Raw genomic sequence first — 72,089 nt, 5'->3', positions numbered from 1 at the left:
TGACTCCCAAAGATTTGCTTGTCATTTGCATTAATACTGATATGGCATTCTAATTGGTGATTCATTCACTATATGTCATAATCTTAGTGAACATACGTGAGTTTCAAAACTTGCATGAGCATGACATTACAATTATCATTTTCAAAATGAGCATTCTAACTTGTGAACAGGCACTTGACGTCAAGAAAGTTTACATGATGGGAAGGTTGAACATTTCTTCTGATATCCCAAAGCACATATCTCTTCATAATACAGTCAATATGGGGCAATCACATCGAGATTCAACAAATTTCTCTAAATCATCCAGACAGGGGAAAAGTTTCTTCAAGGATCATATTGGGGCACGCCACCCCCAAGAGCACGAGAAGTCAATCACTCACAAAAATGGTTAATCAAGAGGATACAGTTTCAAGACGCTGGGGCCAGCCAGTTTGAGATCTTCAAATGATAAGACTGCTTCTTAGCTTGTAACTGGGGCAATTCATGCAGATACCTAACATACTGAGGTAGAGGTTAACTACGAAGGTACAAGCTCTCTCCGTGTTTCAGATCAAGTTCAGAGGTGCGACAACCATTGAAGTATGTGTCAAAGAATCGCGTTTGTATGACCCTTATCCTAGCCCAAAATTCCCATCACCCTCCATATGAGCATCTGGTGTAACCATTATGCAAATCATTATCTTGCATAAATCATGTCCTTTTGCTCATGCATATCATTCATATAACCTAGCATGAATCCTTGTAAACAAGAAAAGCCAAAAGTATAATTCTTAATTGGCATGTCAAAAGTCCAGTTCTTATTGGCACGCCCAAAGCCCAATCTTTGCTTGGCAAATCACAAAACTCCTGTTGCATTACATTCATTCTCAACGGGAAAATTTTCGGATACTTTGGTATTTAATCCTCTTCTACCTCGAATACCTGAAAAGCTCTCGCAATTTGCACATTCAGGTTTAAGAATATTAAATAGGGGCAACTGTCAAACCCCAAAATTTGCCCTACCTTTTTCATTTTTCCACTCAATCTTTGACTTGAGATCCATCTGCACATATTCATGTTTCATTTATGTGCATCATTCATTCATTGATACTTGATAGTTGATCACTATAGATTCAAATCTCTACGACTTGCAAAGCTAGGGTTTGTGTGTGGATCGAATCTAAAATGATGACTTGGCACTTCATCTAATCATACGGGAAGTGAAACCCTAATTTTCCTTATCTTTGATATGTGGATTCAAGAATACTTTATCATGGCACTCCTCAAGGGATTCAAACCCTAATTCTTGATGATATGGTTATGGCACCTTGTGGATACGCTTTGGGCCTTGTATTGACTACCTAAACCCTAATTGAGGGCTCATACATTGGAGATTTACTTATGAATCATCTTGATCGATTCAAAGAATTTGATTGAAGGGTATGCCTCAGGAAACCCTAATTAGGGAATATGTGGTCCTAATGTTCCTTGTAGCTTGACTTTTCATCTTGTGCTATTGGAAAACCTAATTCACCGGGGAGAGAAGTTTGACTATCATGTCATGCATCATCCATCATCAAATCTACATGACTACATGGTTGAGACATCAAATGATTCAATTCTTAGCTCAAGCATCCATATGTGCATCATATTTAACATTACCTAGGCCATTGACTTAAGTCTTTTGGTATTTGCAAATGCATAGGTCCATATGTCTTAATTTCACTTCATTCATGTAATGCAGATGGTCAAAGATGATAGATCCATTCATGGTTTGGTTCCATTGATTCATGCTTTATGGCTTGAGCATTAATCATTGTGTCATAAACCATGTCTTGTTTACAGTTTCAAAATCCAGTGTTGGCTTTGGTCAACTATTGACTTTTTGGTCAACCAAATTGACCAAAGTCAACCATCCATTCAAAATTCCGTTTGATTTTGGCATCATTGATCATTTACATTTGGTCCAATTTGCATTTTGGTTAGCAAGCATTCAACTTCGTTAACCATTAATCCCTTTTTTCCATTTTTTTGGTGCATTCAATTCAAATTCAATTTTCAAACATTTTTCCATAATCCAATCCATATATGCTTTCCATTCATGAATACTTCCCATTTATATTCATACACTTTCCATGAAATTACAAAATCCATTTAATGCGATTTCATTCAAACTTTCCATACATATCAAATGTCTTCAATGCAATTTAACTTTCCATTTTCATTCAAAATTCAACTTTTATTCATTAAAGGTTCACGTACATAATCCATGTAAATACATTACAAATGAATAAATCCAAGCACAAGTATAAACTACCATGTGACCTAAGTTCTAATTCCTAATCCAAGTTCCTAAACACTAGTATTCAACCACACATCCACACGGACAAGATAAGCTCACCATGTGATTTCATCCAAAACTAAGCACAAAAAGAAAAAGTTAACACTATGATCGCATTCCTGCTATGACAGATATCAGGATCAATATTTGACAAATGAAGGAATCAACACCAGCTACATTCCCTGCTAAGCAGTATGCAAAATATTTCAGAATAAACAAATAACTCCAAAATAAACTTCAGTTTCACTGTCAAATGACTCTCAAATTCACTTTCAGACTAACCTCAAATTCACTGACAATTAACTCCAAATTCATTTTAAAAAAATAGATAACTACCTAATGTATTTCACTAATTATTTCATTGTAATTTGATTTTCTGACAAACTGTTTCATTTGTAACTAACAGGATAATTTGCATTTGAATTTCGATTTCATTTCAGTAAAATTTCATAACAGATTTTTGAGTCTTATAAAAGAATGCATACATGCTTCAGATTAGGGAGTTCATAAAAATCTCCAAACAGAATCTTAGAGAATACACAAATTCTTCATACGTTTGACACTTCAGAGATCACAAAGCTTAGAAACTCACTCTTCACTGCACCCCTCTCAATCACATGCAAAGAGAAGAAGAAATATCACACAGAAAGAAGGTTTTGAAAGCTAACTGAAATGGGAATTAACAGAAAGTTAATTTCTAACTGACCTATTGAATTTCAGATGAATTTGATCTGCATCTCTAACAGAAATGGGAAGAACGAAAAATTCTATAAATACATCTTCACTCACAGATCGAGAGGTGCTGGTTTTCTGAAGTCATAATTTCTCGTTCTCTCTCTTTTTTCGTCCTTCGTGGGAACTGCAGAAGACGAATTCTTCAATCTGTCTGCATTCATCACAAATCAGAGAAATCCAAGAATCATTCATCTCTCCATGGTTCTCTCTCTCAATCATCATCGTTTGTCAGAGTTAATAATTACAGATTCATACTTTAGAAATCATTTCTATCACTCTGAGTTCATCTCAGATTCGCCATCACTCTGAGTTCATCTCAGATTCTCCATCACTCTGATTTCATCTCACCCTCACTCTCACAATGAGCTAATCTCACCCTTACTCTCCTCTCTTCTCTTCGTGCATTCTCAAACAGCAAGCGACAGTTACACACTGGCTACTACGATCTACAAAAGAGGTAGAAGAAGAGGAATTGAATGCAACGCAAGAATTTGGATTAAGTTACCTGAATATTCTTCCTTCTCTGGTATTTTCTTGAGGTGTGTCTTCTTCGCCGGTTTCAACAAACACCAAAGCATGTCTCTTCTTTGAAGGTTGGTGAACATCATTCTCCCTGGTCGTTCCTCTATACTATGATGTAAACCTTTGTATAAGGAACCAAACCCTGTGGTTTGGACTCCAGATCATTATTCCATGGCATTCAATTGCAAGGTTTGAAATTTAGGGTTCATCCATGGTAAGCTTCGATTTGGATGTTCAGCGTAGAATTAAAAGAAATTAAGTTAGGGTTTAGGCAGAGCAGAGAGACATGAAGAAGATAAGGTGTAATTTGGAGTGTTTGAACCTCCTCCGCCGCCAGAGGCGATTTCCGGCGCAACAGAGGCGACAACCAGAGTTACCCGGTGGAGAGAGTTGTTTAGAACACGGTGAAGCTTGTTTGAATTGAATCCTGAATGTAATCCATTTGCCTTATTAAGCTTGGGCCTAGGCATGAATTGCTGCATTATCACCATAACATTGCTTCTACATCCCCTGAGCTGAAGCACATTCCAGCGGGCCTTGCCCATAAGGCCCACACGTCTGGATGTTCGTTACAATTTTGATTAGGCTAAATTAGATCTCTTGATTAGGGTATCTTGATAATTAGAAATTAATGTTTAAATAGAAATTTTAGATTTTGATTAAGTTATAATTAGATATTAGACTAATGGATTAGAGAACTTTTAATTAGGGATAAATTGATTAGTTTAATTAGGATTTTAGAGTTTAATTAGAATTAGGATATTAATTGTGTTAGGATTAATTATTTTAGTTAGGAAATTAGATATAATTAGAATAATTGATTTTAAATAGTTTTTAATTTTAGAATTAATTCCTTAATGGATCACCCATGCGATTGACTATTTTAACCTTAGGGGTTAGTCATAGAATTTCATGTTCCCTTAGCTTATTGCTTGATTTAGATTAATTGATCTTTTAATCATTTGTTTTTCATGTGATTTTTGATGATTGATGATTAATTTGATCATAATCTTTGCATGATCCCTTAGCTTAGGGTTTGTAAATATCATTTTATTAACCTTTAGATTAGGATGTACATGATTACCAACTAATTCTAATCCCAGACAAATCAAGTAGTGGATTATACAAAGCATATCAAAGGTGTTTCATTAAGAGCTTGTCAGTCAAGATTCAAATTGTGTGACATGAGCCTTAAGTAACAGATAATGACGAGAGTGGAGAATTCATATCCTTGTCTAGGGTATCCTTGGGTACGGGATGAATGACCTAGTTGCTCAAGGTATTCGCCTTTGTTCATAGACTTTAGTGGAATTCGAATCAAATGATTGATAAAGTCTTCATCATCATGAGAAGCAGCAAGGATTCTTCTTCAGCAACTTGAAAGTTATGATGAGAATCACATGGCACGAGCCTTAAGTAGTAAAGAATAAATGAGAGTGGAGAATTCTAATAACTCATTCTGAATATCTTTGGGTACGAGACGAATGACCCAGTTGCTCGTCGTATTCACCTTTACTCATAGACTTTAGTGTGGTTTATATCAAATAACCGCCAAGTCTTCTTCATCTTGCATTATCATAAATCATTTCTCTTGCCTTAGTCTCTTACTGTCTTTGTTCCAATCGCAGTGGGCTGAACTACGAAATCTCTGACTTTCTCATTGCACAGTGAGAATACGTGGGCACGAGGATTCAGATTCTTCGCGAGAAAATTTATTTATTATATCTCGTTCATCAATCATTAACATCCGTCGTCACTGATTTCCTGGATTTTTGGAACCAAAAACCTTATCCCTTTGGATTCCATGCATATCCTTTTAGGAAGATTTAATCGGAGTCCACCTTTGAGCCAATAGATGTTTGGCTTATTGCCAAACACTTAATTCCTTTATTTTTGGTCATTCCAATACATTGATACCACGCCTTAGACCCCTCACTTGTTGGTTTACCTTTACTCTTCAGTTCAGAGTTTATTCCTTCATGGATTCAATATATCATTCTTTGGTTTCAAATTGCTTGTTCTCTCTACAGTGATATATTGTTCCTTGTACCTGACATCATTCTCATTTGGGTTCCATACTTATCCTTTTAGGATGATTTAATCGGAGTCCACCTTGTGAACCAAGAGTTGTTTGGATTATGGCTAGACATTTAATTATCTTTGTTTTTGGTCATTCCAATAGAGTGATACCATGCCTTAGGCCCCTTACTTTTTGGTTTGCCTGTTTACTCTTTGGTTCAGAGTTCATTTGCCTTATGGGTTCCTAGGCCACCATTGTCTTTTGGTGCAAGCTATACTCTTCATCACTTCTTATCAATTCAATCTTTCCGTCTCTGTTCTGTCGTAGGCTTAACAACAAAAGATCTGACTTTCTCATTGCACGGTGAGAATATGTAGGCACGAGGATTCAGATTCTCCGTGTGTTACCTTATTTATTATTTCTCCATTCATCAATCAATAACATCTTTTTGAGATCAAAATACATTTTTTCCTTGGATTCCATGTGTATCCTTTTAGGACGATTTAGTCGGAGTCCACCTTATAAACCAAGAGATGTTTGCCTATGTACCAAACATTTTATTCCTTCTTTTTTGGCAAATACGCCTGTTTACTCTTTGGTTCAGAGTTTATTCCTTCATGGATCAAATATAACATTCTTCTTTGATTTCATATTGGTTGTTCCCTATAGTGATATACTATTCCTTGTACCGAACAACACTTTCCTTTGGGCCACATGCATATCCTTTTAGGACGATTTAGTCGGAGTCCACCTTGAGAACCAAGAGATGTTTGGCTATGAAGCCAAACACTTTATTCCTTCTTTTTTGGCCAATACGTTTGTTTACTCTTTGGTTCAAAGTTCATTTACCTTTATGGTTTCCCATGCTACCATTGCCTTTTAGTACAAGTTATACTTTTCATCACTTTCAAACTCCCTCTCTCTTTGTTTTCGTAGTGGGCCGAACTACGAAAGCTTTTACTTTCTCATTATACGGTGAGAATATGTAGGCATGAGGATTCAGATTCTCCGAGAGCTATCTTATTTACTATTTCCTCATTCATTAATAAATACCATCTTTTTAAGATCAAAAACATTTTTCCTTGGATTCCATGCACACCCTTTTAGGACGATTTAGTTAGAGTCCATCTTATGAACCAAGAGATGTTTGTCTTGATGTCAAACACTTTATTCCTTCTTTTCTGACCAATACTCTTGTATACTCTTTGGTTCAGAGTTTATTCCTTCATGGATCCAATATATCATTCTTATTTGGTTTCAAATTGGTTGTTCCCTATAGTGATATACTATTCCTTGTACCTAACAACACTTTCTTGTGGACTCCCATATATATCCTTTTGGGACGATTTAATCGGAGACCACCTTGTCAACCAATAGATGTTTGGTTCAAAGTTCATTTTTCCTTTATGGGTTCCCGTGCTACCATTGTCTTTTGGTTCAAGTTATATTTTTCATCACTTTCAATCTCTTTCCTTTGTTCTCATGGTTCCACAAACTACGAATGCTCTAACTTTCTCATTGCATAGTGAGAATACGTAGGCACGAGGATGTGAATCCTTGGTAAGCACATTCCTAATTATTCCTTCTACCTTAGGGCACCATCCATGCCTTTGATGATCCATCATCTACCTTCAATCATTAAACCATTCATCATAGTGACATACTGTTTCTTTGAAACCAAATACCATTTTCTTAAGAATTCCATATATACCTTTTTAGGACGATTTAATTGGCAATCCACATTTGTACCAAGAGTTGTTTGTCTTGTCCACAAACATTTTATTCCTTATTTTTTGGCCAATATGCATATTTCCCTCTATGGTACAAATTTCATTCCCTTCATGGATTCCAATATACCCTTACCTTTGGTTCCAAACCATACATTTGGGTCACTTTTACCAAACCCTTCATTTCTTGGACTTTAGTTACTTTTCTCTATCACTCCATTCACCTCCATGGCCCATTAATCACTACCTACATTCAATATCTACTACCTTCATTCACTCCATGTGATATACTGTTATCTTTGAGCCAAATACATTATCTCTTTGAGCTTCATCTTGTGTCTGCTTGTGAAACCAAACACTTAATTCTCTTTGTTTACGGTCGTACCATATAGTGGTGAATGCTCTGGCTACTCACATATTGGTTAATGCTAGTTTTACTCTTGGGTTCAGATTTCATCCCTTTTTTGGAGTCAAACAACATAATCTTTTGGTTCAGACGTCTTATGGCAACTCTGTTGTATGTTCGAACGTGCGATGCATTCGGGTATATTTTCGCTAGCTTTAAAAGGCTCTATGCTATGGGAATATTCCAGATGAATGCAATGATATGCATGGCATGATGCTAGAACAAAGTTACTTAATTAATGCATGACAATGATTTATGTCATGATTTCAATGTTTCAACAGGTGCCCATATTGCAACAAGGCTTCTTGTCAAAAGAAAATGGTTGCAGGATGTGGTGCTAGCATAATTTCCTGAAACTTGTTTATAACTCAGTGGTTTCTTATGCAGAGTAGGGTATGCTTGAGCAACTTGAAAGTATGGAGAAGACTTGGCCCTATGTAGCATATCTTTCCCTATTATGTTGGGTCCTTTGAAGTTTTTTCCTTGAAAGGAGTTTTGAGGTAACTTTGCCATAAGATGACCTCGAGATGAATTTCCCCAGTATTTTTTAATCTTGAAGCCGTCTTCCCTTGATTTACCGAATCTTATAGTGGTTTTCTTTTGCCCGGCTGAACTTTAGAGGGTTGGATTCAGGGTACTCTTGGAGTTGTTTGCCCCAGTATGGGATTTGAAGACATTTATCTTTGAGTAACCAACTCTTGGAGTGGTTTAGTTCACTGTGTACTTGAGATGGCTTGCCCTATTATGGGCCTTGAAGAAATTTTCCCTTGATTAACCGACTCTCAGGGGGGTTGTCTTCACTATGCACTTGACTAACTGATTCTCAAAGTGATTTTCCCCTGGGAGGACTACTTTCACATGATCAAGTTCCTCAACTGACTGCACACTATTGAGACCCCTTTGATGCTAAGTGTCGGCTTGCAGATAAAATTATTCCTTCAAAATGGTAATTCTAATGCAATGCTCATGCAAATTTTGAAATCAAAGTTGTTATTGAGATCATTTTGGCAAAATACAGTGAATAGGTCAATGATTAGAACATAATGTTAATCTAGACATTCAAAGTGTGAAAACTGATGCGAAAGCATGATAAAAATACAGATGATTAGCAAATATCTTTGGAATCAGGTTAACACACCTTGTTGTAGTGTGCCATCAAAATAAACCTTGCTTCAATTAGGCCTTTTAAGGGTTGTAACTTAGCTTGGTTCACGGTTTTTGAAACAAAATATATAAGGCTCAAAGTTTAATTTTAACCCACCTTGTTCTCCTTGATGATCCCCAGTCTTACATTTAGTTAATTCTACACACACATTCAGCTTACAAGAGAATTTTGAAGGTGAAGATACGATGGTTTGAGAACCAACGAATTTTGCTTGTGGTGGCAGTCACCTAGTTTGTTTGGTAGTCACAATATTTTGTTTTTGTCCAAATTTTTGGTGACCATTTGATTCTTGATATGGTGGTCACCTAATCTGTTTGTTTTTTTTAGAATTTTGATGACCTCTCTTTTCAAAAAAAATTCCTTTATCTCTAAATTTTTCCTGGACCGCTTCTTTGAAGCTTTCAGTCCACTGGGATGCCCTAATTTTTGCCTAAGTCGTTTTTTCAAGTTTTAACTTAGCGGCCTTTTTCGCTCTTTTTATTTTGTTTTGTTGAAAGATTGTGACTGTCATGTTATAGGTTATTAAGGAAACAACCATTATAACGTGTTTGGGTTTTCACGACTTCTTTGACACTTCATGATGTGTCCGAAGAAGAGAATTTGGTTGAACCTATTATTGGAAGTGTATAGATGGATTGATTCTCTTGAAGATTGAATGCATAGTCAATCTATCTGAACGCAACTACCTTGTCCCTGGTTAAGATTAAGGATTTTTAATTCCGAAAGAAACACCAATTTCTAGGCTCGAAAGGGTTGACTAGGGATCAACTCCTTATCTCTTCGGTATTTGGGAGTTAAAACAATGCCTTTCATCATCAACAATTTTGGGTATTTCATTTTCAGCATTCTTCAATATTTTCTAGATCAAAAGTTTGCTAAAGAAAAGTGAATGGGGGAAGTATTTTTATTTTTTATTTTTGCATAAATGAAACAAACATAGAAATAGTGAATACGAATGGGTTAATTCAAAAGATTCATAATCATTTCATTAATCTTACCATTCAGAATAAACAAGTTTAAAATAAAACAAAGTGCTTAGCATGCAAAGAAATTACAAATGCAAAAAATGCCAAATGATCAACATTTTTTAGGATGCTTTTTCTTGTCTAGTCCACTAGATTTAGGAGGATCTCCCTAACGTATTCGTATTCATTCAGGCGAGGGTTTGTCGTTCACCAACATGCACCCTTCTTTGAAGACCACACATTTGTGATCAATCAAATCTCGTACTTTGACTTTAAAAGCTATGCATTCCTCAGTTGAGTTCCCCAATGATCGAACATGGTATTCTTATTTTACATTAGGGTCATACCCAGTCGGAAAAGGTTGTGGAACCGGCTTGATAGATATGTGAAGCACAAGCGAGCTTTGGATCAGATGCGGCAGAAGTTGACTACATGTCATGAGAATTAGATCAAGGAGTGCATTCCTCCTTTCCAAGTTATTTTGGGGCTTGAATCATCCATGACTTGTGTTTAGATACCCCTGGACCTGGGCATGCTAATTTTAATGAGGAATGGTCCATGGTTGTTGGTGTGGCACTCTAGGCATTGCTGGTTGCCAATTTTTAACCACCCAAAAGCTGGAGTCAGCATACTCGTCGAAATTGGTATTTTGGTCTCTGAATTCTTTTTCTTCAACCTCATTTCATAACACATCCCTTTCAAATCTATCACCCATTTCTTCTTTGCTTCCACTTGTGTGGGTTGTGGCATTGTAGTTATGTGGTGCTACCTCAGTATTCTCGTAGGGAAACAATGATATTTCATTAGCGACGTGTTTAACCTCATCCTAGTGGTACAAGATCTTTAGGAATCCCTTGTTTTCTCACTACATGGCTTAGGAATTAAGGCATATGTATCTAGGCCTTCTTTCTTGAGAGTAGGTGACCTTGCGTCAATCAACCTTTGCACTTTGAACTTAAAACTCTTGCATTCTTTGATAGAGTTCCCCACTATTCCAGTACGATATTTGCACTTGACCTTTGGATGGTCTTCTTCAAAGACTAGGCTCTTGTTGTTGATCAACTGTCATACTTTAGCTTTCAGCGCCACGAGAGTATCCAAGCCAGGTCATATTGCCACTTTATGGTACTCGCATGTTACATTTGGGTTGTACCATGGCGGGTATGGTGATTGCATGGGATCTATATACCAAGGAGTTACCAATTAATTCTAAATTAACTATGGGTAGAGCTTACTATACAACACAAGATTCAGGTCAAATCAAATCATGTTCCTCCTATTCTGATTCTGATTCTGACTCCGGTGATCTATGGGAGGAACATACAAAGGCTACTAATATGGAGGCTTTGGAAGCAAGGGTTGAAGACGGTATCCGGGAAGATGACCATACGGCGTAAAATGAGAGGTCGCCATGTGGGACTGTTGCTGACCTGGGGTAGCATCAAATGAATGTAGAGAGGTAACCATTTATGCTGCAGATGTTGGTGCAGGGTTGACATCTCCTCTCAATGAAGCTTGCGGGGTTTCCATGAACCAACCCATTTGAACTTTCAAAGTCACAGATCCTTCTTAGAAATATTATTGCCATAACAATTACTCGTTAGGTAACAATATCCTTAAGAGGATTTATTCTAGGTAAGGTCTTCGTGTCGACCCAACGAGTCTTATGTCTTGTAGGTCAATACTTCACAACCATCGGCTCCAAGGTTCAATTCGAGAATACTATCACCAGGACGACTACTCGTCAGACAACAATATCCTCAAGAGTGTCTATTTCGGGTGAGTTTTTTGCATCAACCCAACGAGTACTACATCTCGTAGGTGAATATTACACAACCATCGACTCATAATAACCAGTTTTGGGGTTCTGGACAAAAATGTCCCTAAAGTCATTGACCCTAATTGAAAATATTATCGCAATAATGACTACTCGATAAAAAATAATACTCTCAATAAGATCTACTCTAAGAGGGGTTTTTATGCCAATCAAACGAGTCCTATGTCTCGAAGATCAAACACTACACATCAACCATCTTATGCTTAAGTGTTTTCTCGGACTCGGGTATAGAGCCTTCCTCACAACACGCCATTAACCAAAAAATTCCAATCACCATAGGAAACCAAATAGCATATGAACACGTAAAGATAACATTACATTAAGATGAATCATGAATAAAGAGAGTAAACAAATCTAACAAGTAATACACAAAAACTAAACTAGGTTTGACTCCCTTTCGGTAACCAGGGTACACAGTAAAGTCACCAGCTGTCGCGGCACGAAAAATGATCAGGAGCGCTCGCACGGTCGAGATGATAATAAAGTCGCCACCGGACTTTATTTATTCCAAAAGGATAGGGAAAATATAGATAAAACCTTTAAAAGAAAAATAAAATAGACTTTGCAACCAAATTCGGATTCGATAGACGATTATGCGATGGGAAGGTATTAACACCCCTCACATCCATTTTACTCAATGATAACCATTTAGTTAACTTTGCGATTAGAATGTTAGCTTTCGTTTGTTTCTTCTAAAAGTTTGAGAGAAAATAGAAAAGATTAAAAAATAAGTTTTTTATTAGGGTGTCTGACGAGATGTTGAATCTCGCTCCTACATTTCCCTGGGTGTGATGGGGAACTCAAGGCTACATAGTTCTAGGTAGAAAATGTTTGTTGGTTGATTGATTTTAGAGAAAGTTACTTAGTCTCATTCGATTGGAAAACATGGCTTTCTATCTAAAACATGGAGAAGTGAACCTTATCATTGCATCAGAATGGACAACATACCTTGGAATCTCGCAGAGTTATGTTCTCGTCGCATTTGAGCGGGTAATGTTCTAACTTCTTACACATATTAGGAACAAAGCGTTGTTTTCATCGTCTTAGAATGGATGAATCATATTTCTTTTATAAAATAGTTTGATATCACGTTATGGCAGAAATGATAGTTCTATTGGTTAAGTTTATTTTAGGTGGATGACGAATGCTCGGTAAGTCCAAGACGTGTGCCTCGGGGCCGATTATTTGAGGTTTCATGAAGTGTGTACCCCATTTTACCCTTTTCAGCCAAATTGTTTATGAAAGTTATTTCGGAAGACAAATATTCAGTACGACCAAGACGTGTGCCTCGGGGCCGATTGTTCGGGGTTTCAAGGAGTGTAAACTCTAATGTCCTTTTTCATCCAAGTTTGATTAGGTGTTTTATAATGGAATAAAGAATGCTCGGTAAGACTGAGATGTGTGCCTCAGGACCGATTATTCAAGGTTTCATGGAGTGTATACCCCAATCTTCCTTTTCTTTAGATTTTATTAAGAAAAAGATTTTAACAAATTGGTTTGGAATTTATTCGAAAAGTGTTTGATTTATGTTTGAAAATGGTTTTTAATTTATGGAGAAATGGTTGAAAAATGATGAGAGACATGACTTCTAACGCGAGGTTACGAGTTCAAGCGCGAGGGTGCAAACTGTAACGTGAAGTTGTGAATTATTCTGCAAGGGTGTGAACCCTAACGTGAGGCATAACTTAACGCTACAAGTCGTACGAAATGCAATGTTGCTCGTTCAAACGTAAAAATGTACATGTAACAATCATAACCAACACACATTCATCTCAAACAAATCAAAAATTAAATGTGCGTGTATCAAATTGAATACAACACGAGGGCGCAATTTGAGTTCACGTAACGCGAGGACGTATAATACGAAGTTGCCGACGTAAAATTCAAATCTGGTTTAAATTCAATAAAATCCAAATGATGCATGATACCACAAATAGAACAATAAGATGCTAGCACGAAGCACGATCATCACAATTAAATCGAAGGTAACAAATTACATCATAACGGAAGCAACGTCACATGATGAGACACAAAGTAGTGAAAGAAAACGTGAATTGACGTATGCTGAACTACCAAAAGCGTATACAAATCTGAATTAAATGCAACAACAAAAAATCCAAATATCGCACGTAAACAAAAGAAAACCATCCAACAACTTGTTAACGCAAAATGCGCTCATAGAAATCAAAATAAAATGCACTTAATGTAATGTTGGTAAACAAACCAAACTGGACCCATGTAATATGCTCGTATTTGATTTCGACGCGATAATAAGCAACAAATATGAACACACCAAATATTTACATTGTTGTATCAAAATAAAATCCAGCTGACTCACAACATACAAATCATGTCGGACATCCGGATTGATTTGATTTCAATGAAACGAAAAATAAAACAACAACACACACAATCTCAAATTATATTACAGAGTGATTACAACATCTAGAAAAATAAAAATCTAGCACATACGCAGCGAAGATGAATGCAACTTGTAATCAAAAATTAAATACACATTCAAAATAGTGGAAGACACAACACCGAAGAAAACTCAATTCGAAACGTTACCAAATGAAGAGTTGCAATGTTGGACCTTGCCGTAACATACGAATATGCGCGAACTGCAACTTTCCGAACATAATGTCTCACCAACCAGATATCTCAGACCTTCTCCCGCTGATACTTTCCTTGTTTGAAGGTCGATGAAACTCACACGGTGGAAATGTTGGAAGGAGTTAAAATTGATGGAAAAAATGGCAGTTTGTGGAGGAAGATTACTAGAGGTAGTTGTATGTTTGTGTTGTGAGTTGTTGCTGGATGAACAGAGGTCGTTTGGGGTGGTGGTGTGCCGAAGTTTGATAATGTATGGTTGTTTGGCACGGTGGAGGGTGGTTCATTGGGTGATTTGAAGAGTGGATCAGAGATGTGACACAACGGTTTTTAGGGGTGTAGGTCAGGGGTTGATGGAGGAATACATGGTGGTCGGTGTAGAAAACAGACACAATGGTTATTGAGCATGCGTAAGAGTGTTTAAAAAGGGGTAGTGGTTGGCTCGTTGAAAGGAGTGAGATGGATAGAGTAATGGTTTCGGATGTTGAGAGGATACTATATGCACTTCTGTTGTTGAAAGTGTCCTTGGCATGAGATCTGTTAAATGGTGAATGAAGCCTCTAACCTAAAGTTATGCTGAGAAATGGTTAACTCTGACAACCAATGAGCCTTGTTTACGAGAAGTAGAGTTATGAAAGGTAACAATTGCATCAAATGCCATATCTTTTCATCCATAAACTAGAGTGCAAGATTACATTTCTAATTCCCAAATGAAGTTACCTATTAATTTGCAGACCTTCTATCCTACTTTCCTTCCACACATTAGCAAAATCATCATTCTCCATAAGCATAATGAAGATAAGTTACTCTTGAAGTACTATACATCAGGTTATCTTTCCTTAAAATATGCCTATCAATTTATTTTCCCCCTGATTCTCACAAGCATTGGACCAAGATATTTTGGAACACAGTTATGCTTCCTTCTAGATCAACAATGGTGTGTAGACTCGTTCTCAAGAAATTACCAACAAATGAGAATTTAATGATGAGATTTCCACCTTACCTCAAAATGTAGTCTTTGCAACAAGAATTATGACTCATAACACTAACCTCACTCCTGTTTTAACCATCTTGGATGTCTGCAAAGGAGGTTGGAGTCCTTATTGTACTTTGGTTATTACTGTAGCAATCATCAACATCTTCAACTTCATCTAGTATTGCAGGAATACAATTTTTATTTATTTTGGTAAGACACATAATTTTAAATAATAATTAGAATAAGGCTCACTATCAATACAAGCCTTTTGAAAGTTATTGATTATATGTTTATTGTTTTCTCTGTCTATAAATTGAGAGATTACTCTAATTGTGCATGCATCAAAGTTTGATCATTGTAAATTTGAAGGAAAAGTATTGTTGAGTGTCCTAACATTGTTGTAATTTGAGAAGAACACTCAAATCCATCAAGATGAGGAAAAGGAGGATCAAGATTATAAGAAAATTCATCATTTTAAGACTATCTTGGACTTAATTTATTCACAAAGGCATTGACAAGTTTCATGGAAAAATAGTAGGAAAATACCTGGCCTCTTGGGTTTACATTTTATTTAAAACAGTTTAAAAAACTAATAAGATGAAATATAAATATTACAAGAGACTATAAAAAATGTGTTGTAAAGAGAAGGGGTGAACAATTATATTTGTTGAGAAATCGATGTCACAAACACAAAGTATAAACGGTTTTTTATCAACAATAAAAGCACAAAGTAAGAAAGAGAGAAAAGAGAAAAAAATACAATTCAAATTGATACGAAATCTTGAATTCTTGATTCAATTACACATTAGAGAAAATGTTTACAATTGAATCTCAACCACGACAATTTTTTCCTTCATCGGAGTTAATGAAAAATAAGGACTAGTATGTTATTTATATACAAAAAAACTAAAACTCTGGCTTTCAACTGACATATTAAACAAATGTGCTAACAAACTAGCCCATTTCGACATGTTATCTACCTAGCATATTTCAACAGCTAAAATAGCGCATCGACTTTGACAGAGTTTGGTCTAACACTAGCTTATAACCCATAAGCTACAAATCTCCACCTTTTAGCAAAACTGCAAACCATGAAATGAACTAGATGTCATCATGCAGTTTTATCAGCTGCATACAGTGAAAGAAATTGCAACTTTGCAATGTATTAGTGATCATATCACCAACATTGCCATCAGTCGAAACCTTCAGCACTTGAACTTCTCCATGCTCGATTATCTCTATAACGAAATGTAGCATAACATCAATGTGCTTGGTTCGCTCCTGTTAGGATGAATTTTTCGACAGGTGTATGGAACTTTGGCTATCACTTCTAGCTCCACCATAAATCAGAACTCTGCTCAGAGATCCATTTATGTACCTTAGAATCCACTTCAATGTTTTCCAGTGCGCCTTTCCAAGATTGACCATATACCTACTTACAAGACTCACTACATATCCTATGTCTGACATAATACCGACCATAGCATACATCAGAGAACCTATTATACTAGCATAGAGAATGTTATTCATATAGGCTCTTTCGACTTCAGTACTCGAACTTTGAGTCATACTCAGCTTGAATTGAGGATTTGTTGGTGTTACGACAGACTTTAAATTTGACATGTCAAATTTGTCGAGAATATTCCTTAGGTATGTCTCTTGAGATAAGCATAATCTCGACTACTTTCTATCTCTCTGAATGTCAATCCCAAGAATTCTGGTAGCAGCTCCCAGATCCTTCATTTTGAACTCTTTGTCAAGTTCAACTCTCACCTTCATTACATCCTCGACATTGTTGCTTGCTATGAAGATGTCATCCACATAAAGCAAGAAAATAACAAGTGAACTTCCAGGTCGAAATATGAAGTAAACACAGTGGTCAGACTAACTCCTAGTGAAACCTATGTGTGTCATGAATCTATCAAACCTCTTATTCCATTACCTATTATATTTCTTCAGGCCATATAATGATTTATTCATCTTGCACATATAATATCCTTTTCATTTTTTTCATACCCTTCAGGTTGCCTAATCAGGATTGTTTCATCTAGATCACCATACAAGAAGACGGTCTTCACATCCATTTGTTCAAGGTTTAGGTCAAAATTTGCCACCATGGCTAATAAAATTCTAATGGTTATATGTTTTACAATAGGTGAGAACACATCATTGAAGTTAACTCCTTCTTTTTGAGTGAACCTCCTAGCAACCAACCTTGCCTTAAATCTCTTCGGCATCACTCCTTTGATTCCTTCCTTAACCTAGAAAATTCATTTACATCTGACTAACTTGGCTCCTGCGGGTTTCTTGATCACATGTGGTTATCTTGAAGAGATTGCATCTCATCATCCGTGACTTTCTGCCATTCAGTCTTATTTTGACTCCTAGCAGCTTCCTTGTAGTCTCAAGGTTTTGCATCAAGAACCTCACTTGCAAAGATTAAGAAAAAAGTTATGATATCTGCATAACCAAGTCTCTAAGGTGGCTTTATGACTCTTCTCGACCTGTCTCTTTCCAGCTAGTAGTCATTATCAGTCTCCTCATAGTCATCAACAACTTGTGCTTCTTCTTCGACTTCATTTGGGTTATGCAATTCAGCATCACTATGTTCTACCTCAACATGTATCTCTTCATGTTCTTGGTCTTCTTCAGAGTCTTTGCATTTCAAACAGCGTCATCATTTTTCTTTAACGCAATTTATGCTTCATTGAAAATTACATCACGACTTGAGATACACCTTTTGTGACCTGGTTATCAGCACCACAGTCTATAGGATTTAACTCCTTCAGGATAGCCAAGGAACATGCATCTTAGAGCTATAGGTTCGACTTTGTCTTGCTTAATATGAGCATATAGGTTACACAACCAAATACTCTAAGTCTGTAGAGATCAGATGGATGTTCCGACCAGACTTCTTTAAGTGTTTTCATCCCTAAGGCGATTAAGGGACACCTATTTATCAGGTATGTTGCAGTCACTGCAGCCTTAGCCCAAAACACATTCTTCAATCCGACACTAACCAACATGCATCTAAACCTTTCAAGGATAATTTGTACAATAAATGTCTAAAGCTTCATTCTAGAACTCAAAGCCATTATCGGTCCTCAACCTCTTGGCCTTCTTGTCAGTCTGATTTTCGACCATAGTCTTCCAACTTTTGAAATTCTCAAAAGTTTCATCCTTAATCTTCTGAGTGAATATCCATAAATTTCTGGAATAGTCATCAACTATGGATAGAAAATACCTTGCCCCTGAGTGTGAAGGATTTCTTGCAGGCCCCCAAAGATTAGCATGGATGTGATTAAGGGATTCATGTGTTCTTTGTTTGCCTTTGTTGAACTTCACTCTGCATGCTGTACCAAACACACAAGGTTCACTGAACTTCAGCTTTTCGAACTTGTCACGACCTAGCAGATTTTGTTTCCCCATTTCAACCAGGCTCTTTCACTTACATGACCCAATATCATGTGTCATAGTTATGTCTTCGACACAGGTTTCGTGAATGAAAAATTTGCATAACCACTTACAACCTCGACCTCAAGAGTATACAAGTCTTGCTTCTTTCTGCCTCTCTATACTTCCTTTGACCCCTTTATGACTCTCAGGATACCTTGCTCTCCTTTGAACATATATCTTTTCTTTTCGAATTCACCAAGAGAAATCAAATTTCTCTTCAGATCAGGTACATACCTGACACCAGTCAACAACTTTATTAACTCATCATGGAGCTTAAATCTCACAGATCCAATAACTGCAATTTTGCAGGTTTTGGTTTTTCACATAAGCACAGATTCATCATCGTGATCACGTAATTCTTCAAACACAACTTTGTTTGGAGTCATGTGCCAATTGTAACCCGAATCCATGATCCATTACTAGCTAAAATTATTGCTCGAAACTACCAGCACATTAGATGATTCATAATTATCTTTAAAAATAGTTGTGTTGCCATCTTTACCTCCATGATTATTCAGACAATCATGGCAAGCCTTTCTTGTATTACCCTCCTTCTTACATTGATAACACCTAATTGCTAAGCATCACCACCATAAGACTTCTGTTGAACTTTATCCCTCTTTATCTAAAACCTACCGTCTTTCTTTGAGAATTTTCCTTTTACGGATAATCATTCACCAATAGAAGATGGTTTATGCTCCTTTCTTTCATTCAAGTCCTTCGAGTACAAGGTTGATTGAACTTATTCAAAGGTCAAAGACTCTCTTCCATATAAGAGAGTTTATTTGAAATGAGCATGAGATCTTGGTAAAGAACACAACAACAACAGTTCCTGATCTTCATCGTTAATCTTGACATCAATATTCTCCAGATCAAGAATCGGCTTATTTAACATATCATGTTGTTCATTCAAGACTTTTTCTTCACTCATCTTGAATGAATGTGGAGCTTACTTCAAGTTGAGATGATTAATCAAAGATTTGGTCATGTACATACCTTTAAGTTTATTCCACACGCCAACAACCATTTTATCCTTTGAGACTTGTCGGAGAACCTTATCACCAAGGCTCAATATGATGGCACTGTGGTCTTTCTCAATCATTGTCGTATTTTCCTTAGCCATTAGGGCATCATCCATTTTTTCTGATCCTCTCAACACTTCTAACAAACCTTGTTGTACAAGAAGAGCTTGCATCCTCAAGCGCCATATCCAAAATCATTCACTCTGGTGAATTTCTCGATCTCATACTTTGTTTACGACATCTTCTTCTCCACGCTCACCTCATCAATTTATTATGAAATCGATGCCTCGAAAATAGACTATAGACGTTTTCTTTATCAACAAGAAAACCACGGAGTAAGAAAGAGAGAAGAGATCAAAGAAAAACAATTCAAAGTGGTATGAAACCCTATATTCTTGATTCAATTACACATTAGGAAACAATGTTTACAATTGAATCTCAATCACGACACGTTCTCCCTCAATTGGGATTAATGAGAAGTGAGAACTAGTATGATATTTATGACAAAACTAAAACCCTAACTTTTAACTAACATATTAAACAAATGTGTAAGACTAGCTTATTTCAACATGCTAACTACCTAATATATTTTGACAGTTAAAATAGCTCTTCGACTGCAATAGAATTTGATCTAACACTAACTTTTATATATATATATATATATATATATATATATATATATATATATATATATATATATATATATATATATATATATATATATATATATAAGCTACAATATTGAACATTGAAATCTAAATTTTCAAAAATATCTATCAACGCACATCATTTTATTATTAAATTAAATATTGAAAATTCTTACGTTGGTTTGCCTAATACAATAAGAAATATATTGAATATAAAAAGATTATTTTAATCTTTTGAGAATTTGCACTAAGTAACATAGGATTTTTATATTTCATAAAGATTTTTAAATATTTGGGTTAAATCACGCATTACATACATGTGAGTTTCGACAACGTTTTTTCACCCAAAACTGTGAGATAAATTATTCAAAATCAACTCTTACATTCATTATGAAAGTTTAACTCACACTGATACATCATAACAAGAAGAATATCATTCTTTTAAACACCTAGTGTTTGGACATGAACAGGGTTCTGGGATTTTAATTGCCTGCAGTCACTTGTTTCTATCACCTATTAATTCTTTGTTATACCAAATATGAATGTTAGCATGATAATAAACCATGCTGAATATATTTTGAAGGTGATTATGGAAAAACGATGCTGAATATATATTCTTTTTGGTGATATTTTTTATATTATTAAATCTAATTTACAAATAGCTAAGATGTTTTTGTGTTGAACACGTGTCAGTATGTAAAATATAAGAAAAAGAAAATACATGTATTTGATAAAATTTAGATCATCTAATACATATATTTGCTTTTCTTTATATTTCGTTTCAGCAAGAAAAACATGTATGAAAAAAAATGAAAAAAAATGTAAATCTTAATTATTTCATTTTAAGTTTATAGTTGTAAAGTTAACTAATTATTTTTTTTAATCTTATACGCACTTTTGATTTTATATTTTGATAGTTTTAATTTTTTTCTCCTACTTTAAAATTCAGCTTTTTTTTTCTTCTATTTTACAATTCTTTGACTTTTTTTATTCTCCTCCGCTTTTATTAATGTGTCAATGATAATTTTGAAAGAAAAAATATTTTTAACGAGGTTTCATTGATGACAAGGTTAAAAAATAAAAATATATATATTATTAATCAATATTTCAAAATATTATTTAATATTATTATAAATGAATATATTAAAAAATTATAATTAATTTTTAATATATTTGTCTTGCTTGCAAAGCAAGTACACTTTGTTGTGCCAGTAATTAACATCGAGAGCATGGTTTTAGATTATCAGCAAAGGGTTGATGTTGATCAATAGTGAAACACTAATGATATTGTGAGAACAACACTTGGAAAACACTGTGAGAAGAATAATTCAAGGAGTTTCTTGAAATAGAAGAAAGATAAATGCAAATGGAGGTTTTTCATCCAACATTCAGACTCTTGATGGAAGCAGTTGTGAAAGATGAAGTGCTTTTATGAAATCATTATTTGAAGCACAAGATGTGCTTGAAATTGTGAAAGAATTGTATGAACATGGTGTTACCACAAGAAATTTATAAGGCAGGTTGAAGGCATAATCAATGAAAGTGTCTTATGAATTAAAAAGTTTATACCCCATCAAGGGGTGGAGATGTGCCTAGGATAAGCAAGAGTTGAGAAAAACATAAGTTACTAAGAGACGAAACCGACAGAAGAGTCATGGTGGTCGAAAATCCATTATGTCGACTGAACTGAAGACTGGGACTTAAGGAATTTCTAGTTGTGGCAAACACATAGAAGACAGGGTCAACCTAAACCCATAGGCGGGAGAAGTTTGAAATTGAAAATGACTAGCAGTTACAAGAAGAATAAGCGCCAGAATATGGAGCAGTTTGCATAACGTGTATAAAGCAGTTTGAAGATCGTGTGGCACAACGTCTGCTATTTTTTAGGAGTTTTTGGCATGTAGGCAGATTCTTTAGTTTAGTATAAATAGGATATCCCACGAGGGGCTTAAGGTGTTCACCTTGTACTAAAATCACTTGTAAAAAACTTCTCATTCTCAGCGCGAGGAAACAAGAGTTTTTAAGAGTGTTATGTACGTGAATCACCACATTTATTTCAATGCAACTTCCTTACTTTTCAATTGTTCCCGTTGAACATTTTATTTTAATTTCATTTACTTTTGAGTTATCACTTTACGTTGTCATCTACACTGTCGACACTGATTCTATTACGATAATAGAGTTCACCAAAAGCGTGTTCGTCGTGTACGTCTTTTGAATGTTGTAGTGTTGTCGGTCACGAGTCACCCATAGGCTATAGCATCATTTAAACCTTTTTGTGTGGAAAAAACTTGCGCTTGTTCAATACTTTGTCAGGAGTCGTTCCTCACAAAGTTGTTCTGTCGATTTGAATAAGCCACACTTGTACTAGCACATGTCTTAGGATCAACTGGTCGATCCTGCAAGTAACCCTTAGTTTTAAGCCCTAGGGAGGACTAGCTGTTGTTTACCAATTTCCACAGTAAACAAAATGGCACACCCGGTGGGACCGTGCTAGTGCAGTTACGAAATTGCATGAAACTTAGAAGTGGCAAACTATATAGTAAGCCATGAGAAACTTTGAAAATGTCAAACTCAAATACAGATGAAATGCCACAAGGGACTTTATCCACTACGAAAACAGTGATCTCACAGGTTGCCACTTTGTCGCCGATGACAAGTGCAACCTCAACGATATCGACTACGGGTGCGGTTGGTACCTCGATTCCTTTACCTCCACCGGGAGGTTCAGGATCAACGATAACGACGTTCAGACCTTATGTGTCTCGCTTTGGCACCACAGATCCTCTTTATGGAATACCGTATTCCTTAATGCCAGGATATCAATCTACATCAAGTGCAGCATTGTTTTCAGACAACGCTCAAAACACGAATCCCTCCTTGCAAGGATCAGCGCAAGGGGGAAATGTTAGGAATAATACTCAGAATAGAACCATGCCGCTGTCGAACACTTCAATAGCGGTGTTGAGGCAGCAAATGGATGATAGTAACCATGAGTTGGTTAATATGTTAACCAATCAAATGGGTACAGTTTTTAATCCAGTGATACAGGAATCTGCTTAAACAAATAGGCAGGTGGCGAATCAATTGACGCGCTTGTGTAATTTTCTGGGGGTACCGGCTCGACAGATGGCACAAGTGGTTAGGCAAACCGTTCCTGTTCAGATGGAGATAGGGGCAGCAGAAGATGAGACAGTCCACGAGGGACAAATCCTTAGACCCCAGCAAAATCAAGGCGTTGAATCAGGAGTAGCAAGACGTAACCAAATGGTGTTGGTTAACCGACACCAAGACGCTGATCAAATTATCAATCAACATCGACAAGAAGACTTAGCAGTAGAAAATAATTTGACAACTATTGTCGAAAGGATTATGGCTAGGAATGGTATGAGTGCCACATTGCAAAGGCCATTATATGCTTCCCCGTTGGCTGAATTTATTCTCCAAACCGAGGCACCTAGGGGAATGAAAGTGCCTAAATACACTAAGTTTGGGGGAGAATCTAGTGAGTCGACAATAGAGCATGTTGCCAGATATCTAACAGAGTCGGGAGATTTAGCTCATAATGAGTGTTTGAGAGTGAAAAACTTTCCCTCCTCTCTAACTATGGCTGCCTTCACATGGTTCACTTCTTTGGCCCCCAAGTTCAATTGATTCGTGGGCCAATTTAGAAAAGAAGTTCCATGAACATTTTTACGAAGGACACTCCAAAACTAGTTTGGTAGAATTGTCTAGTATCAAGAGAAGGTTTGCTGAGAGCATCGACGATTATCTGAATCGATTCAGATCATTAAAGGCCATGTGCTTTACGCAAGTACCAGAACATGAACTTGTTCAGATGGCTGCTGGGGGTTAGATTATTCCATTAAGAAGAAAATAGACCCAACTTTTGTGAAAAGTATGTCACAATTGGCTGATAGAGTTCGACATCTCGAACGGCTAAGGTTAGAAAAGGTTAGACACAATAAGGCTAAGAAAGAAAAAGTAGCATTTATCGACTATGACGCGACAGATCCAATATATGAGGCTGATTATGCCTCATCGACCGAATTAGAAATTGACGTGGCTGAGTTAAAGCCAGGATCTGCATATGAGTGTCGATCATTACTTCCTGCGCAAGGAAAAATTCCTGTCGAAAACAATCCAAAATTCCCTTCGAAAACTTATACTTTTGATGTGACAAAGTGTGAGGAAATTTTTGATCTGTTAGTCAAAGATGGTCAAATGGTGGTGCCACCTGGTACTAAAATACCACCATTAGAACAAAGACAGAAAAGAGGATTTTGTAAGTATCATAATTATCTTGGTCATAATACCTCTAATTATTACCTTTTCAAGGATCTGGTTCAGAAAGCGATTCAAGAAGGAAGGCTGAAATTTGTTGGCCGCAGAATGAAGATCGACGCTGACCCTCTCCACCAGGAGGAAGCTCTATTCGTGGAGCCAATCGAGATCAACATGGTCGAGATCACCGAATACGATGAGGCTGACATGCTGGAGCAAACTGGTGAAAGCCCGGATATCGACATAGCTGAAGTTTACTCAAGGGCTGATGAAGACTTGGTAGATTTCCTGTATCGCTGCAAGAATAAGGGTTCACAAGTTTGCCTGTGCCCTAGATGTGGTGTTGTCACCGACAAAATAGCTGCTAAAAATTTCCAGAAGCTACAGTTGGGCAAAAGCAAAAGAAACGGTTTGAACAGAGAGCGCCAGAATGAAAGAGGCCCAAAGAAAGCTGTGGAAAATGCTCAGGCGAGACCTAGGAGCTTTGTACCGTCAGTAAGTGTTCCTAGAAGCACTTGGGTCAAGCCTCAGGAAAAATAAGAAACCCCACAAGGGGCTGCTGCTGCTAGAGGAGGTCTAGCAATTAATTACAGGCGTGAGTTCAAGTCTGAGAAAAGGACTCATGTCTCTGAAAATTATTTGGGGAAGAACCCCATGTCGAGGACTCAATGGAGACGCTTTCAGAGGCATAAGCAGGCCGAAAGAGAGGCTGCTAGAGGAATAGCTGGAAGAGGCATGGCCAGAGGGGCGAATGCTGGAAAGAAGGTTGTTGTGAAGGTCGACACAACAGCAAAAGAACGGATCAGAGAGTATGTTCGTCGACCAACTGAGAAATGTTCTGATGAAGTTACTGATGACTTCAATTCAGAATCTAAAGCAAGTTTGGACATCTTAGTTAACGTGGTGTCAATTCTACCACAAGAATATAATTGTGTGACTGAGGTGGAGGAGTCGGTAGACGATGCCGACGTTGAAGAAATGGATTTACACCAGCCAAGATGCTATTTTATGTTAAACGATGGTTCTGCTGAGAGCCAAGAAGCAGTTTTCGAAAGGCCCACGATGACTATGAAAAATCATTTGAAACCGTTGTTGATTAGGGCCAAAGCGGAAGGCGTAACTATCAATAAAGTTTTGGTAGATTGTGGCGCCACTGTCAACATCATGCCACACCATATTCTGAGGAAGATTGGCAAGTATGATACTGACATCAGATCCAACAACGTGGTCTTTTCTGACTACGGGGGAAAAACGAAAAGCACCATGGGTGTGATTATGGTGAATATCACTGTTGGTTCAATAACTAGACCGACACTGTTTATGGTGATAGATGCCAAGCCAAGTTACAACTTGTTATTCGGCAGAGAATGGCTCCATGGTGTCAGAGCCGTACCATCTTCAGCACATCAAAGATTGGTGATTTGGAGAGAAGATGGAGTGGTCGAAAATATCGAAGCCGACCAAGGATACTTCATGGTTGACGTGAACAATGTCGGTAAGAAGGAATTCGAGAGAAAGCTGGCCAACATTTCTCCTTGTTTTCCAGCTGAGGATGTGTATGCTAATCTGAGTGAAGCTTTTGTTTCTCTAACTCTGCACGAGACTCATGGCTTCATTTGGAATGTGGAACGTTTGGATGATCCACCCTATACAGGTATCCAGCCGACAGGCTGGGGAGATATCACTGATGATGACTGAGCTAGAAGCTCTAAAAAGGATTTCGGCATACGTTTCCGAGAACAAAATAAAATTGGCTCTAGAGGCTGAAGAAAACATGGTTGTCAAAGCCTATGTGTTAAAGAAAGAAGGTAATTTGGCTATTGAGCCAGAGCCTCCAAATAAGCCAGTTTTGGCTAAGGAAAACGTCAACATGTAGTGTTTAGACTGTATTTATGACGATGAACCTTTAGGGTTTGAAAAAGACCCAAAGGTGCCAGAGAAAATGCGACCAAAAGACCCCTTAGAAGAAGTCGACCTTGGCGAAAATGGCGACAAAAGGCCAACATACATCAGTGCTAACATCGACAAAGAGTTAAAATCTGAGGTAATATCTTTACTTAAAGAATTTAGAGATTGTTTTGCTTGGGATTATAATGAAATGCCTGGTTTAAGTAGGGATTTGGTCGAACTAAAACTGCCAATAAAAACTGGAAGAAAGCCAGTAAAGCAGACGCCTAGGCGTTTCGCGCCAGAGATCATGGAAAAGATAAAAGTGGAAGTAGAAAGGCTCCTAAAAAGCGAGTTTATACAAACTGCAAGGTATGTCGAATGGTTGGCCAATATTGTGCCAGTAATTAAGAAAAATGGGTCTTTAAGAGTATGTATTGACTTTAGAGATCTAAATGCTGCTACCCCCAAAGATGAGTATGCCATGCCCGTAGCGGAAATGTTGGTCGATTCGGCCGCTGGTTTTGAATATTTAAGTATGTTAGATGGTTATGCTGGATATAACCAAATTTTTATTGCAGAAGAAGATGTGCCGAAGACGGCGTTTCGATGCCCAGGAGCCTTGGGAACATATGAGTGGGTTGTCACTTATCAACAAGTGTCGAAAAGGTAATGAGATTCTTCACATCAAGATTTGATTTCATTAAGATTGGGGTTTTAGATAGTTCATTAGAAGCACAAGAGCCGATGGTCATTGATAGAGAAACTCAACAAGATATGTAAGCACAAGTGATACAAAAGGTTGGAAATGAAAGGATTCTAAGAAGAAATACAAATGAGGCTCCAAGAATGCAAATTAGTCTAACGTTATTAAGAAGAGATACGAAGAAAAGGTTGAATCCTCTAAAAGAGGAAGAGGTCTGCGCAAGAACCATACCAAGAAAAGAGGCATGGTCACTTTGAAAATGAGTGTTGGTATAAGAAGGAAGGAGGAAGGAAAAGTCAAAAAGAAGATGAAAAAGCCAATATATCTCATTATAATGGTTATGAGTCTAAGATAACTTTACTTCTGGTTACCGCATGTGAAGGGAATCCAGTATGTTGGTCCTTTTGGGATTGAATGCATTATGCAAAATAACATGGAGTTTGCTAAAGCTATTCTGGTGTAGAAGTGACACATGTGGAACACGTTGTTCCAACATCTGTGCTGCAATATTTGGTCTCTGCCAACAGACATATGGAATTGCAATTTTGGTTCAAAATCATTTTAGTCAAGATGTTCTCTACAATGAAGATCTACAAATCATAGAGAAAAGTTAATTTGGATGTACTGGTGCAACATGTGGAACACGATATTCCAGCATGTATGCAGTGCAACATCTGGCCCTGGTCAGCAGGCCATGATGGATGTTGTTTGGTGCGAAAATTTTGGTTGAGATTCAATCAAATTTGATGTAGTGTTTTTAGCAATGTATGGTTGATTTGCTTGACAAGTGTTGAAGATCAAATCAAATTTAAATGGAGATTTAAATATGAATTTGAATATAACAAATCGTATCTTTTAGAATTTTTATGAAGCAATCAAATCCAACAAGATTCTCTATTATTTTGGATGAATTTAAGTCAGAGATCCATGAGGAAAAATCTCATAATACATTGCTATATCAAGAGACTCAATTCTGATATTTTACTTGAGGGTTTGTACGCAAGATTAAGTTCTTTGTGTCTAGGGTTTGTGAGACTTTTATTTCTTATATCCCACGCTAGTTCCATCATAAGGATTAGTGTTTAATATTTGTGTACACCACTTTATGTTTTAGTAACTTGGTATAGTTGCTGATTTGTCTTAGTTAAGTTGTAAATTCATCAATCAATAGCATTTTTTTTAGGTTGATCACTAGGGGTTAGTGGTTAAAGAAAGTGAGCGGGGGTCTCATATTTAAGGGGGGTCCTAAATATAAATTCATTAGGATTAAGAAGAGGCATTGAACATCATGGGGTTGATGTTTATAGAAGAATAATTGTATGAATTCGAAGTAGTAAATTTCCTTTCTTGGATAGAGTGCCCTTTAGACGTAGGTGTTTTTCACCGAACTGGGTTACCAATCTCTTATGCTTTTATTGCTTTATGCATTGTGTTTTATTATTGTTTTATTGTTGTCATTATGGTGTAAGAAGTTCGGTCAGTTGCCCTATCATCGTGTCCAATATATGTCCCCTCAGGAATAGAATTTCACAATGTGTGAGGAGTAGTACTTGGATTCAAAGTGCTCAAATCACATGACAATACATAAAGGAACATGTGAATAACTTTGAATCAAGTAAGAATACTAATGCAAATCTTGCAAATAGAAACTACCTTGCTGTAAAAGGTATTAGTGATATATTAATCAAAAGAAAAAATGAAAATGGTGCATTGATTAAGAAGGTACCTTATGTGTTTAGGATGAAATGAAACCTGTTAAACATAGGACAATTGGTTGAAAAAGGCTTATCAACCATAATGACTGGAGATGCACTCTAAATTTTTAATAAAACGAAGAAGTTAATTTTGAGGTCTCAATTGTCAAAGAATAGAACTTTTAAATTCAGAATCCAAACTACAAAAGAAGTGTGTCTTGCTAGCATTGAAGAACCATAATAGTTGTGCCACACAAGGTATGTACATATAAATTCTAGAAGATTACGTGAGTTAAGTTTTAAGAGTTTAGTGCATGGTTTATCAAAATTGAGTGAAACAAGTATCACATGTGAAGTTTGTTTAAGGAGCAAGCAAAGTAGAGCACCCTTTGTCATTAGGAGGTAGCAAATATTTTATCACCTTTGTGGATTAACACACAAGAATGTTATGGCTCTACACCAGTAAGTTCAAAAGTGAAGCCTTTAAAATTTTTTAAAAAATCAAAGTCTTGGTTGAGAAGGAGACTGAAAAAGAAATTAAGATCTTAAGGACTAGTGGAAGTGGAAAATATACTTCAAAGAAGTTTGAAGCATAAGAAGTTGAAGACAAAGGTATCATAAGAAGCTTGGTGTGCAAGAAAGCCATTTATGAAACATTTTAAAAGTGTTTGAATCAGTCTGCTTCAAACACATCCCTGATCAAAGAAGGACCAAGCTTCAAGACAAGAGTATGAAGATGTTATTCATATGATATCATTCAATAAGTGCCCACAAATTATACAATCACATTCAGAACAAATTGTAGAATCCCAGATAATCTTATATTCTTCCTTGATTATTCTTTGTATGTAACTAGGGATGACAATGGATAGGGTTTGGATAGGGTACTATAGTACACGTCCTCATACATGCGATTTAAAAAAATCCTCGTACCCGAGCCCATACTCCCGTGACCACTATCATTTGTACTTATACTCATATCCTATGAGTATCTAAGTACACATACACATACTCGTTTACCCATATTTCTGATAAAAAATTATCGATCAATTATAATATATCATGTCATTTTAAATTTTTAACAACATTTAAAAAAATTCAAGGATGTTATTGTTAAGTTAATAAATAAACAAATACTTATATTAAGATGCATGAAAAGTTTAATAGTGGTGTATTCAATAAAATTGATAAGTATATATATATATATATATATATATATATATATATATATATATATATATATATATATATATATATATATATATATATATATATATATATATATATATATATATATATATATATATATATATATATATATATATATATATATATATATATATATATATTGCGGGTAAGGGAGGGGGTGTTCATACTAAAACACATGTATTTGTTCCCATACCCGTTCATTTTAGTAGGTAATTGTCTGTATCTATTTTATAATTTTTTATTCTATCTGTTGTGGATAATTTTTGTGAATATCCACTAAAGATAAATTTAATTATCATCCTTATATATATATAACTCGGCTATCAAGTTACAAATGATTATCATAAACTTGATATTCATTAAACAATCTTCAACCTTTGACAATTTTCACTTTCACAGTTGCGGTAATTTCCACAATATTCTATCTATAAGACTTGAACTTGTAATTTAAAAAGGTTGATAGAAATAAAAAACTTCAGTTCCTATTAGATAAGGCTGATCTTTTTCTTTAATAAAAAACCAGAAACAATTCATTTCAACAAACATTAGCAAACTAATTAATTTTCTTACAAAACAAACAAATGCTAACAAGGTGGATTAATCTTCTATAAAAGTCATTTAAAAAATTTCAAAAAATTAAATTCTAGAGAATCATTGAGATTATTAAGAGATAACTAAAAATTATCATAACAATAATAATAGATGAGAAAGTATATACCCAAACCACTAAGGCACAATTTGCTAATTTTATAAGTACTTCAACATGATGTCACACCATCTATTTTTATAACTTATTCTTACTTTTCCTTTTAAGCTTCTCCTGCCTCAATACATATTCTCTCATTAATAAATTTTGCTTATGTGAACAAATATGTATCATCCTTAAATTCTTAGTCATGCATGATTTAAAATGAAAAAGTTCCCTACTAGTATGTTATCACCATTATGCACTCCCAATTATATAGTGCCAATTAATTTCATGCTTATGTCAAAGCCACTTCAACCTTAGCAAACCTAATCCACTATAATTATTGTAACAAAATCAGTATATAAATAAGTACCATTTTGATACTTATTCACTCTCAAGTGAAGTGAAGAGAATCTAAGTTGAGAAGAAAAAAAAATGAAGATTAGTGCAATAGAGAGTGGAGAAGTTTCTTCATCCCCAAGAAAAGGGATGAAGAGAGGGTTATCAATAATGGACTTTATTTTGAGAGTTTTTGCAGCTGTATGCACACTTGCAAGTGCTTTGAGTATGGGAACAGCAAAAGAAACTATGCCTTTTGCGACGCGGTTTTTTCGATTCAGAGCTGTTTTTCATGATCTTCCTATGTTTGTGTAAGTTATCATAAATTTTTACTATGATGTTGTGAACAAAAGGAGAATTTAGTGTGAGGGTTTGATTCATATTTGATTGGTTTCAGGTTTTTTGTGACCACCAATTCTATTGTATGTGGCTACCTAGTTCTTTCACTTGTTCTCTCATTCTTCAACATTGTAAGGACTATTGCAATGAAAAGTAGGATTCTCTTGGTCTTTCTCGACACGGTAAACACTCTGATTCTTGTTTGATTTTCTAGTTATAGTTGTATTTTGCAACATTATATATCAGAAATGGTTAAAGACAGTTCAAATATGTGGTTAATTAAAGTTAAGTTGAACTTGTGAAGGTTATGTTTGGTCTTGTTACAAGTGCGGCTTCAGCAGCAGCAGCCATAGTTTATGTAGCTCACTATGGAAATCCAAATGCTAACTGGTTTCCTTTCTGTCAACAATACAACTACTTCTGCGGACGCATTTCGGGTTCGCTAATTGGCTCTTTCATTGCAGTTGTTGTGTTCATCATGCTTATTCTCATGTCAGGAATATCAATAAGCAGGAATTGAAATGGTTGCCATGGAATTGTTGTGGCTTGGTGTGTAAATAGCCTAAATTCTGATATGTGTTTGCCTAGTTTTCTTTGTTGCGCGCAGATAATACTCGGTTTCGGCATAGATGAAATCATTTGTATATTTCATTTTATTTTCACCAAATGTTGCAAGAAAATAAAATGAAAAACAGTCCACTTGCGAATAAAGTAATTTTAAGAGAATGAATGTTACATTAACCAAACTCAAACATAATTGTGAGTACTAGGATTTGATCTCTGTTGCTGGCGTCTAATCTAATAATATCGATTTCTATCAATTGAGTTAGGATATACGGAAAGATATTAATCTAATATATAATAGATATTTTAATTGTCATGTCATAATCATTAGACTGATATGGATTTATTAGTCTAAACAAAGTGCTTAATCTGATCTGCTTCGTGTCATAGGCCTAACATTTCCAAGAATTCTAAATTTAACTTTGAATCAACATTGCAGTCATCATTTTGATTAGGCAATGTACAAATAAAGAATCACATCAACTTTGAAAACATCTTTGGATGAAGTTATTTGACTTAAAATTTGCCAAAAATATATTCTCGGTCAAAACTAATCATCTTTGTAATTAATATCTATAAGTGGTACACAAATTTTAACTCATCTGACAGAAATCAATATTATTAAGATTGACGTTATTATCATATTTTGAGTCCTGATCCTCACAGTTATATGTGTGAGTTTCTGATGATTATCATCACTTTATTTCCTCGCTAAAAAAAATGTAGAAGTGGTCCAATCATATTTCAAATCCTTATGAAGCATAATCTCTAAGCATCTGTTTGAACATGTCAAGTTTGGAAGGTGATTCCATATGTGAATTTTTATTAAGAGCCATTAAAAATGTTACAATTTGTATAAACAGTGTCAACAAAGGATTGAAAATGAAAATCCATTCTATTCTATGGTATAAAATATATTTGACATAGTTCAATTTCTACTTATAAATAAATAAAAATGACATAGTTCTTTAAACATATCTAGCCAATCTAAATTCTTATCCTAAAGAATTATACATTTGCTTCACAAAGAATGACTGATTTGTGATCGAATCTGCTTCATAATGGTTACTCATTTCAACTTGCTGAGGTTTTACAAAAGGGTCTATCCCAATATTTGAATTATTGATTTGAAAATCAAAAGTTGAACCATCAGATAAGATTGGAGTAAAGTAATTCATATCTAAAAGATAAGTAAGTGAACAACTTCTTGTAAGGTTCAGGTTCATGTTCATCCTTTCTTGTTCGTTGTTATTCGCTATCGTAGAATCATTGAACTGAAGAGTTGAATAGTCCTCTTTTTGCTGCGATGTTTTTTGCATGTGTTTCTTCTTATAGATCCTGCACAAAACCCAGTCATCTAGCTGATGACACATACGAGAAAAAACACATTAAACATAGTTAAATAAACTCTTGAAATTTGGAAAGTAACAACGGATATTGCAAATTGGTTAAGGTTTGAGGGGCTTTACCCTCATGGATCCAATATGTTTGCTAGTTTGTTTTTGTGATCCGATTAATCGATACTCGTGCATGATCCAATTAGTTTTGATTCCCTTTGGTGGCCTACCCTTGTAAAAGACTAAAGATTTTTTGACTCCAATTTGCTTTGATCCAGTGTTGATTGGTTTGTCTGTGCCAGTAGCTTTCCAGTAACCAGATAAAGTTGCTCTATTAGGCCTCACCCCATTTGGGTACTTTCTTTCTCTTGGACTAAAGAAATACCATTCATTCTCTGCAAACTCCGATTTATCTGCATTCAATCATTCGTTAGTACATAATCACGAACAAAACCTACTTAGCTATATAACACCATCCCTTCAGATTGAAGACGTGTCTATATTGTATCTGGTGTCTGTGTCTTGACTTCATTGATGAAGTCTGCATAGCTACATAACATCATCATTTCGGATTGATATACGACACAGACATATCTAATGAATATTTTCACCTTTACATATTACTAAATTTTGTGAAATGATGTTACAATATGTATGTATATATACCTGGCAATTCCCATGGATCAAATTTATAGATATCAACTTCTGGTATGATAGAAGCAGGACATGGCTTTGATGTGGCTTGATTACAAAGGTAATACACAATCAATTCTTCATCAGTTGGGTGAAATCTAAAGCCAGGAGGGAGTTCAGAGCTTGTAGTACTACTCTCCATTGTTTAAGATCCTACAAAAGAGTTCTGATAATGTATGTGACACATGAAAAGGGATAGAAAATGGAAGGTGTTTGAAATGTTTGAAAGGAGAATGGTGGGTGTTTTATGGTTGAAAGATTTTTGTCGTTTATGAGGAGTTGCATGGCCTTGATTGGAGGACAATGATAGGATAGGATAATCTTTTTCTTATTCCTAGTAGCATGCGTCATGCCATTACTATGCTCCAATTTGGGACCACTGTTGTTTTACATGTATATCTGTTACTTTGATTTTTGGACATGATTCTTTGAATCAAATACTTGGATGTCCATGTCTTGATTTTGCTACATTCAAATTGATGAGAATATTATTGGAATATTGGATAATATTTAGTTTCACATTATACTTTTTTAGTCAGCAGCCAATTTCTAAAAGGTTTGGATACTTTGAGAATGTTTTGACCAGAATAAATACATTTTTTTAATGAAGATTTAGTTCCACTGATAAGGTTATGGTTATGGTTGGACTTATTCTAATCGCCCTCTATAACATGGATGCTAAAAAGATAGTATGATATAGGTTGTATCTTGATGAGTTCAGCAATGATGCAACTCTTTATTCACTTTCAAAATAATGATGGAGGATTTAGAACAGGTGTCTTGTGCATGTTCACCCCAAGTTCTTAAGCATTGTTTGGTAGGTGTGTAATCGATATTAAATGGATCGGTTTTTAGTTAAAAAAAATTCGACGTGATAATATCTCCATCGATTTGGTTTGGTTTGATTTTTAATATTTTTTAAAAATTAAATCAAATTAAATTAACCGGTTTGATTTGATTCGATTGATTGATTTATAATATTTTCTAAAATATTATATTTATAAATATATTCTCGTATTTTTCGATATATTTAATGCTATTATTTTTTAAAATAATATATTTTAGGTAATTTATTTGATACTCTATGTTTTCAAATAAATTACAAATTACTCATAATCTATACGAAACAGTGATAAGATTTTCATTGCATTATAAAAAAAGTTCACAATTAAATATAAAAGTTGACACTTTGCATTATAGGGTTATGAAGGGAATTAAAATTTTAACAAATAAAGCACAACAATAACAATCAAAAATTTCAATACACATAAATTAGCATTCACACCTCAAACATGTATCAAAACTATTTTATAACAAGATTAGAAGAAATTTTGTTGAAAAAAAAAATATGAAAACTAAAGATGAGAACTTGAACACGAAAAAGACGACCATAACATATCAGGACGACGGTAGAGAGAGCAACGGTAGTGGAGGACAGTAAGAGCAATAGTTCACTGTTTCGCTGATTAGTTCTAGTTGCGTGTTTTTCTAAAATGAATGAAACATAAAAAAAGATGGAGAATGGTTGGACTGATATAAATTTTTGATTTAATGATAGATGGAATAAAATATTTAGACAATAACTATATCATTGGATTGGTTCATCGGTTACAAAATCAAACCAAAAATAATTATTTTTATCTATTTAATAATCATTTTTATCTATTTAATTTAATTTAAATTATCGATTTAATTGATTTTTCTTAATCTAGATACAGGGCCAGTTTGTTTTAGCTTTAAAAAAATGGATTTTTTCTTTGTATTTTTGAAAATGGATTATACAAAAATGTTTTTCAAAATATTACAAGTTTTTCTAAATTTATTTTTTATAAATTAAGAGATTGAATTATTCATTCTATAACATAATTATACATTATTGAAGATCAAAACATAATCAAAATCACAATTTTTTCAAAAATTTGTATCTTAAAAATGATTTTTATGAAAAGCTATTTGAAATAGCTTCAAAATTAAGTGATTTTTTGAAAATTTGATATCCAAAAAAAGTTTCGATAAAATGATGAAATACCTAAAATAACATTTTAAAAATAACTATTCAAACCAAATTTTCATTTGAAACTTTTATGAAAAATTTCTTTGTAAATTTTTTTTACACTAAAATATGTAACACTATAAAAATCATTTTTAAAAAAAGCCAAAACAAACGGGCCCACATTCTTATTGTTTGGTAGTACCCAAAAAAGTGATCCCTATCCTAAAGCTATTTTAAAACCAAATTATGAGAATGGCCACAAGTTTTGGCACGTGTGGGCTTAAATATTTTTTTTCCTTCCTCTAATCATATCACATTAATTTTAGGATTAAAACACTGTATTCATTATACTTTAAAATGATATAGAAATAAACAAGGAGATAAATAACAAAAAGATGTGTAACTTCAAGAGTAGTTATAGAATTTAAAAGACGTGAAATTTTATTATAAGCTAATCAAAATCAAACTAGATATTAAATCAATAGAAATTAGGGTTCAAGATTTTAAAGTTTAATTGAGATTAAATTGGATTATACCAATCATTTGAACACTAATTTATCATATTGTATGTGTGACATTGTATATTATTATTTCTATCTCTCACTTGTTTTTTAATACACCTTTAGGGTTTTCAAATATATATATATATATATATATATATATATATATATATATATATATATATATATATATATATATAATATATATATATATATATATATTGGGTATCAGAATAATATAAAATAATAATAACAATATCACAAGTAAAATTTGAGAGTTGAGTATAGGAATGAGAAGAAACACAATTGTAGCAAACTTTTGGATGACTAAGATGATTGTGAACTATAATATGATTATTGTATATATAATAGTTTCATATACTATAATAAGTGGATACTTATTATAGGATTCTACGTAATCTTCTCTACATCATAGAAACCAATGACTTATAATGCATTGAATTTTTCTACAAAAACAAAGATTACTTTATGTCCTCACAATCTGCCACTTAAAGTAATTTTGTTTGCTTTCAAAATTTCTTTCTGTTGCTACGTTTTAGATATACCATATGAGGACTTGCACCAATAAAACTTGTCAACGTTGATTGGTTTTGTCATAACATCTGCTAGGTTGTCTTTAGTGTGAATCTTCTGCATGTCCACACTCCCTTCCTCTACTACTTCACGGACAAAATGGTAATGAACTCCTATATGCTTTGTCCTGGAATAAAAATCTGGATTTCTTGCAATACGCAAAGCACTCTGACTGTCACAATATACAATAATTTTTTGTTGTTTATGTCCTAGCTCTTCCAATAACCTTTGAATCCATATAGCTTCCTTGCATGCTTGGGTAGCTGTCATATATTCAGCTTCTGTAGTAGATAGAGCTACAACAGTTTGCAATTTGGATAACCAGCTTACCGCTCCTTCTGCAATTGTAAGCACATAGCCAGTAGTAGATTTTCTTTTGTCAAGATCACCTGCATAATCTGAATCAACATATCCTCTGACACAAAACTCCAATCCTCCAAAACATAATGCAACATCTGAGGTTCCTTTTATATATCTCAGGATTCTCTTAACAGCATCCCAATGCTCTTTACCAGGATCTGCCATAAATCGACTAACCACTCCCACTGCTTGTGCAATATCTGGCCGTGTACATATCATGGCATACATAAGGCTTCCCACTGCTGATGCATAGGGTACTCGAGACATTTGCATCCTCTCCGCTTCATTGCTAGGATTCATACTTGAGGATAATTTATAATTGATAGGAAGTGGGGTAGATATTGGCTTACAATCTTGCATGTTGAAGCGCCGCAAAACTTTTCGTAGATAATTTCTTTGAGAAAGCCAAATCTTCCTATCTTTTCTATCTCGGTGAATTTGTATCCCTAAAATCTTGTTTGCTTGCCCCAAGTCCTTCATATCGAACTCCCTAGCCAATTGTGCCTTCAATTCTTGGACTTGATCTTTGTTGGGGCCTACCACCAACATGTCATCCACATACAACAACAAAATGATGACAACATTTTCCTCAAACCTCTTGTAATATGTACAATGATATGAGCTTAACCTGTTGTATCCAAGGCTAATAATGAAGGAATCAAATCTCTTGTACCAACACCTCGGCGCCTGCTTTAAACCATACAGAGATTTGGTCAACCTGCAAACCAAGTTTTCTTTTCCTTTTTCTTCAAAACCTTCTGGTTGGAGCATATATATTTCTTCTTCAAGTTCTCCATGAAGAAAAGCAGTCTTTACATCCAATTGTTCAAGATGTAAATCATAAGCAACACACATAGCTAACACTACCCTGATAGTGGTAAGATCCCATGATCATTACCATCACGCTTAATCTTATAGACCCATTTGTTGCCGATTGCTTTCCGACCTTCTGGAAGTACAACAAGATCCCATGTCTTATTTCTATGTAAGGCTTCCATTTCTTCCTGCATTGCTGTCATCCACAAAGAATCATTTGAGCAACTCACAGCCTCTTGAAAGGTTGATGGTTCTCCATCTTCGGTTAGAAGACAATATGCATCATGGCTTGCCATAACATAGTCTGACTGCCAATCTGGTTTCCTTTTCTGACGTGTTGATCGTTGAACTTCAACACCATCGGGTTCCTCTGGTTCTTGTACCTCGTGCTCTGGTTCTGCTTCAAAAGAATCATCTTCAACAGACTTTCCATCTATATGAACAGTAGTGATATCTTTAGAAGTTCTATCATTTTCCTGCTCCCTTTGCAGTTCATTCTCTGCAAAGATTACATCTCTGTTGACAATAACCTTGTGGGAAGTGGGATCCCACAGGCGATACCCCTTGACACCGTCAGCATAGCCCACGAATATGCATTTCCTAGATTTTGGATCTAGCTTAGTTCTTTCTTGGGAGTTGTACATCACGTACACAGGACATCCAACCACATGTAGAGTAGAATACTCAGTTGGCTTTCCTTTCCACATCTCCATCGGAGTCTTTAAACCAATTGCACTTGATGGCGATCTATTTATCACATAACAGGCAGTTTTCATGACTTCTGCCCAGAACGACTTAACTAATCCTGCAGTTCGCAACATAGCTCTAGTCCTTTCTAGGAGAGTTCTATTCATCCGCTCTGCTACACCATTCTGCTGAGGCGTATGAGCAACTGTAAATTGTCTCATTATACCCTCTTCCTTGCAAAATGACAAAAAGTCATCGTCTGTATATTCTCCTCCATTGTCTGTCCTCAAGCACTTAATCTTCTTTCCATTTTCAAGCTCAATTAGTGCTTTGAATTGCTTGAATATTTTCTTCTTGATTGGGTATACCCACAATCTTCTGGAGTAATCATCAATGAATGATACAAAATATTTTTCTCCTCCTAGGGACATTTGTGGTAACTCCCACACATCAGAATGAATCAAGTTAGGTATGTGTTTGCTCTTAGTAGTTGATCTATCAAACTTCAACCTATTTTGTTTGCTTACCACACAATGCTCGCAGAAAGGTAGACTTACTAATTTGAGCCCGGGTAAGAGATCACGTTCTGCAAGAACTTTCAAGCCCCGTTCTGACATGTGGCCTAGTCTGTGATGCCACATTGTCGTTGAGTTTTCTTGACTAGTTGATGCAATTGACACATCACCTTCTTGCAATGTCTCTCCCATAAGAATGTATAGATTTGCAGATAGCTTCTCTGCCTTCATCACTACTAGAGCACCTCTCACCACCTTCAAGATCCCACCTTCAACATGGGTCTTGCAACCGAGATCATCTAATTGTCCAATAGATAATAAATTTTTCTTCAAACCTTTCACATGTCGTACCTCTTGAATTGTGCGAATTGTACCATCATACATTTTTATTTTGACAGTACCTACACCAGCAATTTTTAAGGCGTAATCATTTCCCATGAACACTGATCCTTCTAAGATAGGTTGATAAGTGTAAAACCAATCTCGTCGAGGAGTCATGTGCCATGTTGCTCCTGAATCAATTATCCAAACATCAGTGAGTTGTTTACTACCTTTGGAATTATTTGTTGCTCCGCTATATAGAATCTCTCTATCATCAGAGGTATTGGCAATACATCCTTGAGATGAACTTGCCTCAGAAGACTTCTCACCGTTCTTCTTAAACCAACAATCTCTTTTCAAGTGCCCTTTCTTGCCACAATTGTAGCATCTCACATTCATCTTACTTCGAGATTTTGATCTACCATGATTTTGGCTTCCACTGGGGCCACGTTCCACTAATCTGCCTCTTGTCATTGTCAAAGCTTCTACTTGTTTTGAGTTTTCTTGACGGTCTTCCTTATTTATACGCCTGGTGATCAGTGCATTTTGGATGCACGTTCTTCCATGTTTCTACTTAAGCATTTCTTCGGTTCGCTTTGATTATTTTTATGTTTTAATGTGTTTTCATAATTTATGTTATTTTTGCACTTATTTAATTTTCGTATTTAATTTTCAGCATTAGCAGCTTTCGCGAGAAAAATCATATCTTGAGCTAGGACTATCGGATTGAGACGTGCTACCAGTCGATGGAAAGCTAAGAAAAATATCTACAACTTTTGTTCAGAAGTCGAGAGCTGAATCAGACTGTAGCAGGGCCAGAAATTTCGTTGAAGCTGCTGCATTATTTTTATATTTTGTTTGGGTTAGTTGTATTGGGCCCGGATCGTACATTTGACCCGGTTGAGTTGTGAAACGGGTTTGGGTGTTTTTATCTAGGTTAGGAAGCCAAAAACAGGGTTACGTTTTTCTGTCATGTACGATTTTTTAAGAGCTAGCAAGATGACTATGGAGAACTAATCCCTTTTGAATCAACCTGCTGTAATTCAGAATCCGCTTTGAGGTTTTTATTAATTCCAATTTGTTTCCTTTGAATTCTTCTTATAATTCCAATTATTTGCTTAATCTAATTGTTGCTATAGGATAGAATCCTTAAATTCGATTGATGAATGATGATCCCGAATCAATTTCGTGTTAACATAGCTTTTATTTTATCACGAACGATCAAGTTGCGTCTGCTTAATTCGCAATAGTTTTTAATCCGTTTGCTTAATTCGGAATTTGAGAATATTATTCGCATAATTTCCTTTACGCTTGTTAATGGTAATTGTAATCAAATAGGAGCAGACCCGTTAGGGATTTAGAATTTTATAAGAATCAATGATAAGTCGGAAGATGATGCAGTAGGTTGGTTCGTGTCAGCTTATTTTATAATCACTTTTAAAAATCACTTTTTCGAATCTAAACCAACCACCCCCCCCCCCCTTTTTTTGTTCTATCGGTAGATTAATTAAACAAGAATCCTTGAGAACGATATTTGAGTCAATTTGTCGTTAAACTACATTTTTGAAAAACTACTCGTTTTGATCCGCGTGCGACAGCAGATCAAATTGGCGTCGTTGCCGGGTATTCTTGTAGATTTTAACCATTATTATAGTTTAACTATTATTATAGTCATAGGTTTGTGTTTTAACATTTTTTTTTACCCTAATTTTCTTGTGTTTTGGTGTTTTTGCGTTTTAGGATAAAAAAAAATTCTATTTTTTTTAAGAAAATTGTTTCAAATTATTCCGATTATTTGTCGATTAACTAGGAAAAAAAATCAAGGATCAAAAGCCTCTATTTAGGGGCTAAATAATGGAAGTCATCCTAAAAACTCGAAATTCCTTATTTTTCTATTTTTTATGATTTTTTTTTCTGTTTTGATAGTTTTAGAAAATTCCGAAAAAATTCTCAAAAATTTTAATTGACGTCATTAGATTAATTTCGGTGTTAGTTTATTTTTCTAAATTTATTTTAATCGTTTTCCCTCATTGTGTTTGTTTTTTACTATGGCTGACCAAAGAACTTTAAGGCAGTTAGTTGTTCCTGATGTGAATTATAATGACATGTGTATTGAATATCCTGAAGCTGACACTCCTTTTAAACTAAAATCTGGTTTGATACACTTGTTGCCAAAGTTTAATGGTCTTGCAGGTGACAATCCACATAAACATCTCAAAGAATTTCAGGTTGTGTGCTCTACACCGTTGAGGCCTGAAGGAATAACTGAAGACCATATCAAACTTCGAGCTTTTCCTTTTTCATTGTAGGGTGCAGCAAAGGATTGGATTTATTATCTCGAGCCAAACTCAATTGCAAGTTGGACAGCCCTGAAAAAAGTGTTCTTGGAAAGATATTTTCCTGCCTCCAGAGCTGCCTCAATAAGAAAGGAGATTTGTGGTATTAGACAAGGCAATGAGTCGCTGACCGAGTATTGGGAGAGATTCAAGCACTTGGTATCTAGTTGCCCTCAACACCAGATCACTGAGCAACTCCTCATCCAATACTTTTATGAGGGGTTGTTACCGATGGATAGGAACATTCTTGATGCTGCTAGTGGTGGAGCATTAGTCGATAAAACTCCAGTTGCTGCCAAAGCCCTTATTGAAAATATGTCTCTTAATTCTCAACAGTTCACCACTAGAGACAATTTTGTGCAAAGCAAAGGTGTGAGTCAAATTCAAGTTTCTTCCAACAAAGCTTTAGAGACCAGAATTGACGAACTCACTGCCTCAGTCAAACAGCTTCATTCCATGGGTAATTTATTAAATACCATGTTTGTAATATGCAAAGCGAAAAATCTTTTAGGGTTTGTGATATGATAATTTGTTATCCTCCGACCTACCTCTTTGGACGGGTATATATCGCCTCAATCCACCCTTGTGAAACACTAGTCTTTTCGTCTGTAAACTCGACTACACATAGCTTAAAATGTGCATTAGTTCATCGGTGGGGTGATTTTCTCCTTCAATACAGATGATATGATTCATCTAATCAAAAAATTGAGATTGTTCGCTTCATATAGGGTGGTCCCACTATTGATGGGAAGTGCTTTGTGAGTCATTTTGGTCAGGTCAAGCGACGGGGCAGGCTCGCTCGTCTTTTTTACAAGATAGATCATGTCAGTGCACTATCCTCTTAAGAAATTATTTGAATAATGTTAAAACTAGAACACTTAGTATTTGTGTACATTGGATCTTATTGTCTATGTCTAAATGTACATTTTCATATTAGGACACTTAAAATCATGTTAGATAGGTCATTGCAAGTCAAAAATATGATTTTTCATGAAAAACGGGTATATGGGTTGATACATCCATTCCATGAGTCGATACATACTAAAGGATTCTTGAAATAAATAAAAAAATTATGTCTTCAATGTATCGACCCATCCACTATATGGGTCGATACACACTGAAGGATTTTTGAAATAAACATTATGCCTTCAATGTATCGATACAGAGGTATCTGTGGGTCGACTCATATGTGATTGGAATCAACTCCAATTGAAGATTTTCGTAAGCCAAATGGTTGTGCCTTGATTGTATTGACTCTCATGCTTATGTATTGACTCATACTTATTTGGAGTCAATACATTATGTTCTAATTTTTCAAAACTTGTGATTTTTGCTAAAAATCTATTTTTCTGTTATTTTTTCTTCTAACATACATACATATAAATATGCATTCATGCATCATTTCTCACTATTGAAACCAAGAACATACAAAGATTTTCTCTCTTCATCTTCGATCTTCTTCTATGCATATACACAACAATTACACATAATCATTCTTGTTGGGTGTCATCTAAATTAGATTGATAAGGTCCAATTTAGGATTGTTGTAATCAAATTAGGTTGAGTATTCTATTGGGGTTTCAATGATAAAACCAATTAGGGTTTTCCCTCCAAGATCAAGGTTAATTTGAGGGTTTTTGTACAAGATTTCGCAATGAGGATTAAGCCAAGTGAAAGCTTTGAAGAACGGGGTTCTGCAAAAGGAGTAGCGATAATCGGAGGTTCGACTTGGAAGTCTTGGGTCACTTGATCTTGCTTAAGATCAGGGGGAGAGAAGAAGTTAGGATCAACATCAAACATAGAGTTTAGGGATTTGAATTGTTACTTTTTCTCTTGTATGCAACTCTTGCAAAGTTTAATTACATATCTCAATTCTAGTTGGAACTGGGGGCAGACGTACCCATAGTGAGGACAATTGGGGAACTGTCAAAAAAAATCCATGTGATCTCTCTCTCTCTCTCTCTCTCTCTCTCTCTCTCTCTCTCTCTCTCTCTCTCTCTCTCTCTCTCTCTCTCTCTCTCTCTCTCTCTCTCTCTCTCTCTCTCTCTCTCTCTCTCTCTCTCTCTCTCTCTCTCTCTCTCTCTCTCTCTCTCTCTCTCTCTCTCTCTCTCTCTCTCTCTCTCTCTCTCTCTCTCTCTCTCTCTCTCTCTCTCTCTCTCTCTCTCTCTCTCTCTCTCTCTATATATATATATATATATATATATATATATATATATATATATATATATATATATATATATATATATATATATATATATATATAATCTGATAATACACTTAGTGTGTAATTTGATAAACTAAATTTTTTTTTGTTGAAGTAATTCAAACTGTTTAGTAAAGATAATTGATATCTAAACAATTGCAATTGGTTTTTCATATCTTCAACACAAAGAAAAATTGACTTGGTGTTTATTGCACACCAAGTGTTTGATAAATTGTCTTTGTTAATTTTTGTTTCCTATTTCATCGGAAATTGATTACCAAGTGCGACATTGTTTAAAAGATTAATTTTTAAAATATATTGATTTGTTCCTATCATTTTTTTATGTTTTGTTACAGTTTATACGCATATTTGATTCTTCCAATAACGGTTCGGGATAGACGAGTGTCGATCTGAAATTGTTTTCGCTTGCCATAGGAAATAATTTTTAAAACAAAATTTTTAATTGAAGAAATTTTTATTAGCAATTTATCCACCACCCTTATAGATCGTTGTCCTCGTCTAACAAGTGGTACCAGAGTCTGGTTTATCTTGTGCTTCAAAATTGCTTATTAGATTATGACTTCCGAACCTAAAGGGGCGTATAATAAAACGCTTGTTTTCAATGGCAAAAACTATGGTTATTGGAAGGATTGTATGTGCATACATATCAACTCTATTGATAGAAATGTATGAAACGTCATCCAAAATGGTCCATTTGAAATTACTATGATCAATGTGGATGGTGTTGTTGTACCTAAACCAGAAGCACAATGGAATGCGGATGATGAGAAAAAGTGATCTTGTGATTGGAAAGCAATGAATATTCTAATCCCCGCTTGTGTTTCTCATTGTAAAACCACTAAAGCTATGTGAGACTCATTACTATTTGCCTATGAGGTTACAAATGAGGTCAAACAAGCTATAACCAATACATTGAACCAAAATTTTGAACTCTTTCATATGAAGCATGGTGAAACCATTGCCGATATGCAAAAGAGTCTATATTTCAAAATTTTATTATACAAATTATAAATATTTAGAGTGGGTTTGATCAACTGTTATAATATTAGTTTTTTCATTAACTTTTTCACAACTCAAAATTATTCTAAATTTATGCTTCAAACACATAAATATTATTTTTTATGTTTTTAACAAATTTTTATCCATTTTATAAGTTGTATTAATAACTCTACATAGTATTTCTTTTCTTATTCGCATTTACTGTGTATTTTTATAACACATTAGATAACTTAAATATTATACAAATCAACAAATAAATGCAAATAAATACTAGATATTCTAAACTAAGATTCATCTCAATTTATATTTTTAAACATTTCTTAATCTTAAAATAAGATAATATTTTTGTCCTATAAGTAGAAGTGTACATGGGTTGAGTTGGACCGTGTTTGTTCTAACCTGTTACTCAACCCGTTTAAACTTCAATGGGTTGGGTTCTTCGTCCAACCCGCAATTTCATTATCAAAACCGACCTGAACCGACCCGTTGGGTTGAGTTGGGTTGGATTCGTGGGATATGTGATTATATGATATATGATGTCCTTATTGTTCTACATGTATATTTTGTGGAATCCATGTTTTATTGATGCTTGGGGTGTAAAAATGATGGGATTTAGGGATGAAATCGTGTTTTTGGGTGTTCTGGAGATTAAATATTCTACTACGCTCGCTTATCCCCGTCTGGGGGCGCTACGGTTCATTCTGATTCAGCTCAACATATAACTCCTTCCACTCAGATACGATCTAACGGACGATCCATTCTGATCTTCAACTACTCCAACACGGTCTAATGTACGACCCAGTTGGACCTTCACTTCTCAGGTACTGCCTAGTATATGGTCCATCCTGATTCATCTCAACACATGACTCCTTCAAATCTTCAAATACCACTCAAAGACAGTCTAATGTACGACCAAGTTAGACCGTCAAGTCCTCGGATTCTGCCCAGATACAGTCTAATGTACGACCAAGTTAGACCTTCCAGTCATCAAATACAGTCTAATGTACGACCAAGTTAGACCTTCCAGTCATCAAATACAGTCTAATGTACGACCAAGTTAGACCAGATGCTGCTCAAATACAGTCTAATGTACGATCAAGTTAGACCGGATTCTGCTCAGTGACAGTCTAATGTACGACCAAGTTAGACCGTCAAGTTCTCAGATGCTACCTTCGGACAGGTACATTTCTGAATGGTGGTCTAGTATACGACTACTCCAAGTTCTCAGATGCTACCTTCGGACAGGTACATTTCTGAATGGTAGTCTAGTATACGACTACTCCCTTTCTCAGATGCTACCTTCGGACAGGTACATTTCTGAATGGTAGTCTAGTATACGACTACTCCCTTTCTCAGGTGCTACCTTCGGACAGGTACATTCCTGAATGGTAGTCTAGTATACGACTACTCCCTTTCTCAGGTGCTACCTTCGGACAGGTACATTCCTGAATGGTAGTCTAGTATACGGCTACTCCCTTTCTCAGGTGCTACCTTCAGACAGGTACATTCCTGAATGGTAGTCTAGTATACAGCTACTCCTTTTCTCAGGTGCTACCTTCGGACAGGTACATTCCTGAATGGTAGTCTAGTATACGGCTACTCCCTTTCTCAGGTGCTACCTTCGGACAGGTACATTCCTGAATGGTAGTCTAGTATACGGCTACTCCCTTTCTCAGGTGCTACCTTCGGACAGGTACATTCCTGAATGGTAGTCTAGTATACGGCTACTCCCTTTCTCAGGTGCTACCTTCGGACAGGTACATTCCTGAATGGTAGTCTAGTATATGGCTACTCCTTTTCTCAGGTGCTACCTTCGGACAGGTACATTCCTGAATGGTAGTCTAGTATACGGCTACTCCCTTTCTCAGGTGCTACCTTCGGACAGGTACATTCCTGAATGGTAGTCTAGTATACGGCTACTCCCTTTCTCAGGTGCTACCTTCGGACAGGTACATTCCTGAATGGTGGTCTGGCATACGACTACTCCCTTTTCAGCAGATTCAGCCTAACGGACGGCCCATTCTGCAACTCAGAGACGATCTAGCATACGATCCATTCTGATCTTTCATCCCCATCAAAGTCATCCGCCTAACGAACAACTCACTCTGGTATTCAGACACGGTCTAACGTACGATCCATTCTGATCCCTTATCCCCAGCAGTATATAGCATACTCTGACTCCCCAGCAAAGTCGACGGCATAATGGATGACGCACTATACGGTCTGATGTATGACCCGGTGTGACACCCATGTCTCTAGATATCGTCTAACATACGACACCATCTGGAAATCTCCTCAGCAAGTTTCTTGGATGGCATCTCTAAGCCCATCTCCATCAAGACTGATGGACAAGCGCAAATTTTCGGGGCATTCTAGTGTTCAATAATCTTTCACCTCCAGACCACGAACGGCACATGCCATTCTACTCTCTCGGTTCGAGAATATTGAACAGGGGCAGCTGTCATACCCCAAAATTTGCCCGTTGGCATTACAAAGCATTTTCCAAGACCCTCTGACTTGTTCTGCAAGGCACTGATATCAAATGGACAAAAGCCCAACCCACAGGCGGCCCAAAACAGCTTGCTCGCTAGGCGAGCAGCTCCTTCGCCTAGCGAGCATTTCATCATGCCACTCGCCCAGCGAAGCACCAGATCCAGCAAAAAAGCCCAGACCTAGTTTGCTCGCTAGGCGAGCAATTCCTTCGCCTAGCGAAGCTTGCGAGAATTTGAAATTTTGGACCTCATTTTAAGCCCATTAGGTCACCATTACCACTACTATAAATACCAGCTCCTCTGCCACGAAAAAGAACACAGACGGACGGACGAACACACACACAGACCCAGAGGGAGAAACACTGAAACCCTGCTGATCCAGAGAATTCGGAAGACGGAAACCCTGAAGGCCGCTCACCCGCTCCGAAGCTACCGCCGCCCAACTCAATCCGGCTCGCCAATTCAAGGTTGCAATTCGATTGCAAACAGGTTTGCATCACTATTATCGCTTTATTTTCTTAATTTGCATGTGATATCGCTTTATGTTCTTATTTTGCATGTGGTACCGCTTTAGGTTCTTAATCTGCATGTGATTATCACTTTATGTTCTTATTTTGCATGTGGTACCTCTTTAGGTTCTTAATCTGCATGTGATATCGCTTTGTGTTCTCATTTGGCATGTGGTACCGCTTCATGTTCTTAACTTGTGGATGATATTATAATTGAATTCATAAACATATTTGAAGTTTTGCATGTGAATTTAAGTGTGCCTGAATATTGTGAATGCTGAACCATGTAATTATGTGTTGGATACCATAAGCCATGCCGCAGGTTGAGGTCATACTGTTCTCAAATTCCAAACCCGTGGTCGCTCGCTAGCTCATCGCTAGGCGAGCCTGCAGCGAGCCTTCGCTGAGCCTTCGCTAGGCGAAGCAGAGGCGAACGGGACAGTGGCTGTTTTGTCTCTTTGTTGTCCATTTTATGTTCATCTAATCATGATTCTGCATTATTTGGCTTAAATTTCTGACTGTTATACTTATTTTATGGGGCAATTTCCAATTGTATTTTGCCTCAATGCTCTAATCCGTGTGTTGCATGATGTAAAGGCTAGCATACTTCCAAAGAAATAACCGGCTAGGCATGCCGCTTTAGGTGTGGACATTCTTGAGGAGATGGCTTTTGGATGACCTAAGTTTAATATGGAGATTCATCTTGAATCACCAAGCTTGATTTTTAATGTATTGATTTCATTGATTTCCTGTGGACCTAATTACCTAACTGATTACGGCTATTTAATTAATTGTTAAAATCCGGACTTTAAATAAATGATATCGGACCTCTCTTTGTTGCCTTACGATTACGATATTACGGTCATGTCCCGCGAACGTGGGGATACCCTTAGCAAAGACCCTTCGGTTAAATCATCATAAAATAAATTATAGTCCCTCGGATGTTGCCTTCGAATATACAACTTTGTCCCTCGATGACCCTCCGATGTTGCCTACGGTTAAATGATGATAGTCCCTTCGAATGCTAAGGTATCCTCATAACTGTTGCCTTCAATGACCAATCGATGACCCTACGATGACCCTTTTACATCCAAAGGATAAAACTACTTATTTCTCAATAATAAGGACAGTTTTACCCTCATAAGGATAGGAAATACTCATAAAGACCTTGGGTCGGTATAACTCTTAATTGCTGGCTCACAACCTAAAACATTTTTTCACACCTCACACCTTTCAAAATACCTTCAGAAAATCACCACTTGGTATACATTCATACTAGAATCATTACCGAGTTATATTTTTCTAAACAATATTCAAAACTAAACGAGATAATCACTTTGTATACATTCATACAAGAATCATTACAAAGTTAAATTCTCTTTTCAAAACAATTTTTCTAAACAATTCACAAACACTTTTTTTTAGACAAAAATAATATAAGTGATCGAGCAATTAAGAGCCCATGGATAACCATGGATACAAAGGGTGCTAACACCTTCCCTTTGTATAATGTACCTCCCGAACCCAAAATCTAAATTAAGGTTTTTCCTGTTCTTTTCCACCTTTCCTTATTGGATAAAAGAAAAGTCGGTGGCGACTCTTGCTAACCGCGACATTGCGATTAAAACCACAAAAAAGTCCAGTTCACCGTATGACAGAACTGGCGACTCTGCTGGGGACTAGCTTTAAAAAGAGAGGTTACCTTAAAAACAAGATCACTTATTTAAAATTGTCTGATTTACTTTTAAGGGATTGCTTGGGTATTCTTGAGTGAAAGATCCTACACCCGGATCTAGTGTACCTTAGGTAAGTAGCAATAGATCATCGCGACTATCCGGCGTATACTGGAATGGTTAAAATGATGGCTACGGTTAATGTGACACTTTGGATGTCCTGATGTTCCTCATGTTTACTTGAGGAAAAATTTGGCATCTGCGTGGTGTCATCAAAGCATTAACCAGACCTTTAGAACCCTAATTGACTCATCCTAGCCATTAGAAAGTAGTGAGATAACTGACTTCGGTTCCGACTGGGGTTGGTTGAGACTCGATACTACACTCTTTGAGATTGGACTTTAGGGAAGCTTCGGTCAACCACTTGGTGTTGCACTGAAGTGGACTTGAAGGAAGGTCGATGATTTGAGATCCTTCTAGAACCCGGTTACTCTTCTAGGACAGGTTGAACCAACCAAACTTCAGTGGGGAGGGTACTTACCTGTGGAACTCATGCAAGCCTTAAAACCTAGGGATGATTGTTGTGTGACTTGTTTATGCTTGTTTAACATCTTAACATCATAACATCATGACATCATAACATTGTACTAACCATTTCAAGGACTTAGGGATTTAACTTTGCTCTGTTTTGCATATAAAAAAAAAAAAAAAAGTTTCCTTTTTTGGTAGTTTATGCAAAGTTAAATTCCAAAAGTCCTTGAAAACATTTCATGCATTGCATAGCATAACATAGCATAACAGGTACTCTAAAGGGATCAGTGCTCTCACGGTTTTCCTCCAAACAGAAAAATGGACCTCGAACAAATTGTCAGAGATCTCCAGGCTCAGAATGCTCAACTCCAGAAGATGATCTTGAACTTATCCAGGGGGCAGAAGGAACTGAAGGCTCTCTTGCTCGAGAAGAAAAAAGACAAGAAATCTGTGAGGCACATTAACCCGGGAAGAAGGCAGTTTACCAAGATCAATATGACTTTAATACAGGCACTGCAGGGTATGCTAAAGGCAAATTTGATTACCCTCAGAGATCCTCCTGCAAAACCCAACACTACTTCTCCTCGTTATAATCCCAATGCCAGGTGTGCATATCACTCCGATAGCCCCGGGCATGATACCAACAATTGTTGGTCGTTGAAGAATAAAATTCAGGATATGATCGACGCCGGAGAATTCAAATTGGATCCGCCTGAGACTCCTAAGGTCATCACTGCTCCTCTGCCTAATCATGACGAGACTGTCAATGCTGTGGAAGATACTGATAATGATTATGACTTGGATAGCTGGATTTTCCCAACAATTGGTGACAGACTCGATAATTGGAAAGCTGAAGACACTATCCCGATTTCCTTTAGTCGGGAGTAATTGTTATTGCTATTTTAGTATTTCAAAAGCATTGTGTCTATACCCGGGGCATAATAGCTAATTTTAAGGGTTTTGTCATTTTCATAAGCATATTCATATTCAATAAATCAATGGACTTTTTGCATTCAAATATTGCGCTCTTTATCTTTCTTGTCATTTTTCAAACAAGCTATGTTTTCTTGCACACACTCACGTAACAATTTGCCGATCCATATCCACTCTGAATCCTGTTGGTAATGACTCTGCTACTGTTCATTATGACTTTGAAAATCCGATCTACCAAGCCAAGGATGGAAGCGAGGAAGATTGTGAAGTCCCTGGAGAACTTGCCAGACTGTTACTACAAGAAGAAAAGACCATACAGCCGCATGAGGAATCAATTGAAACTATAGATCTGAGTACTGAAATAGACAAGAAAGAAGTCATAGATTTCTTGGGGGCACTCGAATTACATTGTCCGATTCATCCCACATTTGACTGCTACCTGCAAACCCATCTTCAAATTACTAAAAAAGAAAAATCAAGAGATGGTATAGAATGATGAATGACAAAATCAAGAAATATCTCCAAGAACCTCCAATTCTAATGCTACCAGTTGAAGGAAGACCTCTAATCATGTATTTGACCGTGTTAGAAAATTCAATAGGGTGTGCTGGGGCAACATGACGAGTCTGGTCGAAAAGAGCATGTCATACACTGCCTTAGCAAAAGGTACCGACTGTGAAACAAGATACTCACAGCTCGAGAAAGCTTGCTGCGCTTTGGCTTGGGCTGCTCGCCGACTAAGACAGTATATGTTGAATCATACCACTTTATTGATTTCTAAGATGGATCTTATCAAATATACACTCGAGAAACCTGCTGTCTCCTGAAAGAGTTATCACTGATAATGGTACTAAACTGAATTCTGCATGCAGTTCAAAATAAAACACCATAACTCTTCTCCGTACCGGCCAAAGATGAACGGTACCGTGGAGGCTACTAATAAGAATGTCAAGAAGATCATACAAAAGATGACGGTGACGTACAAAGACTGGCATGAGATGTTACCGTTTGCTCTTCACGGTTATCGCACTTCAGTACGCACTTCGACAGGGGCAACTCCTTTCTCTTTAGTCTACGGAATGGAAGCCGTTTTACCAGTGGAAGTTCAGATTCCCTCTCTACGAATCATGAAAGAGGCGGGCTTAGATGAAGATGAATGGATTCAGACTCGACTCGACCAGATAAATTTGATTGATGAAAAGAGACTTGCGGCTGTTTGTCATAGGCAGATATATCAGAAGCGCATGACCCAAGCATTTAACAAAAAGGTCAAGAGACAGGTGTACCAACTTGGCGCCTTGGTGGTCAAGCGTATCATTCTACCACAAGGTGATCCCAGAGGCAAATGGACTCCCACACACGAAGGGCCATTTGTAGTTAAGAAGGTATTCTCTGGTGGAGCCATGATGCTTGCTACAATGGATGGCGAAGAGTTCCCGCATCCTGTGAACGCTGACATAGTTAAAAAATACTACGCATAAAAGAGACCCGCTAGGTCGACGTACCTAGGCAAAAGTAAGGGCATCCCGGCGAACCAAAAGGGTTCGGGCAAAAATTAGGGATAAACATATAAAGACGTACACCCGGCAAGTCGAAAACCTGAAAAGGCGGCTTGGGCAAAAAAGGGTATCCCGGTGGACTGAAAACCTGAAAAGGCGGTCCAGGCAAAAATTAGGGATTAAAGCGTATGACTATGCCCCGTTCTCTGTCTGCTCCAACCAAGTTCAAGGGACTGAACAAGCCAATCGCTTCTATCCGACAGCAGGAGATGAGATGCTTGAAGACATAATGACAGTGGTGGAATTAGAATCGATAGGACTTTTTCTGCATAGCTTTCTCTTTGTTTGCCTGACAATTTCCTCTTACTAGGATTTCTGTCTCCTTGTACTCAAATTGCCTATGTATAGGCCCTCTTTCAAAATCAATGCCATTTCATTTCGGAAAAAATGTTGTTATTTTACTTTTCTGTTTTGTTTGCATAAATGTCCATTGATTTAATTTGAATTGACTTATGCATTTGAATATGATCAATATTTACCAAAAATGCATGCCTAGAATAGTAATAGCAATTACTACACGACTTCAGGATCGAGGAGAAGGTCTAACCAGGCTTTCCAATGAATCTGTTGCCAATTCTATTCCCCGGCTAAGCCAGTTATGCCCCAGAAGAACTTGGCATCACTAGACTGGTCATCTCTTCTACCCCAGCCAGGCTCTGTTGAATATCTCTGCCATCAGATAAAGGTCAAATACCCCTAGCTAAGGAAGGGTCATCAATACAAATATCTCCGACCAGAAGACTGAGATTTATTTCCCCAGTAGAGTCCCCGGGAAGAACGTTTCAGACACATAGTGCATTCATTACATCATTTCACATCACATACCTACATACAATTTTCGTTCCGCATCATATACATTACATCATTTCATAACATATACATGTATACAATGCTCTCATTCATTCCAGACGCATAATTCACTCATTACATCATTTCACAGCATACGCATGCATACAACATTTGCATCTCATGCATCATGACATGACATGAAGCTAACTTTATTTTTCAGGTCAATTATCCTCCTGACACAGTCAAAACAAAGGTCCATTCAGACGGACATCTTTATCAATTACACTCAAGATTTAACTATATCCCTCAGATACTGCCTAGCGTACGGTACATTCCGAGGTGTAGTCCAGCGTACGACTACTTTTTTTTCTTCAGATACATCTTCCAGATCTGCTCCATGTCAACATCCGTTCTGACATCCTCCTAACGATGGCATCTATAAGCCCATCCCAAATATTCATTGCAAATACAACATATACCAATACTATCAGATATAGCCTAGCATACGGTTCATTCTGATTCAGCTCAACATATAACTCCTTCCACTCAGATACGATCTAACGGACGATCCATTCTGATCTTCAACTACTCCAACACGGTCTAATGTACGACCCAGTTGGACCTTCACTTCTCAGGTACTGCCTAGTATATGGTCCATCCTGATTCATCTCAACACATGACTCCTTCAAATCTTCAAATACCACTCAAAGACAGTCTAATGTACGACCAAGTTAGACCGTCAAGTCCTCGGATTCTGCCCAGATACAGTCTAATGTACGACCAAGTTAGACCTTCCAGTCATCAAATACAGTCTAATGTACGACCAAGTTAGACCTTCCAGTCATCAAATACAGTCTAATGTACGACCAAGTTAGACCAGATGCTGCTCAAATACAGTCTAATGTACGATCAAGTTAGACCGGATTCTGCTCAGTGACAATCTAATGTACGACCAAGTTAGACCGTCAAGTTCTCAGATGCTACCTTCGGACAGGTACATTTCTGAATGGTGGTCTAGTATACGACTACTCCAAGTTCTCAGATGCTACCTTCGGACAGGTACATTTCTGAATGGTAGTCTAGTATACGACTACTCCCTTTCTCAGATGCTACCTTCGGACAGGTACATTTCTGAATGGTAGTCTAGTATACGACTACTCCCTTTCTCAGGTGCTACCTTCGGACAGGTACATTCCTGAATGGTAGTCTAGTATACGACTACTCCCTTTCTCAGGTGCTACCTTCGGACAGGTACATTCCTGAATGGTAGTCTAGTATACGGCTACTCCCTTTCTCAGGTGCTACCTTCGGACAGGTACATTCCTGAATGGTAGTCTAGTATACAGCTACTCCTTTTCTCAGGTGCTACCTTCGGACAGGTACATTCCTGAATGGTAGTCTAGTATACGGCTACTCCCTTTCTCAGGTGCTACCTTCGGACAGGTACATTCCTGAATGGTAGTCTAGTATACGGCTACTCCCTTTCTCAGGTGCTACCTTCGGACAGGTACATTCCTGAATGGTAGTCTAGTATACGGCTACTCCCTTTCTCAGGTGCTACCTTCGGACAGGTACATTCCTGAATGGTAGTCTAGTATATGGCTACTCCTTTTCTCAGGTGCTACCTTTGGACAGGTACATTCCTGAATGGTAGTCTAGTATACGGCTACTCCCTTTCTCAGGTGCTACCTTCGGACAGGTACATTCCTGAATGGTAGTCTAGTATACGGCTACTCCCTTTCTCAGGTGCTACCTTCGGACAGGTACATTCCTGAATGGTGGTCTGGCATACGACTACTCCCTTTTCAGCAGATTCAGCCTAACGGACGGCCCATTCTGCAACTCAGAGACGATCTAGCATACGATCCATTCTGATCTTTCATCCCCATCAAAGTCATCCGCCTAACGAACAACTCACTCTGGTATTCAGACACGGTCTAACGTACGATCCATTCTGATCCCTTATCCCCAGCAGTATATAGCATACTCTGACTCCCCAGCGAAGTCGACGGCATAATGGATGACGCACTATACGGTCTGATGTATGACCCGGTGTGACACCCATGTCTCTAGATATCGTCTAACATACGACACCATCTGGAAATCTCCTCAGCAAGTTTCTTGGATGGCATCTCTAAGCCCATCTCCATCAAGACTGATGGACAAGCGCAAATTTTCGGGGCATTCTAGTGTTCAATAATCTTTCACCTCCAGACCACGAACGGCACATGCCATTCTACTCTCTCGGTTCGAGAATATTGAACAGGGGCAGCTGTCATACCCCAAAATTTGCCCGTTGGCATTACAAAGCATTTTCCAAGACCCTCTGACTTGTTCTGCAAGGCACTGATATCAAATGGACAAAAGCCCAACCCACAGGCGGCCCAAAACAGCTTGCTCGCTAGGCGAGCAGCTCCTTCGCCTAGCGAGCATTTCATCATGCCACTCGCCCAGCGAAGCACCAGATCCAGCAAAAAAGCCCAGACCTAGTTTGCTCGCTAGGCGAGCAATTCCTTCGCCTAGCGAAGCTTGCGAGAATTTGAAATTTTGGACCTCATTTTAAGCCCATTAGGTCACCATTACCACTACTATAAATACCAGCTCCTCTGCCACGAAAAAGAACACAGACGGACGGACGAACACACACACAGACCCAGAGGGAGAAACACTGAAACCCTGCTGATCCAGAGAATTCGGAAGACGGAAACCCTGAAGGCCGCTCACCCGCTCCGAAGCTACCGCCGCCCAACTCAATCCGGCTCACCAATTCAAGGTTGCAATTCGATTGCAAACAGGTTTGCATCACTATTATCGCTTTATTTTCTTAATTTGCATGTGATATCGCTTTATGTTCTTATTTTGCATGTGGTACCGCTTTAGGTTCTTAATCTGCATGTGATTATCACTTTATGTTCTTATTTTGCATGTGGTACCTCTTTAGGTTCTTAATCTGCATGTGATATCGCTTTGTGTTCTCATTTGGCATGTGGTACCGCTTCATGTTCTTAACTTGTGGATGATATTATAATTGAATTCATAAACATATTTGAAGTTTTGCATGTGAATTTAAGTGTGCCTGAATATTGTGAATGCTGAACCATGTAATTATGTGTTGGATACCATAAGCCATGCCGCAGGTTGAGGTCATACTGTTCTCAAATTCCAAACCCGTGGTCGCTCGCTAGCTCATCGCTAGGCGAGCCTGCAGCGAGCCTTCGCTGAGCCTTCGCTAGGCGAAGCAGAGGCGAACGGGACAGTGGCTGTTTTGTCTCTTTGTTGTCCATTTTATGTTCATCTAATCATGATTCTGCATTATTTGGCTTAAATTTCTGACTGTTATACTTATTTTATGGGGCAATTTCCAATTGTATTTTGCCTCAATGCTCTAATCCGTGTGTTGCATGATGTAAAGGCTAGCATACTTCCAAAGAAATAACCGGCTAGGCATGCCGCTTTAGGTGTGGACATTCTTGAGGAGATGGCTTTTGGATGACCTAAGTTTAATATGGAGATTCATCTTGAATCACCAAGCTTGATTTTTAATGTATTGATTTCATTGATTTCCTGTGGACCTAATTACCTAACTGATTACGGCTATTTAATTAATTGTTAAAATCCGGACTTTAAATAAATGATATCGGACCTCTCTTTGTTGCCTTACGATTACGATATTACGGTCATGTCCCGCGAACGTGGGGATACCCTTAGCAAAGACCCTTCGGTTAAATCATCATAAAATAAATTATAGTCCCTCGGATGTTGCCTTCGAATATACAACTTTGTCCCTCGATGACCCTCCGATGTTGCCTACGGTTAAATGATGATAGTCCCTTCGAATGCTAAGGTATCCTCATAACTGTTGCCTTCAATGACCAATCGATGACCCTACGATGACCCTTTTACATCCAAAGGATAAAACTACTTATTTCTCAATAATAAGGACAGTTTTACCCTCATAAGGATAGGAAATACTCATAAAGACCTTGGGTCGGTATAACTCTTAATTGCTGGCTCACAACCTAAAACATTTTTTCACACCTCACACCTTTCAAAATACCTTCAGAAAATCACCACTTGGTATACATTCATACTAGAATCATTACCGAGTTATATTTTTCTAAACAATATTCAAAACTAAACGAGATAATCACTTTGTATACATTCATACAAGAATCATTACAAAGTTAAATTCTCTTTTCAAAACAATTTTTCTAAACAATTCACAAACACTTTTTTTTAGACAAAAATAATATAAGTGATCGAGCAATTAAGAGCCCATGGATAACCATGGATACAAAGGGTGCTAACACCTTCCCTTTGTATAATGTACCTCCCGAACCCAAAATCTAAATTAAGGTTTTTCCTGTTCTTTTCCACCTTTCCTTATTGGATAAAAGAAAAGTCGGTGGCGACTCTTGCTAACCGCGACATTGCGATTAAAACCACAAAAAAGTCCAGTTCACCGTATGACAGCTGGATACTGGTGAGGAACCTTTGTTTTGAAAGTCCTAATTAGTGATGAACTATTATGTTGTGATGTGTGTGTGTGTGTGTGTGTGTGTGTGTGTGTGTGTGTGCGTATGTGTGTGTGAGTTAACATGTGTGTATTATGAAACATATTATGGATTGCTTACTTGTGTTGAACGCATAATAATTGATTAAAATCTATGATGTAAAGTAAGGCTAAACCTAGGTTTGTAACTAGGTGAATGAATTAGAAAGATAAATTAGGTTATGGTAAATAACTTAGGTTGTAATGCTCGAATGTAAGAGGTGCCTCAGTGTGCATCCATGAACGAGTAGTTTCTAGAGATGGATCGTTCCATTTCAAAAAAGTGTCTGATGGCATGGATGTTTAACGATGATCCAATTGCTAATTGAACTAGTTTGCATGGAAACGCATTGCAATATATTATGATTGTGATTGAATAATATGATAATTGTGATATCAACCCATGGTGATTGTGATATGATTACATGGTGTTTGATGAGAATAATCATGTGGTGATTATTGAGAACTAGTCACGTATTCGGAAATTACCCATGATCGTCTCCCAATTGAGATGCTTATGTAAAGTAGAATTTGGTATGTGTAGGATCCATTGAGGATGGGTGGAGCCTAAGTGGGTTCGAGTCCCATACGATTAAAGACACTCTAATTGGGTTCGATTCTCATACAAGTGACGGTTCTTGAAGTGTGTTCGAGTCCCATGGAGAATCCGAATCCACAAGAAAGTCGAATCATACGAACATGCGTGAACTGAGTCATGCCCTAGACATAGGTCCGATCAGGGAACGATGTTTTGTGCTTCCGAATAGGTATTCCTTGAGTTTATGTGAACTCATATTGTGTATTTTTTATACGAAGCGTAAATTCTCTTAGATGCTTACGTCCTTGTTCTATGGTGTAAGTGTACACAAGTAGGATAAAGTTGAATGGCTTAAGCTAAGAATCGATAAGAGATCCCTTTAGAGCCAAATGGATCCATAAGAAAATGAACTCACTGAGATTATTATCTCACCCCATTATTATTGTTGTTTTTCAAGTGATTATTTGCAGGTTAAAGGCAAGGATGAGCTTGTATGATGATGTTTTAAAGACTTTCGCTATCGTGATCTTCTGATGTCGGTTATGGGCAATGTGGATATTGTACATAGATATTAGTTTTTGATTAGGCACTCATGTATAACATGTGTCGTAGTTGTATTTCCTTTTGGACATGTATATATATATATATATATATATATATATATATATATATATATATATATATATATATATATATATATATATATATATATATGTATGTATATATATATATATATGTATATATATATATTGAAATTCTGGTATCAGATATGAGATGTCGAATGCAATGTCACGACACTAATATTTGAATTACACTAACAGAAGAAAGATATAGAAAGGTAATGCAAAAGATACACAAACAATTGTTAACCCAGTTCGGTCCAACTTACCTACATCTGGAGGCTACCAAGCTAGGAAGGAAATTCACTAAAATAGAATCAGTTCAAAGACTCTCCGTACACTTCAACAAGTTACAGTCTTTCTCACCTAATCTCTACCCGTGCAATTTCTACCTAAGCACTCTTAGATATGAAAACCCACTCACTTCCCTACAATCACACATGTGATCTTAAACAACAATCCCTTGAGAAAAGAACACACTTTTCAATAACACACTCTTGATTTTACTTCACAGTTTCAATCAAGAAGACACACTCTTGATCTTGCTTAACAGCTTTGATCAAGAAGACACACTCTTGATCTTGCTTAACAACTTTGATCAAGAAGACACACACTTGATCTTGCTTCACAACTTTGATCAAGTAGACACACACTCTTGCTTAACAGCTTTAGAGTGACAAATTACAACCACAAATCAGTCCAATTCAATCATCAAAAGATGACTTGAATGGCTTACAAGTCTTACGACTAAACAGACACAAACCCTAGCTCTCTCTCTATATTTCGCTCAGTATTGGTTGTGTTATAAAACAGGTTTTCTAAGTCCCTTTTTATAGAAGCTTTCAGCTGGGCTTGGACATCTTCAAAATCCTAAATCTATTTTCCAATCAAATCTTTTTATAACAGCTGGTTAGATCTCCTTGGAAAATAAGTAAATCAGGTTGTAATCCATGATTGAATGCGCCAGCTAATCAGATCTTCAATCATACATAGATTGCCATTAATTATGCAATCACAAAACACCAGACATTCATACTGAATGTTCTGTGTACAGGATGTCATGACATCGGGTCTGACATCCTGGAAAAATCCTGCATAATTCAATAATTCCTTTTATAACTTCCAGCAGGTACAACCATATCAGATGCCACGACCTTGTGTATGACATCTTGAAACAATCCTGCATGAACATGTCTTTCTTTTAAGCTCCAGCAGGTACATCCCATATCAGATGCCATGACCTTGTGTATGACATTCTGAAACAATCCTGCATGAACATGTTCTTGAACTCCAACAGGTACATAGGATATCTTATGTTAAGACATCACAGATAACATCTTGTGAACACTCTTTGTTTTACCAAAATTGCTGCCAATATCAAGAATCAACAAACTCCCCCTTTGGCAAATTTTGGCTAAAACATATATCTGTCCTTTTTGTTCACAAGGTAAAGTATCAGCAGTTAAACAACATAACAGTAGTTTAAACAGCAGCAGAAGCAACACAATTACTAGCTTATAGTTACTAGTAATACACACATGCACAAGGGTACTTCTCCTCCCCCTAAATCTGTGCAACAAAAACATAATTACTAGTTATCGATGCAACTAGTAAGACACACAAATGCATAAGGGTACTCCTTCTCCCCCTAAATCTGTGCACACATCAAACATCTTCCATGAACATCACAGCTACTGTAACCACAACACATGTACCAGCCAGAACGTCATTCTGACATCTGCTTCAATATCAACACCTATGCACCATCTCAAACATCCTCTTTGACATCTGCGAAACAGAACAACATTCTTGTTTTAACACCTGTGCACTTCCTTCAATAATATTTGTCCTTCAGTTCAGCTACATACAACTCACAACTCCACAACTGCTTCCACATTCAACATTAACACTTCTCCCCCTTTTTAGTCAAAATTGACCAAAGGTGGCCAATTAGACAAAATAAATGTCAATTAGTCTATTAGAGAATGTCAGGACAGATGTTATAACATTAAACATGTTAAAACATAACAGTTAAGCAGTACAAACCATCACTATACATAGCTGTGATAGCTGAGATAATGAACAAATCCAAGGAACTCATTAAGAGCCCAAAATATTACAAACAGGCATCAATAAGGACTTCCACACTTTTTTTTTTCAAAAAAAACAATAAAACTTCAGCATCCATACAGCAACAGCAGAACAGCTTCCAGAATATCATCCACCACAATCTTCACAGCACCCTTTACACCATCTTCAGTCTTCAACACACAAAGGGGGGGAACCATCAATCAGAGGAAGAAGTATCACCTTCACCTTCAGAGCCTTCAGAGCTTTCAGAGCTGCCACTGGATTGAGCATTTGATCTCTCACTTGAAGTATTTGCATCTGAGTCTTTGGTCTCACCAGCCTTCTCCACCTCTTCCTTCTCTAGGCCACGAATAAGAGCCTCCAAGGCCTCTTTTCTTGCTTTGGAAACCCTAATAGCATTCTCCAGTTCTTTGCAGGTTTCCTTCAACTGTTCAATTAAACTCCCTTGAGATGCAGGCTCTTTTCTGGCAGATGTCTTGACAACATCATTGACATGACTTCCCTCAAACAGTTTATGATGAATGGACAGTGGGGGCTTTCTTCTGCTTGGAATGTCATTTTCATTGAGTATGCCTGGTTATTGACTCAAGATGATACCACAAATAATAGATGGGAAGGCAATGGGCAGCTTCACAGCATTTGTGGAGGCATGTCTGATAATTTGGTCAAACATAAACTTTCCAAAATCATAGTTAATCCTGGTTCCAATTGCATGAATGACTCTTCCAAGACTGATGGAGATGGTAGAGATATGATTAGTAGGCACCCAATTAGCTGAACCAATCTTGTGCAAGATGGCATATTTGACAGTTAGCTTGCTAGCTGAAAGGTGATTCCTACTAGGCCATTCCTTGACTTGGCCAGCTGTAATGATCCTACAGACCTCATTGTCTGTAGTCTCCAGATCTATTCCTCCATCAGTTCCTCTCCCTAGGAACTTGTTGATGATGGTTGGTGAGAATCTCACACACCTACCTCTTACAAAAACTTTGCAAAATTCCCTGCTGCTTCTTTCAGAAATCTCCTCGGGGATATTTACAACAAATTCTTTCACCAACCCCTCATAGCATTGGGGCAGAGCAACCACAGTTTTTATCAATCCAGCATTCTTGATTAAATCCATGACTTCCTTTACTTCAACAGCCTCTTTTCCCAGCTCTCTCTCAACCACTACTCTCCTCTGAATGACAAACTTCCATTTAGCAGCACCGTCTTCTAAGTGAAAAGAGATGTTGTCTAAACGAATAGCTGCAGCTTTGCCTGGACACTTCTTAACAGCCTGCCTTTTTGCAGGGGAGATGTCTGAAATATCGTCTTCGACATCCTCATCAGAGTCAGAACTCTTACTTTCTTTCCTCTTCTTAATCTCAACCTTGCTCCATGATTTGGAGGGTCCTACACCAGCAGTCTTCTTCCTAGTCCTGGATGCCATCATTTCAGCCACAGTTTTTCCTTTCCTAGTCTTCAATTTCCTAGCAGCACTTGGTTTCACATGGTGAACCAAGGTGTCCTCCTCTTCCTCTGAGCTTTTTTCCTCCAAATCAATACTATCCTCAGCAGTATCAGGAGACATGCTAGCTGGTTTCTTGCTAGGTAAATTTTTTCCAAGAGAACATAATCCCTCAGCAGCTACTTCCTTTTCTGTCTTAGATGAGTCATCATCTTTCTCAGCTTGGGTTTCCACCTCAGGAGAGGGGTCCCTTCTGGACAGAGGGGTAAAAATATCCTTGACTCCATGTTCTTCATTCAGAATCCTAGTAACTAGGTTTCTTATGGTGCGATCAGTAAAGTGTATGTCCTCTTTATCAGGAGATTGTTCAGGAATGTTACCTTGCTTAGTTCCAGCCATGGAAAAGGGACCTGGGACGTCACCTGGTATCATACACAGAGGAGTCACGTCCATCAAATCTTCATCTAGAAACTCCATGGAGGGAGTTCTTATATGAAAGGGTTTTGAGCTAGATGATGATGGATGTTGAGACATGTTGTTGAACTTTTGAGGAAAATTTCTTTGCCCTAGCAGAGGTTCTCTAAGTAGTTTGATGAAGATAGGAAGAGTTGTGTTCAGGTAGAGCATGAAAATGGAATAGATACTATTTCCAATACTAGGTAATGATTCATTATTAATGTGGCTCTTTCTTTTAATTGGGCAGACAATATTTTTGTTACCTTTTCCACTCCACATTAATTGCCATATTTTCTCAAGAATCCAAGTCCCTAGTTTCCCCCTTTCATATTCAAGTTGGATATCATCCAAATCCCTTGCAGCCTTGTTAGTTAGTTGCATTTCATGTTGTAGAACTATGAATTTGTTTTCCATATTTTTTCTAATTGAGTGGTGACAGCAAATAATGTACTTGGTCCAGCTGTGCTGAATATGATTTTTGGACATAGTTGCACCATACAGGTTGTCATAATACAATGTCATGACATCGTGTGTGACATTGTATACAATTATCAGTAGTTTCATCCAACCTAGTTGAGAACTGCTGCTTTCATCTGATATACTTTCATCATCACCATCATTTTTGTCTTTCACATGTGTAGGATCAGGAGTCCTATCACTCTTCATCTCAACCTTCCCCACATTGTTCTTGGCACACATAGCCCCTTATGGCTCAGTTCTAACAAGGTTCTCTCCAATATCAGACTGCATATAACTAGTCACATGTCCACCTATTTGATCTAACCTCTCAGCCATTTGGGCCATCATGACCTTTTCTCCCTTGAGAGTAAGGTTAAGTCTGAGCTTCTGGTGTGACATCCTTGTTTGACATTTCCCACAGGCTTGGCTTTCATTACTCTTGAGGGTTCTTCTAGCAGCTGTACTTATCTTTATTCCTTCCTTTTTGTCATAGGTACACTTTGAGGAATGATCCAATTTTGAGATCCACATGTAACAATTGTCTTTGGTCCTGATTCCTTTCATAATCACTTCACTATCTTTGTTAGAAATTAGGCATTCAGTTTTGGTGAAGTTAACATTCAGACCTTGATCACATAGTTGACTGATGCTTATTAGATTTGCATTCAAGCCCTTAACAAGTAGAACCTTGTCAAGTTCAGGAACTCCAGGACAATCAAGCTTGCCTATCCCCTTTATTTCACCCTTTGCTCCATCACCAAAAGTTACATGGCTTATGATATGAGGGTGAAGATCAGTTATCAGGTCTATGTTTCCAGTCATGTGTCTAGAACATCCACTATCAAGATACCACTCTTCTTTGGCTAAGATTCTAAAGGGAATGTGAGCTATTAGACTTGCAACATTAGTCTTAGGAACCCATTGCTTCTTGTTGATAGGCATGTGCTTTTGATAGTGAGTCTGTTGATGAACAGGGATAGGGTAACCATATAGCTTATAGCAGAAAGGCTTTAGGTGACCAAATTTCCCACAGTAATGGCATCTCTATCTTTGGTGTTTCCTTTTCTGTTGTCTTCTCCTCTGATGTTGTGACATCTCAGGACTGCTCTTACTCTTGCTGCATTTAGGTTTGGCTTGAGGTTTGTAACTAGTGTAACTGATATCAGCCTCGGATTTATTATATCCTATTCCAGATTTGTCTCCTGTGATTAGTCCAGTTTGGAGAATCTTGTCTAAGGAGTCAGATCCATTATTTAACATCCTTACATACTTGGTCATCTCTTCTAGTTTTGAGTTCGAGAACAAAGCTTCTATTTTTAACTTGGAGATGGTTTCCACATGTTCAGCCTTTTCATTCTCAAGTTGTACTATCTTCTGGCTTTTAACTTGTTGACTTTCATCTAGCTTGACCTTCAAAGCCACTGCTTCTGTTTTTAATTTGGAGATGGTTTCCAATTGTTCTACCTTCTCTTTCTCAAGTTGAGTTATCCCCTTCTTCTGGTTTTCAACCTGTTTACACAGCTCTACACTTTTGTGGCACAGCTTTCTGTAGGTAGAGGCCAACTCTTCAAAGGTCACTTCTTCATCACTTGAGTCTCCATCAGAACCCCATTTTCCTGTTAGTGTAGTCACCAGATTTACAACCTCCTCTGTATCACTCTCATCAGACCAAGTGGCAGCAAGACTCATCTTCTGCTTCTTGAGATATGTTCCACATTCAGTTCTAATGTGTCCATACCCATCACATTCATAGCACTTAACTTCTTTTCCTTCTTTGGGCTTTTCATCTGACCTTGCTCTTCTTTCATTGCTGATGTCAGATGTGATGTTCTTGACATTTGCCTTGGATCTTACATCCTTCTTTTTTAACAATCTGTTAAACTGTCTCCCCAACATTGCAACTTCATTAGTCAAATCTTCATCAACATCCTGACTATTTTCCTCTTCTGTGTTTGATATGAAGGCAATGCTTTTGGTTTTCTTCTCATAACCAACATTTAATCCCATTTCAAAGGTTTGGAGGGAACCAATTAGCTCATCAACCCTCATGTTGGAAATGTCTTGAGACTCTTCTATGGCAGTCACCTTCATTGCAAATCTCTTAGGGAGTGACCTAAGTATTTTCCTTACTAGTTTTTCATCTGTCATCTTTTCTCCCAGGGCTCCTGAGGCGTTAGCAATTTCAAGGATACTCATGTGAAATTCATGAATGTTTTCATCTTCTTTCATCCTTAAGTTTTCAAACTTGGAGGTGAGCAGCTGAAGTCTAGACATCTTTACCCTAGAGGTGCCTTCATGAGTGGTCTTGAGAATGTCCCAAGCATCTTTGGCCACTTCACAGTTGTTTACCAACCTAAAAATGTTCTTGTCTACCCCATTGAATATTGAATTCAATGCTTTAGAATTTCCAATAGCTAGATCATCTTCCTCCTTGGACCATTGTTCTTCAGGCTTCTTCTCAGTGGTGGCTTCTCCTTCTTTAGTAATGACAGGATGCACCCAGCCTGTTAACACAGCTTTCCAAGCCTTGTTATCAAGAGATTTTAAAAAGGCTACCATTCGAGGTTTCTAATAGTCATAGTTTGAAGCATCCAAGATTGGTGGTCTATGAACAGATCATCCATTTCTCTCCATTGTACCAGAAAGTATTGTCCCTAGATCTCACCCAGAACCAGAGCAGGATGCCTGCTCTGGTACCAATTGAAATTCTGGTATCAGATATGAGATGTCGAATGCAATGTCACGACACTAATATATGAATTACACTAACAAAAGAAAGATATAGAAAGGTAATGCAAAAGATACACAAACAATTGTTAACCCAGTTCAGTCCAACTTACCTACATCTGGAGGCTACCAAGCCAGGAAGGAAATTCACTAAAATAGAATTAGTTCAAAGTCTCTCCGTACACTTCAACAAGTTACAGTCTTTCTCACCTAATCTCTACCCGTGCAATTTCTACCTAAGCACTCTTAGATATGAGAACCCACTCACTTCCCTACAATCACACCTGTGATCTTAAACAATAATCCCTTGAGAAAAGAACACACTTTTCAATACCACACTCTTGATTTTACTTCACAGTTTCAATCAAGAAGACACGCTCTTGATCTTGCTTAACAACTTTGATCAAGAAGACACACTCTTGATCTTGCTTAACAACTTTGATCAAGAAGACACACACTTGATCTTGCTTCACAGCTTTGATCAAGTAGACACACACTCTTGCTTAACAGCTTTAGAGTGACAAATTACAACCATAAATTAGTCCAATTCAATCATCAAAAGATGACTTGAATGGCTTACAAGTCTTACGACTAAACAGACACAAACCCTAGCTCTCTCTATATATTTCGCTCAGTATTGGTTGTGTTGTAAAATAGGTTTTCTAAGTCCCTTTTTATAGAAGCTTTCAGCTGGGCTTGGACATCTTGAAAACCCTAAATCTATTTTCCAATCAAATATTTTTATAACAGATGGTTAGATCTCCTTGGAAAATAAGTAAATCAGGTTGTAATCCATGATTGAATACGCCAGCTAATCAGATCTTCAATCATACATAGATTGCCATTAATTGTGCAATCACAAAACACCAGACATTCATACTGAATGTTCTGTGTACAGGATGTCATGACATCGGGTCTGACATCCTGGAAAAATCCTGCATAATTCAATAATTCCTTTTATAACTTCTAGCAGGTACAACTATATCAGATGCCATGACCTTGTGTATGACATCTTGAAACAATCCTGCATGAACATGTCTTTCATTTAAGCTCCAGCAGCTACATCCCATATCAGATGCCATGACCTTGTGTATGACATTCTGAAACAATCCTGCATGAACATGTTCTTGAACTCCAGCAGGTACATAGGATATCTTATGTTAAGACATCACACATAACATCTTGTGAACATTCTTTGTTTTACCAAAATTGCTGCCAATATCAAGAATCAACATATATATAATATATATATATATATATATATATATATATATATATATATATATATATATATATATATATATATATATATATATATATATATATTTATATATATATATATATAGTGATGTCGTTAGGCACCTGTGTTGTATCAGTACCAATTAACATTGTGTATAATGTATATTTTAGATGTATTTATACGGGGTGTTATAATTGGTATCAGAGCAGCTCGATTCTCGATCCAGCCTTGAAATTTCATAAATAAATCAATTATTTCCTCATATATGTGTTTGTCGACATGATTCTTAATATCATTGTATGTAGTATTGGGCCAGATCAATTTAATTCTATGTGCGTGAGAGGTATGATCATAGTTGAGCGACAACAAGGACCCCAAAAGTTTAATAGAGCTTGTACTTTAAGAGTATGCTCAAGCCAACATTTCGAAATTAAGGAGGAAACAAAAGAGGGGGGACCCGACCAAAACCCTCTTAAGGATTAACAAAATGATAATGCGGAAGCCCCAATTTATTATGAACCACTAATTGAATTGGGGCCTCTTAAGGCTTATTCCAAGACAAAGGCAAAATAAAATTGATAACCGAAGATGCTAACAAGTCTGCACATCGATTCCCTTCTCTGTAAATATGAGATAAATGAAATTTAAAATGCCTAGTTTTTGCTAAACAATTGAGCCAAAGGAGCAATCACAGGCTCGTGATCAGTCAACAACACAAAAGAGGATATTGTTTCTAGCCAAAGATTATTCCAACCGAAATGATAAGCAAAGTCAATGACTTTAATAACCCCCAAAGAGCTCAACATGAAGAGAGGAAGCTTAGTCCAACTTTTCAGTAAAACCAAAAACAAAATCTCCCAAGGAGTTTTTGAACAAACATCCATAAGATGTTGAATCCTCAGAGAAATACTCATATGTGTTGCATTTCAATCAACCATCAGCGGGATGCTTCCAAATAACTTCAATGATTTTTGACGCCTTCGGAGAATGAAGCTTGACATTAAAGGCTTTTATGATATTGAACTCATGAATTGAGGAGCTAGCCATCTTAGAAGTAATGTTGCATATGAAGGTCACCTCAGTAATAATTTGATTTAAAGTCTTTTTCCAATGGCTAAAGCCATTGTTGAATCTGACATGGTTGCAGACCATCCAAATACCATTGATAATGTGAACAATGGAGGCTTGAATAATGACCTTGGCTTGAGGACTCCAATTCTTGTCACAAATATCCAGAATACTAGAGATGTTAGACACGATAGGAATTCTTAACAAATTAAAAAATTCGTGCCAAAGATGCAAAGCGAAAGAACAGAAAAAGAGAGGTGCTACGTTGATTCCTGATGGAAATTACAAAGGTTGCACATCAAAGGAGTATGACAACCGCGTAATAAAATATTATCATTAATAGACAAACGATTATGAAAGACTCTCCCGACAATGAAGGCCTTTGAAGGGGGAGTATCAATGTTCCAAATCTACTTGGGCCACAGAAGGGAAGAAACGATATTATCCTTGAAAATGTAGGCATCTTTCAAAATCAATTCGCTAGAACTAGAATGAATCTAAGTTTTACTATAAGCACGAAAAAAAATTAATTTCCAAAAACAATAAAATAAAATAACAAACTTTCAACCATCGAATTCACAACTTATAGTACATAAATTTACTTCAACATATCAATTATCAAAGTTTATGGAGAAAAGAAACTAACAAATATTTCACAAGCAAAAGAACTAACAAATATTTCAATGAAAGAAAAAAACTACAAAGGGACTATTAATTGTAAAATGTGATTGCTCTCATATTTTAAAATTAAATCTTTAACAACATTTTAAGTTTTTCAACTTAACTACATATGTTTCTATGTAATGTCTTTATTTTAATATTGTTTTGATTTATTATTTTAAACCACTCTCACAACACCGGTGATAATCTAGTTAAGTTTAGAAAAACAGAATGTGATGATGCCAAAAATCTAATTCAGTTAAATTATCTTAAACCACTCAGAGAATTATTTTATGCGAATTGAAGAGATAAAGTTGGATATGGCTGCGGTGCACTTGAGTGACATGTCATGTGGACTAGATTGACGACTTCAATGCTAAGTTCAAATACGAGGAATCAATCAAATCCGTTAATGATAGTTATCATCACCGCAGCCACAGTTATCTGTGACGTGTGTCCACTCTTTAACATTTCTTTATTGGACTTTGGACTAACTATAACAACAAGATAACAACAATATTATTTTTTTTTTAAATTCTATTTCTTGGATTTCAATCTTCTCTTATTTTTTCTAATTTGATATAATTGATTGACCACACAAATATCAATAATTTAAAAGAGAGATGAATAGCCAAGATTAATTCTCAATGTGTTGTCTTTCGTAAATCCTTATATTTATACATTCATTTTTGGGTCATTGTCTAATCATTTGAATTTAATATCTCTAAAATTATAAAATAAAATTTATATATATATATATATATATATATATATATATATATATATATATATATATATATATATATATATATATATATATATATATATATATATATATATATTCAAGTAGGTTAGTTGCACTCTAAGTAACTAACTTAAGATAACTAATTTTCTAAGGAAGTAACTAATTAACTTTGTTGGATTATATCACAACATACCCTCTTATAATCCAAGTTGTCAAACACAAACTAATCATAATCAATCTGTATTATTTCTAATTTCTTTCTCAAAGTTAGGAATCTGTCGATCTCCAGTCCTTTGGTGAAATGTCTGTCAACTGTGCTTCCCTCGAGAAATGTCTCACTTCAAGGTCACCTTGATTTAACTTCTTCCTTAGGAAGTGAAATCTAGCCTTAATGTGACCGTCCATGTAAAACGGGATTCTTTACAAGAGTAATGGTTGACTTGTTGTTGATATGCAGCATTGGAGGTTTCTTTACTTCGACCTTCATCTCATCTAGTACAGATCTTATCTAAATTTATTGACAAGAAGCATATGATCCTGCTATATACTCAGCCTCACATGATGATAATTTCACTGCATGTTGCTTTCTCGAGCATCATGAGATTGAGGCACCAAATACTTGAAAGAAATAACTAATTGTGCTTCTTCAATCTTCCTTATCTCTGCACCAATCAACATCTGAATAACAATTAATCGCAACTTATTTGCTTTTAGAATCTCGTGGAAACATGATTCCATAGTTTATTGATCCTTTTAGGTATTTTAGGATTCTTCTTGCAACCTTCGTGTGTAACACCTTTGGTTCATCCATGTATCTTCTTACCAATCCAACTGAGATACCTATAGCAGGTCTGTTATTGCACACATACGTCAAAGATCCAACAATTTGTCTAAACAAAGTGACATCGACTTTGTCCTCCTCTCCATGTTTCAGATTTGGTTTGACATGTGATGATACAAGATTCGAATCATCCATCCTGAATATCTTGAGTATTATCTATTGAGTATTTCTTTGGCATACTTCCTTTTATGTCACATCATACCTTTCTTGGCAATTTGAAATTCCATATCAAGGAAATATGATAAGTTTCCCAGATCTGACATTTCAAATTACCTCTTCATCAACTCTTTGAACTTCGACAACTTCTCCATGATATTTCTAGTTACTAGCAAGTTATCGATATATAAGCAGATGATGGTTATATCTTGTTTCATGACCTGTACATAGACACAATACTTAGACCTGCATTTGATGAATCCCAAATCGACTAAGTATATGTCGATTTTCTTGTTCCATGCCCTAGGTGCCTGTTTGAGACCATAGACACCTTTGTGAAACTTGTACACTTTCCTTGCTTCCTCTTGTATCACAAACCCATGAGGTTTTGTGGCATACACAACTTCATCTGGAGGACCATTCAAAAATGTTGGTTTTACATCTAAGTGAAATGTCGACCAACCTTGCTTGTATGCTAAGGCTACTACAAATCTGATAGTATCCAAT

The 72,089-nt window shown here is 36.6% G+C and overlaps 2 protein-coding genes and 1 long non-coding RNA gene across 4 annotated transcripts; 1 reads left to right on the top strand and 2 right to left on the bottom strand.

Moving 5' to 3' along the window:
• Window positions 1–2,197: 2,197 nt before the first annotated feature.
• Window positions 2,198–4,191, bottom strand: LOC127105510 (uncharacterized). 2 transcript variants are annotated; one of them, XR_007795022.1, is made up of 3 exons: window positions 3,561–4,183; window positions 2,806–3,206; window positions 2,198–2,502 (listed from the first exon to the last, which is right to left on the bottom strand). It is a non-coding gene; the product is annotated as an uncharacterized LOC127105510 (long non-coding RNA). The 2 variants fall into 2 exon arrangements; XR_007795021.1 differs by lacking the exon at window positions 2,198–2,502 and having other exon boundaries at window positions 2,732–3,206; window positions 3,561–4,191.
• Window positions 4,192–31,030: 26,839 nt separating this feature from the next.
• On the top strand, window positions 31,031–32,324 carry LOC127102955 (casparian strip membrane protein 2). Its single transcript, XM_051040267.1, has 3 exons — window positions 31,031–31,526; window positions 31,613–31,736; window positions 31,859–32,324. The coding sequence occupies exons 1-3, from the start codon at window positions 31,312–31,314 to the stop codon at window positions 32,072–32,074; spliced, it is 555 nt and encodes a 184-aa protein (XP_050896224.1). The 5' UTR covers window positions 31,031–31,311; the 3' UTR covers window positions 32,075–32,324.
• A 588-nt stretch (window positions 32,325–32,912) lies between these two features.
• Window positions 32,913–34,442, bottom strand: LOC127102954 (NAC transcription factor 29). The gene is made up of 3 exons (XM_051040266.1): window positions 34,122–34,442; window positions 33,588–33,868; window positions 32,913–33,479 (listed from the first exon to the last, which is right to left on the bottom strand). Exons 1-3 carry the CDS (start codon window positions 34,288–34,290, stop codon window positions 33,114–33,116), a joined length of 816 nt encoding a protein of 271 aa, XP_050896223.1. The 5' UTR covers window positions 34,291–34,442; the 3' UTR covers window positions 32,913–33,113.
• Between the last annotated feature and the right edge of the window lie 37,647 nt (window positions 34,443–72,089).

This window comes from Lathyrus oleraceus, chromosome 7 (genome assembly GCF_024323335.1).
Source record: "Lathyrus oleraceus cultivar Zhongwan6 chromosome 7, CAAS_Psat_ZW6_1.0, whole genome shotgun sequence".
In the NCBI taxonomy this organism is placed as follows: domain Eukaryota; kingdom Viridiplantae; phylum Streptophyta; class Magnoliopsida; order Fabales; family Fabaceae; genus Lathyrus; species Lathyrus oleraceus.
This window is presented reverse-complemented; position numbering and strand designations above follow the sequence as displayed.

Excerpts from the sequence above, each read along its gene's own strand:
- LOC127102955 (XM_051040267.1), top strand. The coding sequence starts at position 31,312 with ATGAAGATTAGTGCAATAGAGAGTGGAGAAGTTTCTTCATCCCCAAGA. Across the intron at positions 31,527-31,612 it reads CATGATCTTCCTATGTTTGT|GTTTTTTGTGACCACCAATT; the intron begins GTAAGTTATCAT and ends GATTGGTTTCAG. Across the intron at positions 31,737-31,858 it reads TCTTGGTCTTTCTCGACACG|GTTATGTTTGGTCTTGTTAC; the intron begins GTAAACACTCTG and ends GAACTTGTGAAG.
- LOC127102954 (XM_051040266.1), bottom strand. The coding sequence starts at position 34,290 with ATGGAGAGTAGTACTACAAGCTCTGAACTCCCTCCTGGCTTTAGATTT. Across the intron at positions 33,869-34,121 it reads TGATCCATGGGAATTGCCAG|ATAAATCGGAGTTTGCAGAG; the intron begins GTATATATACAT and ends GATTGAATGCAG. Across the intron at positions 33,480-33,587 it reads AACATATTGGATCCATGAGG|CTAGATGACTGGGTTTTGTG; the intron begins GTAAAGCCCCTC and ends ATGTGTCATCAG.